This window comes from Lithobates pipiens, unplaced genomic scaffold (genome assembly GCF_037356315.1).
Source record: "Lithobates pipiens isolate NorthernLeopardFrog02 unplaced genomic scaffold, aLitPip1_a1.2 Scaffold_18, whole genome shotgun sequence".
NCBI lineage: Eukaryota > Metazoa > Chordata > Amphibia > Anura > Ranidae > Lithobates > Lithobates pipiens.
In genome coordinates this window covers 162629898-162701986 of record NW_027507758.1, presented here as the reverse complement: position 1 = coordinate 162701986, position 72089 = coordinate 162629898, and the positions used below count along the sequence as shown (strand labels likewise).

The 72089-nt window shown below is 44.9% G+C and overlaps 1 pseudogene; it reads left to right on the top strand.

The window, feature by feature from the left end:
* Nucleotides 1–40819: 40819 nt before the first annotated feature.
* Nucleotides 40820–41871, top strand: LOC143987538 (cardiolipin synthase (CMP-forming) pseudogene; annotated as a pseudogene).
* The last annotated feature ends 30218 nt before the right edge of the window (nucleotides 41872–72089 follow it).

The window sequence follows — 72089 nt, the reverse complement described above, 5'->3', positions numbered from 1 at the left end:
AAAAATTTAATTCAAAATAGCTTGCAGCTATAATGTATTGCCGGATCCCAGCAATATACATGTAGCACCAACCCCGAAGGAGCTGCTGAATTTGATTTGGGCCTGCACTCTGCTAATGAACCCCCTTGAATTGGCTCAGTCCCCTTGACACAGATGTGGTGCAATATAGTAATAATAATATAATATAATAGAATATTCCTGTATTGTAACCTCAGAATCCACTGGCTCCACCTGCTAGGAGAAAACAACACTCCACACAACTTTTACTGTGAATAGGTTTCAAAAAAGGTGGTTACAGTAATTGCACTGTCACCCCAAAATAGGATGACAGTACAATGAATTTCAACATAAACAATTGCAAACAATAGATATATATTTATACCTAGGAGCTCCCCCTACTTTTAAAGCTATGCGTGAGATCTCACTTAAAGTACTTAGTATTTGATCTTCTTGTCTTCGCTAGCTAAAGTAACTCTTTGTGATCCACAGATTAAAGTAAGCTCAGTTGAGGTAAAAGGTGCTCCTGGTGTAGCTTCAGTAACTATGTTACAAAACTTAGAAACATCAGAGTAGATAGGCCTCAAACCTGCTCAGTGTCAGTTACTCGGCTCCTCCTTTGTGGAACTATAAATCCCAGTGAGACCTGTGTATGAGCCTATCTGCATGTGAAAATTAACAAACTGTGGGTTGGGACCCGTTCACCAACTGAATCGGAACTCCGTATAGTAGCTTCAGTCCAGTGAGTAAATAAACAATCGAAAGACAGCGCATCAAAGAAACTAGTGATATGATACGAAAAAACACATAAAAATAATTTATTAAATATAAAGAACAAAGACGTCTGATCCTTCTGGGATCTTAAAAGCATAAAATCCATCAATCATAATAAATGTAAACTGACAGATGCTTGGTAATGAGTTACCCCTGGAGTCTTCTACTTGTGACTTTGAGATGAAAACAACAGGGCTACACTGCCAACAATCAACTACACAAGTGGACTTGGTGATTGTAAAACAATCCTCTCCCAAAAGAAGGGGAAAACACCGGAGTTCATAAACAAGTGCAAATAAATGGAACTTTGTTCCAGAAGTCACTCACTTTGTTGATGGATAGACTGTGAGACTGGGGCGCCGCCGTGCGGAGCTTATGGAGTGGAAGGGAAGTGTTCAATCCTGCTCCGTGTGATGTGTTAGGCTCTAGAGCGGAGGTGCAGTGCACCCTGAATGGTGTGTGTCCAAGTTGGATACAAGGTGGCGTCCGCCGGGTGTGATAGGAGGCTTGGAGCGCAGCGCACTGCGTGTGATGCCGCTTGTCCGGGTGGCTGTTTGTCACGTGGAGGGCTCCGTGGTGAGGAGGGTTGCCATGCCGACTGGCCTGCTTGCATGTTTCGTGCGCATGCGCTTTGTCAAAGCTGGAGCGGCATACGGCAACAGGGAGAATAAGAGGCATCGGGTTGTGTAGAGGGGCGGGAAATAATAGAGTGGACCGGGTTAACCCCTTGTATGTCACTAAGCATATTTAGGCTCAAGCTCATTGAACAAGGATGTGTATCCGTGTAGAAGCTTGTGGAAAACAATTTACTGGGCAGGTGACAATAAGATGGGACTGATATGAGTACGTATATAAGTGAAGAGGGATATGCATGTAAGGAAATGTTTAAAGGGGTAGGAAAAAGTAGAGAAAAATTATGTAAAAAATATGTATAAAATGTAAAAACATATAGAAACATATATTTGAAATGAATAAAAATGTTAAAAATAAAATGTGAAGAGAAGAATAAAAAATTGGAAAAAAAAAATTATAAAAAAAAAAAAATATATATATATATATATATATATATATATATATATAAAATATGTGAAAAAAAGGGGAATTATTTTGTAAAAATTGCTTGTTTAAATGTTTTGTGAGAGAAAAATGATAATAATGTCTATATATATGTAAATAAATGGATCAATGGGGGAGGCATCCCCTGCTTATATGGTACTTGGGGCTGATGTTTTAAATACTCCCCCATGGTGATAGCATTTTGTTTGATGGATTTGTTTACTATTGGAAATAATGCGTGAAGAGTGGTAATGAGATATGGATTGCAAACAGTAGGTTGAGTCTGGTGAGTGTAGCTTGCTCCTCCGTCAACTGTCTCCGTCACTCCGTTCCACTATCCTGGGTAAACCCGGTCTTCCGATGCTCGAACAAGTGTCTCTGGATTTCTCCAATCAGGTCACTGTGTCTCCTGCACTGTCAGGTCACTCATATAAGCTGTAGAAGTTGAGCTCTGTGATAGCTGTAGGCCCCTTCTAAAGGGAGGCCTCCACACAGGTCCTCACAGGCCAGCCACGTGATCCCAAGAGACCTAAAATGGCTGCTTGGGTTCCTTTTATGTCCTACCCAGTATGCACTGCTAGGGAAAGTGTTCATGGGTAGGTCATCAAGCCTCCTGGGTAAAAGGGTCAACCTTCTAAATAAAACAGTCACTTCCTGTATTGTGTTCAACACTTAAGAAAAAACAGTTATCACAGTCCACTTCCTGTATTTGACTGCTAGATGGCACCAAATACTAAGCCATAGAATTGTCCATAGGCTTACATTGTAGAACATTAACATCACATTAATAGGCAAAAATATGTCAGCACTACATACATAAAAAATCACTGAAAAAAAACGCAGTGGGTTCCCCGCCCCCCAGTCCATTACCAGGCCTTTAAGGGTCTTGTATGGATATTAAGGGGAACTCCACCCAAAAATGTAAAAAAAAATGTACTGGGGGCCCCCCAAAATCCATACCAGGCCCTTCAGGTCAGGTATGGAGTTTAAGGGGAACCCACCGCCAAAAAAAACAATAAAATGGTGTGGGGTCCCCCCCAAGATCCATACCAGACCCTTATCCGAGCAGGCCCCAGGAAAAGAGGGAGGGATAAGAGAGCGCCCCCCTCCTGAACCATACCAGGCCACTTGCCCTCAAATTGGGGAGGGTGCTTTGGGGTCCCCCTCAAAGCACCTTGTCACCATGTTGATGGGGATAAGGGCCTCATCCCCATAACACTTGCCCGGTGGTTGTGGGGGTCTGCGGGCTGGGAGCTTATCAGAATCTGGAAGCCCCCTTTAACAAGGGGGCCCCCAGATCCCAGCCCCCCCATGTGAATGGGTATTGGGTACATTGTACCCCTACCCATTCACCAAAAAAGTGTCAAAGTAAAAACAACAGGAGACAGTTTTTAACAATTCCTTTATTTAAAAAACAAAAAAAAACAAAAACAAAGTGTCCTGCAATGTAAATCCATTATGAACCACTGTGTCGATGGTCCCAAGAATTTCTTTATAAAAAACAGAAAACTTTGCCTCCATGTGAGGCGTTCTGCCAACCGCTGTCTTTTCACTTTGACAGCTGTTATATAGCCAAGGGCCAGGCCACCCGTTCGGTTCGTTTTAGGACAAACAAACACCCAATGTTCGAGTCGAATTTGCATTTTTGCGGGCTCATCCCTATATCCATTTTGTGATTAGTTGACAGGTACATATTAACAAATGAACATACTCGTGATTTGTTTTTATACTACTAAAACGGTGTACAGTTTGCATACTAGAAAGTAGTAACATTAAAACAAATGTTCTGTTAATGGGAAATAAAAAAATAAAAAGTAATAAATTAGAGAGTTAAAAATTGATCTCTCCTCAGGAAATAGCATTTTTCTAATCAATCTTGGATAAATTATAAAGCTAATGCAGCACATTACAAACCTACTAATGAAAAGTATGCTTGTGCTTTGACATCATTTGTTTTTTTTAGGACAAATTTATCTCTCTTTTGATGGTAAATGGTAATGGTTATCTCCTGATTTTTTTAGTACCGTATTTATCGGCGTATAACACGCACAGGCGTATAACACGCACATTAATTTTAACAGGGAAGTTTCAGTAAAAAACTTAAATTTTTGTATTGGCATATAACATGCACTTGCTATTTATACCTGATTTTCATGGTGAAAAAGTGAGTGTTATACGCCAATAAATACAGTATTTATTGTCAAAGTAAAACTGTCTCAAAATAGTAAAAATATTGTTTTTTTAATGTATATTTAGCTGTATATTTTTTTACCATTACCATGCTTTACCACCAAAGAACAACCCAAAATAAGTTCTCCTGCTCCTGACCATTGCACCAATGTGTTCTTTGTTAGTTGTTTGTATGCATATTAAGTATATTTGTATGTGTAGTAAGGCCCAAAAACAATGGTGCACATTTTGCTTTTGTTTTTTTTATCCTACCTAAAACACACTGACACTAAATAAAAAAGGCATATTTTTAAAAAATCCTACCCAAAATATATCTACCCTGACCTTTGACCCTTATCTCTGACACAAACACTAACCACGGCACTGACCTACATGAAACCTAGATCTCATTTTTTTTTTCTTTATTTTTTAATTATTTTACTATTTTTTTTCCACTTTTTTAAAATGTACATCTTCATCTTCTGCAAGCAGAGGAAGAGACAATGTATCTTTCTCTCCATTTAGAAGAGAAAGTAAAGATAGGGGCGGGCTGCACAGTGACTGATTACTGTGATAGCAATCAGGGGTTATCAGGAACTGACCTGGAACTGGGAGTCCTGGTTCCTGATCGTTAGTTTACATATCGATTGTCTACATTTTTAACAGGATTTCTGTGATTTTCAGGTTTTTAGTAAAAAATGTGCTCCATCAGTAAATATTCCATGTTTTGTCAGTAAAAAATGCTGCTGGAGGTTGGCAACCCTAGAGGGTGGTGGGAGGATGGTTGGGTAGGGGTGGCAAAATGTACCTTCGAATAGACAAAACTAAACAGAAGGTATCAAGGAGTGAGACGGTCTTTTATTTTTATTTTTGCGTCTCTTCAGTTTGACTGGTACCAGCCTCATTGAAGCCTATGGGACCAAACTGCACAGATACAGATTTTGGATTAATTAGTCAATGAAGCAAGATGTAGGTAAGAATAGTGATTTGGGGGAGATTTGGGGGACTGAGGGCAAAAGAGTAGGGAAACGAATATTTAAATACCCAAATATGAAAAACAGAATTTGTATACATATGATTGGATGATTGAAGTGAACATAGTTTTATCTCATTTATCAAGGTTAGTGAATGTTCAGTTTGCAAAGTGAACATTCTTTATTACTCTAGTAAAGGGGTAGCAGGTGTTTAGTGGTTGGCACTTCTGCCTGGCAGGGGTAGGGTCATTGGTTCACATCCCAACCAGGTCACTAGTTTGAATGTTCTCCCTGGGATTTTTGGGGTTTTCTTCAGAGTACTCCAGTTCACTCACAAATTCTAAAGGCATGCTGGTAGGTTATTTGGCTCCTGTCTAAATGGGCCATGAGTATGCATGTGAGAGAGGGACTTTAGATTGTAAGCTCATTAAGGGCAGGGACTGAAGTGAAGTTGTATACAATATATCTAAATCACTGCATAAATTGTTGGCTCTATATAACTATAAATACCTATAATAGATAAATTGACCCCAGTGTATATTTTGACTTTTTTCACTTTTCACTAAGTTTTGTGTTTTTTTTTCTTGGTTCTATCCCTTCAGGAAAATGAACCATATGGAACTTTGTGCCACAAACATGAATTATTAAACCTGGCAGGTTATCTACCAAACTGTGAATACAGGCATTTGGTATTAATGCAGATGGTGATAACCTACATTCTATTGCCTTCCAGTTAGTGCCAACACGTAATATTACATAGGTATACATCTTCATAGTGTTCAGTGAACGTGTTGGCTTCTGTACACAGGCTAGAGTCCATCGCATTCATAAAATAGTTATATAACATTAAGGACTGTATTCCTGTCACCCACATTGGCCACTGGGGGACCACAGAAGCAGAAACATGCTGTTCACTAATTTAATTATTCTCTTCCCTCTACCACTGGTAGTTACAATAAGGGCCTGATGCAGCAAATCTCCAAAAAAGGAAGCAATTCCATATTATAACAGAAATACATCTGAACTTCATGGCAAATTGCATTTAGGATATTTTGCCACTCATAATGTGTTGTCAGTGCCAGAATGAACAGTGTGAGATTAGATACCAGGCTTTAAGTCAATGGTAACTCTCATTTTACAGGAATATACTCTAGTACCTCAAGAAAATAGTAAAAAGACATGCTCAGCCATGATGGAATTAAAGTAGAACTATGAGCAAAAGCAAAAATGACAAAGTGTGTCTGAAAAGTTTGGTGAATGGTCTGATTACTCAATGGCAACATGGGCCAGGGGCAAGCACATGCACATGGTTATCTAGAGAAACATCGAGAAGCGTGGAGTACATGTGACCCTCAGGGTAAACCTGCTATGATTGATGGCAGAGGAATTGGGCATTAGCAAGGACACAGCGCGCACCATCGTCCACAAGATTTTGGGTAAGCGGAGGATCTGTTCCTGGTTTGTGCCACACAAGCTAACAGATAAAACAGAAAGCAAAATGAATGAAACCTCTGGACATTTCATTACCATGTGTGACCAAGATCCATCCTCTCTGTGAACCATCGTCACAAGGGAATCCAATCTGCAATCGGTGGAATGGCGTTCAGTCCAAAAAGAGTCGCCTGAGGACTTCTTTCTGTTTCCCCGCCTGAAGAGTGTCATGAAAGGCACACATTTTGCAGACGTGGCAGCAAATCAATAATGTGTGACAGCACAGCCTAAAGAGGCCTTTGCAGACAGTTTCCAGGAGCTTTATTAACGTTGCCAAAAGTGTGTTGTGAAGGATGGCGATTATTTTGAAGGCCAATAAAGATATTTTGTTTTTGTCTTCTGTTTTGTTTGTTTTCTGCTACCATTCACCCAACTTAGGTAGACACACCTCGTATGTGACATGGTCTGTCAATAGCATTAAAGTGGTTGTACACTCTGTACAACCACTTTTACCTACAGGTAAGCCTATATTAAAGCTTACCTGTAGGTTCTGGAAATATCTCCTAAACCTCCATGGTTTAGGAGATATTTATGAAAGAGCAGAGCCGTCGCATGCACACTTTATAAAGGGCACGTTGTGACGTTTCTAATAGGGGTCATGCCATGACTGGCGGCTTCCGTGGGCATGCATGGGAGTCACGTCATGCGACTCCGGCCAGTCACAGAGCTGGAGTTTGTGGCCCCAGAAGGAAGAGGGGTGAAGATGGACGCTCCCTGCTAGTGGGGACACCGGTGACATTGCGGGCTTCGGTTTCAGGTAAGTGACACATATTGGGCTACTATGCGATGCATAGTAGCCCATTATGCTTTACCTGTGCAGGGGAATAAAGAGGAAGTAAACCCTGATGGGTTTTTGTTGTTAGCAGTTTTTGTTTATTTTGTTTAATATTGTTTGATTACCTGTTGATCTTTTCAGTTGATAAGTTATGTTTCCACTTCCTTTAACACCGTGACAATTCTTTTAATTTTGTAGTGAAATCACTGCAGTGTTGTCACACTGTAGAAATGATAGGAAAAAATGGAAGCATAACTCCAGCTAACACTTTTTAAACAGATTCAGCTCTTTATTTTCTTTTGATAAAAGGTTTAAACCATATGAATACAAATGATAATTGTAAGCACTAGGATGAGGTTCAGGCTTGCCGTGGGTTCTAGATTTGAGGTTCTGTATGTTATAAAAAGGGAGATACAGAGCAGGCATTGTGCCAGTGAATTAAAAGCTGTTGTAGAGAAAGCACAGGGAAAGCTGACAAACTACAGGTGGAGAGATTAGGGTTAGTTAGGCAGGCCATAGATTAAATCATTTTCTTTCCTGCAACCATGGGTTGCAAGAAAGAACATAGCTTGATTCTTCCATCACATGATTAGCCCCCCTCCCCCACAACACCCACTGTCCCTCTCAAAATCTCATAAATAATTGCAAATACCAAAGGTATTCAGATAAGGGATGAATAAATCATTAAAATTTCTTTTTTTTTTTCGGGGGCGTGGCTTGGCGCGCAGCGGACATGGCAGCTTGAGTGCAGAGCTCCGGAGAGACCTCGGCTGTTTAGCTGCCCCCCGCACACTTCCACCCGGATCATGAGCAAACTTGGTGGCCGAACACCGCGCACTAGATCCCGCCGGACATCTGAAGCATTTCGGGGCCGGAATATCTCGGAAATCTTCCGCAGTCAACCCAGGACACAGCCGGAGGCTACAGGCCCCAAGATGGCGCCGCCGCGTGCGTCGGAGGATTTCAGTGAAGACTCACAGTCGGCGCCTGAGGATAACGGTAGGGGACCTGCACACCCCAACCTCCCACTAACCTATGCTGACATGGCCATTATAGCGGCGGACATAAAATCTTCTTTCTCCGCGGCCATCACGGACCTAAAATCTAGCCTGGTGGTTTTGAATGATCGCATGGTGGCGGCTGAGGCGGCAGGGAAAATGAGGGAGAAGGCCATCCACCGTCTGGATAAGGTTACTCTCACACACTCCAATCACTTTGATATGAATAGACACCTCGAGGATCTCGACAATAGGGGCAGAAGGTGCAACATCAGAGTGAGGGGGGTCCCTGAAACAGTGGAGACTGACCAGATTGTACCTGCACTGAGGAGGGTGTTTAACAGCCAGTTAGAAAGACCGGAGGACACTGACATAGAATTTGTCAAAGCACACCGCGCTCTGCGGGCCAGGGGACCAGATAACATGCCTCCTCGTGATGTTATTTGCTGCCTGCAAAGCTTTACCCTGAAGGAGGAGATTATGCAGAAGGCACGCAGGAACGATCAGATTGTATTCAATGGGGAAACCATAATGTTATTCCAGGATCTCTCGCAAATCACCCTAAAAAACCGGAGGGCGTTGCGCCCCTTGCTGGACAAGCTCCGCGCTAAGGAGATGAGGTATACCTGGCGCTTCCCATTCGCCCTGCTGGTGACCCATAATGGCAGACAGTACACCTTGCGCTCTCCAGAGGACTTGCCTGAGTTTTGCCATGCCTTACACCTAGGTCAGGTTGACCTCCCAGAATGGTACCAGGAGTTCTGCATACCCCCCCCCTGAGAGGAGCCCCCCGGACTCGCCTTTGTCCTCCCCGGAGAAAAGACTACCTAAAAAGGCTAGGCCCAATCATCATGGGGGTGCTGCAGCGGGCACTCCGAATAACGGCAGAGCTCACACCTCCAGAGTGCGTGATGATGCATACTGAATCCACCTGAGTTTACCTTGGCCTCGTACGCAATGTTTACCAAGCTTCATACCCATCCATCCCAAACCCGCTCTTTCCTCCTTCCCACAGCTACTACCCTTTGAACCTGCCTGGCATGCACACGGCTCCTTGTCCAGTTTTCCTTACAACAGCAACATGGTGGGAGACCTGGACTGGGCGAACTTTGGGGTAAGGTCTTTTCAGCATGTACTCGCTGGACAAGAGTAAGACCACGTATGAGGGGTGGGATCCACGAGTGTTAACTGGGTTTTTATTTTTTATTTTTTTTGATAGTGGATGATGGGCGCCACGGTGTGGTGTGAAGATTGGTCTTCAAACAGCAGCCCTCTTTACGGGGGGCCCATGTTCGGTGCTTTTAGTTCCATGTTTGTCATCCTGCTACATCAGAGACTGTTTGATAATGTTCGGCCACCCAGCTGTTAATGGGCAATGGTGCGGGAGAGCTACTTTAAGCACATTTCCAAATGAGTAATTTAAGGCCGAGGTTCTCCACCCTCTCATGCCTGGTGTTTTCCTTTGTTTTTATTTTTTCATACTCTTTTAGTATTTGGTGACGCCAGCCTGACAGGTGTGCAGTTCGATGGTTGGTTCTGCCGCCTGTATAGGTTGTACACTGATATCTTGTCTTATCTTGTCTTGTCTTTTCTTACTTCACCCTACTTCACCCTACAGCTTCCCTTTTTTTTTCTTTTTCTTCCTTCTCCTCCTACTCTATCTCCATCTGCATAGGGCTAGTTTTTAAATTCCAGTGGCTGAAGGTAGTGTCTTATGGTTCCGGTAATGAACATTAACGTCTTCCTACTGTTAATTACATTTTGCATTGCCTTTATATACAGGTTTTACTTATATGAGGGTACAGATTCCAATGCCATGGCGTACTCAACACTGGGTTGTAACCCTATGGTGATCTCTCATAACGTACAGGGCCTGAATATTCCAGAGAAGAGATCATCTCTTCATTGGGAACTCAAGAAAGGTAGGCCACACTTCGCCTTTTTACAGGAGACTCACTTCTGGTCGAATAGCATACCCAGACTTACCAACGCCTTTTTTGTTGAAGCTCACCACGCCACGAATGCGCAAGCAAAAACAAAGGGGGTGTCGATTCTTATTAGTAAAGATGCTCCCTTCGCAATGCTAGAAAAAATGTCAGATACGGAAGGCAGATTTCTATTTCTCAAGGGCCACTACAAGGGGAACCCTGTCACTTTGGCTAATGTTTACTTCCCTAACAAACTTCATTTATCCTTTTGTAGGAAAATAGTGAGGGACTTGGAGGGGTTTGCTACCGGTTGTATAATCTTAGGGGGAGACTTCAACCTTCCCCTTAACCCCCTGACGGACACCTCCACCGGCAAATCACACGTATCATATAAAATCTTGAAACAGATAAAGGGACTCCTACACTCCCTGCACCTACTGGATTCTTGGCGAGTCCTTCATCCGGAGGGGAGGGACTATACTTTCTTTTCTGCCCCGCACATTAAATATTCTAGGATAGATTATTTATTTGTCTCTCGCAGAGACGTACACTTACTGACCGGAGCAGCAATAGGAATTCAAGGCTTATCTGACCATGCTCCGATCTCCCTTACACTCAGGCAACAATACAAGTCGAAACCCTTAACTTGGAGGTTGAACTCATCACTCCTGACAGACCCTACACTCCTACCAGAAATATCCTCCCAACTACAGGAGTTTTTTACACTTAACTCTACGCAGGATATGGATCCTTTGGTGGTGTGGGAGGCCCACAAATGCACACTTAGGGGGGTCCTAATGAGGATGGGCTCTCAACGCAAGAAGGACAGGGAAAGGGAAATTACCGCAATAGCGAACAAAATCTCGAAGCTCGAGACTTTGCACAAACAATCTTTATCAACACAGACGGCGACGGACCTTCTAGCTGCCAGAAAACAATTGCACCAGATTTTAGACGCTACGTCGAAGAGATTTTTATTTTTTCGGCGGAAAATTTACTAAGAACACGGAGATAAATCGGGCAAGTTTTTGGCGAGAGCACTGAAAGGACCGCGTTACAGGAATAGCATATCAGGAATAGCTAATCAGGAGGGCAAACTTGACGTGACGGATGAACAGATAGCTAGGCATTTTCAGACTTATTACACCAAACTATACAACCTACCGCCCCAACATAGACCCAAAGACTTGACAGGATCCAGGACCCAAGCCATACAGGACTATTTATTTAAATCCAAACTACCTCGGATATCCACGGAGGACTCCGCACTATTGGAGGCCCCGGTGGATGAGACTGAGGTTCATAAGGCCATAAAGGATTTGAAATCAGGGAAGAGCCCCGGCCCAGATGGCTATACCGCAATTTACTACAAAACTTTCATTAATACCCTGTCGAAGCCACTAACAAAAGCACTGAACTCCCTCTCATCTCCCAGAGAAATATCGCCAGGGTTCCTGGAGGCGCATATTACTGTTCTACCTAAACCGAATAAAGACCCGACACTATGCGCCAATTATAGACCAATTTCCCTTTTGAACCTAGACGTCAAACTTTTGGCTAAAATTATGGCAACTAGACTACTACCCCTGCTCCACACCATAATTGGCCCAGAACAGGCCGGATTTATGCCAGGGAGGGAGGCCAAAGACAATGTGACAAAGGCACTTAACCTCATACAGATGGCCCATGAGCGAAATATCGAGGGCCTTCTCCTCTCTACCGATGCGGAGAAGGCCTTCGATAGAGTAGCCTGGGATTTCATGCTGACTACCTGCAAATTTATTGGTCTGGGTCCACAGATGATGTCATGGATATCTGCTTTATACAGAAATCCTTCTGCCAAACTCTGCATCAATGGCTCCCTCTCTGGCACGGTCCACATATCCAACGGCACGAGGCAGGGATGCCCCCTGTCACCCATCTTATTTATTATTTCCCTAGAACCATTCATTAGACTACTGAAGATGAACCCTGACGTCACTGGCTTTCGGACAGCCAGGAAGGAATACAAGATTGCCGCATATGCGAACGATCTTCTGTTTTTCTTAACGAATCCCCGTATCTCCATTTCCAATTTATTGCGAGAATTTTCAATTTATGGTTATCTCTCTAACTTAAAAATCAATCTCACCAAGTCGGAAGCCTTAAACATTAGTTTACCGAGCCGCTCAGTGGAGATGCTTCGGACCGACAGCCCCTTTCGATGGGTGACTGAGGCACTCCAATATTTAGGTGTTTGGCTGACCCCTTCACTTGCCCGGGTTTTCGAAAAAAACTTTATACCATTGCTCAAGGTCATTGAGAAGGACCTGAAGGAATGGCAACCAAGGAACTTTTCCTGGTTTGGCAGGGCTGCCATATGTAAAATGAACATCTTACCCAAAATACTCTACTTGTTTAGAACACTTCCGAATAAAAGACCCCGACAAACTTCTTCAAAAAATTGCAGGCGATTCAGACACAATTTGTATGGGCGCATAAAAGACCCCGTTTAAAACACTCTCTCCTGACCTTGCCCAAGGATTGTGGAGGGATGGGTTTGCCTGACTACAAACAATATTATCAAGCTGCGCACGTAGCAAGAATTATTGATTGGCATTGTCACGGTGGAGCTAAAGATTGGGTAGCACTAGAAGATGAGCTGAGCCCTGTTCCATTGAGATTTCTTCCTTGGGTGCCAGAATCCGGATATCCGAGAGCGTTGAAACAACATCCTTTAATTCACACCACTCTTTCAATCTTCAATCGGCTGGCCCTTCATAACACAAAATTTTCTTCCACATTGAGCCCACTCACGCCTTTATGCGATAATCCCGACTTTCCACCAACTCCGAACACTACATCTCTTTCATACGCCTGGCTGCGGAATACAGGGGAAGGGCGAGTGGAGAGACTCAGAGAACAATGGTCTGAGGCTCTCGGGATTGAACTCTCTGACGGTCAATGGGGGAAGGCCTGTGTCCTGGCACATAAATGCTCATTGAGCACCACAACACAGGAAACATCCTATAAATTACTTACTCAGTGGTACGCCACACCAGCAAAACTACACAAATGGTTCCCTCAAACTTCGGATGTTTGCTGGCGCTGTCAGAAGGAAACTGGCACACTCCTACACATATGGTGGCAATGCCCCCCCATTCAGCAATTTTGGAATTCGATACGGGGGCTGATCAGAGCTATAACTGACACATCCATGAGACTTGACGCGGCGTGCTGTCTCCTGCATGTCACCACCTTCTCCTTAAGACGTTATAAGAAATCATTGACTAGACATTTATTGAATGCAGCCAAAGCTTTGATACCACGCTATTGGAAATCGACGAGCGTCCCTGCAATCAGGGATTGGCTCTTTCAGATTAGGGAGGTGTGTGACATGGAGGAGACATTGGCCCAGTCTACTGACATGGTGGAGAAATACCACACTACGTGGACACCATGGTTCGCCTTTCGGAGCACGCAAACCTATAGAGATCTGCTTGTTGGGAACTACAATGGAACGTCTGAGGGCTGATTTATTTATTTCCCTTGTCTGCTAAGATACAGCCACTGGAAGATAACGATAATGATAATAATACTACTACGACATAACTTTTCTACTTTTCTATCCTTGGTTCACACTTCTCTAGATCTTTCTCTTTTCTCTCCTCTTCTTTCTAAAACCATCCCACATCTATTTTTTCTCACGGTGGGAGGGGAAAAAAATATTTGGAAACTGTTACCAAAATGTATAGATAACAATATTTGAAGAAATCAATAGACCTAAGTTGAGGTATTGCAGTTGTTTGTCAGATAACCTTACTCTCAGGAAGTTTATGCCCCTGTTGCCTGTAATCCATTTTTTCTTGTGTGTTCCTGACAGCCTTTCGAATGTACCTTATGTATTAAGATTATTTCTGGCTATAATTGTTCAACTTTGCTTGTATTTCATTTGATCGAATAAACTTGAAATGATAAAAAAAAAAAAATGTAATTTTTTCAACTTATTTTACATTTACTCATTTGAGTCTCAGTCCTTCTACCATTACTGACAATTATGTGATTATGGATTTTATAATTATAGTACCACAAAAAAAAATACAAAGAGAAGGTTCAATGCTTCTGCAGAGCAGACACTCATTGTCACCTCTGACACCAAATAACAAAACTATAGAAAATATGCAGCAACATCTTTCTCATTAACTTTGAAAAGTTGAAAAGTCAATTTTTTTCTGTAAAAACGTACATTTTAATTCATCTGTATTTTTGAAGTTAGCAGATGAATATAAATCAGGGAGTAAAACATTAAAATAGATTAAGTTTAGCAATTTGAGTTCTGGGATGACCCTTGATAGGGTACATTGGCCAAAAAGGTTGAAAACCACAATCACTTCTCTTTTGGTTTAATCATAATCATATGCTGCCATCTACTGGATACATTAATTACTGTTTTTACAGTGTGTGCATTTTTTGGAAAATAGCACTATTTTATATTTGATGTTTGGAATTGGCATAGCTTTCATTATCTAATTTTAAAAGTATATGTAAAAGAAATCACAAAAATATCACATAAGCATTAGCATGGTAATGTCATTGCAAATGTACAGTAATTGAAATCTGTAGCCTTTGATAAAATAATACCTAGTGACCTTGCCATTATTATTATTGTTACTATTATACAGGATTTACATAGGACCAACAGTTGGCACAGTGCTTTACAATATAAAAAGGGTTAAGAGGGCCTTGCTCATAAGAGCTTACAATCTAATAGGGTGGAGCAAGTGGTACGAAAAGGTTATAACTGGGGGGGGGGGGGGGATGAGCTGTTGGAAGTGATAAAAGTTCAGTTAGTTGGAGGTGTGATAGTCTTTCCTGAAGAGATGAGTTTTCAGCAATTGCTTAAAGGCAGTCAGAGTAGGAGATAGTCAGACAGACCGAGTTATACAGTTCCAGAGGATGGGAGAGGCTCTGAAAAAGTCCTGGAGGTGAGCATGGGAAGAGGAGATGAGAGAGATTGAGAGCAGGAGGCCTTGGGAGGAGCGGAGAGCACAGATTGGGTGATTATTGGAGACAAGATTTGTGACGTAGCTCTGGGCAGAGTTGTGGATAGCTTTATATGTTGTTGTTAGTATTTTGAATTGAATTAATCTGAAGCCAGTGGAGGGATTGGCAGAGACTGAGCAGTTGGTCAGGTAGATGAGTCTGGCAACAGCATTCATCATTGACTGAAGAGGGGATAGCCTATGTAAAGGTAGGCCTATGAGAAGGGAGCTGCAATAGTCAAGGCAAGAGATAACGAGGGAATGAATTAATACCTTGATGGTTTCATTAGTTAAAAAGGGTCACATTTTTGAGATGTTAGGTGGAGGCAAAGTCTACAAGCTTTTGACAGTGATTGAATGTGAAGCCGAAAGGATGGGTCAGAGTCTATTACACCTAGTATCCTGGCAAGAGGGGACAGACTGATAGATGTATTATTGATCTTAATTGAAAATTCTTGGAGGAGGACATGAACGGGGGTGGTGGCAATATTATCAGCTTGAAGAGATTTCATTTAAGAAAGTGGTGCAACAGTAATGCGAGAGGAGAATGAAGGCATGAGGTGAGGAGTGGAGAGATAGATTTGGGCGTCATCAACATAGAGATGGTATTGGAAGCCGTGGGAGGTTATTAAGTGACCAAGAGAGGGGGTGTAGATAGAGAAGAGAAGGAGTCCAAGAACAGAGCTTTAAAGGACTCTACAGAAAGAGAGAGTGGAGAGGAGGAGACAGAGTTACAGGTGACACGAAATGGGTGCTCTGATAGATAGGAGAACCAGGAAAGAGCAGAATCTTGGAGGACAATGGAGTTTATTGAGAAGGTGGTCAATAGTATCAAAGGCCGCAGAGAAGTCTAGTAGTAAGAGAATAGAGTAGTGACCATTGGTTTTAGCAGTAAATTGTTAGTGAGTTTTAGTAGCGCAGTTTCTGTGGAGTGCTGCAAGTGAAAGCCAAACTCTAAAGCAGGGTTAGTCAACCTTTCAGAGGTTGAGATCTACCTGGACAACATGAAGAAAGCAAAGATCCCCAGGGGGGAGACGGGTGGGGGGACCATGTCTACAATTCAGGAGCTGCAGGAATATCTGCCAAGTACTGGCTGTGTGGTCCATGTGACAACAATCTCCCGTATTCTTCATATGTCTGGGCTATGGGGTAGAGTGGCAAGATGGAAGCCTTTTCTTAGGAAGAAAACCATCCACGCCCAGATAAATTTTTCAAAAACACATCTGAAGTCCCCCAAAAGCATGTGGGAAAATATGTTATGGTCTGATGAAACCAAGACTGAACTTTTTGGCCATCACAAAAAGAACACCATACCCACAGTGAAGCATGGAGGTGGCAGCATCATGCTTTTGGGCTGTTTTTCTTCAGCTGGAACAGGGGCCTTATTCAAGGTAGAGGGAATTATGAACAGTTCCAAATACTAGTCAATATTGACATACAAACTTCAGGCCTCTGCTAGAAAGCTGAACATGAAGAGGAACTTCATCTTTCAGCATGACAACGACAACACATGACAACGACCCAAATCATAAATCCAAGTTAACAAAGGCATGGCTTCACCAGAAGAAGATCAAAGTTTTGGAATGGCCCAGCCGGAGCCCAGACCTAAATCCAATTGAAAATCTGTGGGGTGATCTGAAGAGGGCTGTGCACAGGAGATGCCCTCACAATCTGACAGATTTGGAGTGTTTTTACAAAGAAGAATGGGCAAATATTGACAAGTAAAGATGTGCCATGCTGATGAAATCAAGAGGTGCTTCAACAAAGTATTAGTTTAAGGGTTTGCACATTTATGCAACCATATTATTATTATTTTTTTATTTTTACTTCCCTCCACCTTAAAGATTTTAGTTTGTTGTTCAACTGAGTTGTACAGTTTAAAGGCCACGTTAAAATTGAGAAAAAAGTTATTTTTTTACGTCACAGAAACCTGACATTTTAACAGGGGTGTGTAGACTTTTATATCCACTGTGTGTGTGTGTGTGTGTGTGTGTATATATATATTGTACAGGACGCCTAGGTTGGGTCCTGGACGGGTGCTATGTAGCGCCTATATTCGGGATGTGGTCCCTTTAAGGGAATCGTGGTAGGCCTCAGGGGGTCACCCGAAAATGGGTGACAAATTCCGGGGATAGATTCGGGAGAAGACTGACTCGCGGTCCTCTCTATATTTTAACCACTTGCTTACTGGGCACTTAAACACCCTTCCTGCCCAGACCAATTTTCAGCTTTCGGTGCTCTCACACTTTGAATGACAATTACTCAGTCATGCAACACTGTACCCAAATGAATTTTTTGTCCTTTTTGTCCCACAAATAGAGCTTTCTTTTGGTGGTATTTGATCACCTCTGGGGTTTTTATTTTTTGCGCTATAAATGAAAAAAGACCGAAAATTTCGAAAAAAAAAAACGCATATTTCTTTGTTTCTGTGACAGAATTATGCAAATTATTAATTTTTCTTCATAAATTTTGGCCACAATTTATACTGCTACATATCTTTGGTAAAAATAACCCAAATTAGTGGATATTATTTGGTCTTTGTCAAAGTTAGAGAGTCTACAAGCTGTGGTGCGAATCGCACAAAATTGATCACATCTGATGTACTGGTGGTCTATCTCGCTTCTTGTGACCCGAACAAGTCAGGAAAGTACAAATACCCCCCAAATTACCCCTTTTTGGAAAGTAGACATTCCAGGGTATTTAGTAAGAGGCATAGTGAGCTTTTTAATGATGTCATTTTTTCCCCACAATTCTTTGCAAAATTAAGATTTTTCATTTGTTTTATTTTTTTCCACAAAATTGTCATTGTAATAGGTTATTTCTCTCACATGGCATGTGTATACCACAAATGACACCCCCAAAAAAATTCTGCTACTCCTCCTGAGTATTACAATACCACATGTGTGGGACTTTTTCACAGCCTGGCCACATAGAGAGACCCAACATGCAGGGAGTGCCATCACGTGTTCTAGGAGCATAAATTACACATCTAACTTGTTGACTACTTATTACACTTTTGAAGGCCCTGGAGCACCAGGACAATGACACGTGACACTGATGACAGATGGCACTGATACGTGGCAATGATGACACTTATACGTGGCACTGGTGACACGTGGCACTGATAACAGATGACACTAATATGTGGCACTGATGACAGATGGCACTAATATGTGGCACTGATGACAGATGGCACTTATACGTGGCACTGATGACACGTGGCACTAATACATGGCACTGAAGACACGTGGCACTAATACGTGGCACTGGTGACAGGTGGCACTAATACGTGCCACCGATGACAGATGGCACTAATACGTGGCACCGATGACGCGGGACACTGATGACAGATGGCCCCGATAAGTGGCATTGATGACACGTGACACTGACAACAGATGGCAGGTGACACTGACAGGTGGCACTGATGACAAATGGCACTGATACGTGGCACTGATGACAGATGGCACTAATATGTGGCACTGATGACAGATGGCACTAATATGTGGCACTGATGACAGATGGAACTATGTGGCACTGATGACACGTGGCACTGATGACAGATGGCACTTATACGTGGCACTGATGACAGATGACACTTGGGACAAATGGCACTGACAACAGGTGGCACTGGGGACAGATAGCACTAACAGGTGGCACTGGGGGCAGGTAGCACTGGGGTGGATGGCACTGGGGCAGGATGGCGCTGGGGTGGATGGCACTGGGGTGGATGGCACTGGGGGAGGATGGAACTTTTTTAACTTTTTTTTTTTTTTTACACTCACGGCCGCTGCAGCCGTTCATCTCTCCCTCCTCACACGCTGTCTGTGTGAGGAGGGAGAGCGGCGCTGAGAGATAATCTCATATGTTTACATATGAGATCATCTCCCATTGGACACGCTGATCGCGCTGTAAACGGCCGCTGTGATTGGCCGTTTACAGCGATCTGTATTTGCCTGTCTCCGGGGGACACGGCAAACACAGAACTTACCTGATGCGCGCCTGCGGCGGCGCGCATTGTGGAGGTAAATAACAGGATGTCCAGGGACGGCCTCCCGGTCGAAAGCGCCTGCTCTACGGCCGTCATTCGGCTATAGGGCGGGTGCGAGGAGGTTAAGAGAGATAGTTGGGACTCGGAAATTGGGAGGCTCTGAAGTGACATTTGGGTGGGAAAGAGCCTCCCTCCCTGACCACAGGGATTCGGCCCACAGGGGGTTAACGGCCTCCAGGAAGACAGACAGCCTATAAGGCAGGAAGTAGTAGAGAGGTGGTGGTGAGGAGGAGAAGGAGATGAACACCTGTCTGGGGAGCTGTCTGGCTGTGTTGTTGTATTGCTGTTTTGGAGGCTGCAAAAAGATCTCTGCAAGGACTCTAAAGAAACTTTTTGGTGAAGACCTGTCTACAGAACTGTAGGTGCTTTTCTTTTCGTATTATTTGTGCTGAAGGTAAGCGGACTTTAATTTACGTTTTTTATATGCTGAAGAAAAGCTTTATTTTTGATTTAATTATAAATAAATACATTTTTGGTTTCACCTTATACTGGTTTATGCACTTAATCCCGCAGAGCTAGTATCCCCAAACTTCACTATATATATATATGTATGTATGTATGTATGTATATTTAAAAAAGATTCAACACAAAAAATGAATAGTGGAGGTCCACTGAAAATACAGGTTCATAACCCTATTAGCTGTAAAGTCACAGCTCCAATGAAAAGAAACTCTTTAAATAATACCTTCCCCAAATTCATCCAGGGCATAATTTGATTCATAAACAGAAATAGTGACAAACACTCTATCAAAATTTATACTACTCCAAGAAAACCACCAGATGTCCTCAGAGTACCCTGAACCAATATAACAAATACTGAATTTGTTATATCAACGTGGTACAAAACGAAGTGTTTCTCATTAAGGCTGGATTAAGACCTGTGCGTTTTAGGTGATGTGAGTTACCGTAACATGCGTCAATGCGTGTTATGCCCAATGGTATGCTGCAGTTCTATTCATTCTGAATGGCACACTAATGTGCCCTGTCAACACACCTGCACTACAGTGTAGCACAATGCACAGTAATGCCGTGTACACAGGAGCAGAATGTCCAACAGAAAAGTCTGACGGAATCTTTTCATCGTATATTACGATCGTGTGTATGCTTCATCAGACTTTTTTTACGAAAATTCTGACGGACCTAAAAATAGAACATGTTTTAAAATTTTCAGACGGAACCAATTGCTATCAGAATCTGAAGATTTGAAAGAGGCTGGGAGCAATAGAATGTACGCTTTAGGCTAATGCCGCGTACACACAATCAAATTGTCTGGCGTACTTAGTCCACCGGACCGCATTTCACCGGACAATCCGATCGTGTGTGGGCTTCAGCGGACTTTTTCAGCGTAAAGTCCGGCGGACTTAGAAAGTAGTTTTGCAGCCCAATCTTTCCGCCGACTAAGAATGACGCATGCTCAGAAGCAAGTACAAAAAGGAAGCTATTGGCTACTGGCTATTGAACTACCTTTTTCTACTCCCGTCGTACGTGCTGTACGTCATCGCGCTAGCAATCACCAGATTTTCCATGTGTCCGTGTGTGGCCAAGTCCGTTCGGTAGAAAGTCCGCCGGACTATCCGCCGGGTTGTTTGCCGGACTAAGTACACCAGACAATTCGATTGTGTGTACGCGGCATAAGAAATACATACTTGAATAGAATTTATTCTTTTAAACCAGAGTTTAGTGACACTTTAACTCTTTACCACTTTGAGGCCTTGGCTTGAAGGGATTGTACCGAGGCAATGCATGCAGCTGCACGCATCAACCCAGTACAGTTTTTAAAGCCGGCGGTTAGCTTTCTTTTGACAACAACTGATGCAGCTAAAAAAACACTCGGCTGGTATCCCAAGCAGCGGGAGGGGTCCCCCACCTTGCCTTCCGCGGCTCGCCTGTGCTCTCCCAGAAATGTGTTTTTCAGGGGACAGTGTAAAAAAACAAAAAAATGTATAAAATAAATAAGAAAAACAATTAAAAATTAAAGCGTCCCATCCCTCTGTGCTCGCATGCAGAAGTGAACGCATACATAAGTCGCGACTGCAAATGTAAACCGTGTTCAAACAACACACGTGAGATATTGCCGCGATCATTAGAGTGGGAGAAATAATTTTAGCACCAGACCACCTCTGTAACTCTAAACTGGCAACCTGTAGAAATGTTTAAAATGTCACCTATGGAGATTTTTAATTACTGTAGTTTGTCGCCAATCCACAAGTGTGCGCAATTTATAACATGACAATTTAAGTATCTCTTTACTCACCATAACATCATCTTTCCCATTATACAAAAACATTGGACTTTACTGGTTTTTTTCTTTTAAGTCATGAAAGTGTATTTTGGCCCAAAAAAATATTGCAACGACCGCCATTTTATTCTCTAGTATTTCTGCTAGAAAAAAAAAAAAATATATATATATATATGTATATATATATATATATATATATATATATATATATATGTATGTGTTTGGGGGGTCTCAGCCCTTGTACACACGGTTGGAGAATCCGTCGGAATGTGTCCTATCAGACCGTGTTGTTGGATAATCCGACTGTGTGTGGTATGCATCGGACTGATTCCGTCGGAATATCCGTCGGACCCAATTTTCCAACTTGTTGGAAATATTTTCCGACAAACTGGTCCGATCGGACCTAATCCGATCATGTGTAGAGAATTTTGATCGGACCAAGTGCCACGCATGCTCAGATCACATTCCTACATCAAAGCTATTGGCTACTAGCCTGAATGTAGTCCCATCGTAACGAAATTACGTCATCACGTTCTGAAAGATCAGATTTTTCGACAACTTTGTCCGACAGTGTGTATGCAACAGTTTCGGACAAGATCCAACGGACAAAATCCGACGGATTTGGTTGTCGAAATCTCTGAACGTGTGTACAGGGGCTCAGTGATTTTCTAGCAAAAATTACAAATTTTAACTTGTAAGCAGCAAATGTCAGAAAAAGGCTTAGGCATGAAGGGGTTAAAGTGTGTTTGCACTTTTGAAGTCAAATGTGAGAGAAACCTACTTTATGTGTGTTGTGTGTTCCCATTCACATAGCAAAAAAATTTTTTAAAGATATTTATTACCTTTTTTGATTTCTCTTAGGAGAAGGTGCCATGGCTGACGGCAAGCATTTCCCCAGAATCTGTCATCTGTCACAACAGATAGTCTTGGGACTGGTTGAATTCAGTTCAGTTGATGACATGATATCTGACAGCACAGTACACACAGCTTTAATTATGGCAAACACAGCTCCATAGCCTTCATAAACAAAGAGTAATAAGTAGGATTTTACAGTGCTGGAATATACAGCCTATAAAAAGATAATCTGCAATTAAAATATTTTTAAAATTATACTATGTGAATTGGGGCATGTAACAAATGTAAAATAGTTGTTATCCAAATTTGGAATACACTTTAATGCAATCCAGAGGACATGGCAATCCGGGGGGACGTGGCCAGCGCACGACCTGAATGGCAGTGTGAGTGAGGAGCTCCGGAACTCACACTGTCTAATTCCCACAGCCGAATTTACGATTTTGCCTCTGCAATTTTTTTCTTTGTTCTTCCACTCTTTATTTTTGGCTCTAGCCATGTTATTTTTCAGAAGTCTCTTCCATCTTTAAACCCATCCATCTGGCTGGCACCAACCAACGTTTTTCTTCTGGAATACAACTGACATCCTACCGTGGACAATCACTACCACCTTCATATCCTGGATCCACCAAATAAACGAGTGACTACAGAACCAGCTAATTTACACTATTCAACACATGGGTCTCATGATTCTGACTATTATTGCCAAGGGTCTAAATTACCTGGCCAAAAGAGCCTCACTATGGAGAACAGCCAAAACATATGCTTGCCAAATTCTATGTGTACAAGAGACACACTTCCAACAGGATCCTTCACCCACATGTTCCCACATAGACTTTTCCATTATCTATACAGCATCAGGCCCTAAGAAAAACCTGGGAGTTCTTATAACTATACACCGATCAATGAACTTTCAACTTCATAATAGCATCGCAATGTTGACCCTAATGGATACTACCTTATTTTGATATGTACCATTGATCACACTCCTATTACCGTAACAACAGTTTATGCCCCAAACTTTGTTTCCTCAACAAAATATTGAAGAAGATTTTACGTGTACAGAAATGATCCCTCATCTTATGTGACAAATTTCAATACGGTTCCTGATCACCTTGTGGAAACCTCAAATCCCAACTCCAGGTACACACCTGCTATGGAGAAATGAATTAATAACAATGATCTTTACAATATCTGGCAATGTCATCACCGAACTGAGTGAGAGTACACTTATCATTCACCAGTTCATATTAGGTATACTCGCATAGACTATTTTTTAATTGATAATTGGTTATTACAAAAAGTTTGCGACTCTGACATTGCACCCATAACCTGAGCTGATCATACCCCTACAAGCATTACCATTTCTAATTGTGCATCTTCCCCAGCACGCAATATATGGAGAGCATAACACTCTGATTTTGAAAACATCTCCTTACGCAGTCTATCAGCAAAAGATTTCAGAATTTTTCCTAAACAATATGGGTTCAGTGTCAGACTCTGCCATCCTATGGAATGCACATTAAGCATTCAGCATGGGTATTCTTATCCAAATGGGAACTCAGGCAAAAAGGAAAAGGATGCAGTGCATTGATCAACTCACTAAAGATATTAAACTTGTGAAATCTAACATTCTGTCTCTATAGACAGGAGCTTAGCGCCTTATTACTAGACTCCTTTGAAAAACAACACCGTAGACTCAAGGCACAGCAGTACGCCACTAACAACAAGGTGAGAAAAGCTATGGCACTACGTATTCGTGGCCATCGCACTAAATCCATAAGTACATGATACATCCCCTTACTAAAGAAAAGTTGCGTGACCCCCAAGCGATACCCAACGCCTTTAGTTGCTACTATAGTTAATTATACAGTATTAAAGAAGACCCCTTAAATACTCAGCCAACACCTGAACCTATCGACAAGTTTTTAGACCATATTCATTTTCCCTCCCTTACGGCAAACCAACTATTGGTCCTTAATACTCCATTTACCCCACCTGAAGTTTTGAAAGCGATTGACTCCCTGCCCAATTGTAAACCCCTGGCCCAGATGGGTTAAAAGAAGAATACTACAAATTGTTTAAAGATATACTGTCTCCACACCTCTGCCAGGTCTAAAAGCATTGATTATAACAGTACCTAAACCTGGGAAGGAACCTAACATGCCCCAAAACTTTCACCCAATCTCACTTCCCAATATTGACATTAAGCTATACGGCAAAATAATAGTGACATGACTTATGAACTAAAGGCTTTCTCTTATCCACAAAGACCAACCAGGCTTTATGAAAAGCAGACAATCAGAGGATATAACTGGATGTCTTATCAATATTATGCACTTTGCGGCAGAGGCGTAACTAGACATTCTCAGGGCCCCATAGCAAAATGTTGTATGGGCTCCCCCCCTGCAAACAGCCCCCCACCCCACAAAAAAAATGAACTGTGCAAAACAGATGACAGTCTGTCTCCCACTCCCTTCCTACCTCCTGTCCAGACTTCAGAGCCTCCTCATGTGCCAAAAACAATGTCCCTTCACAGGCACGCTCGAGTGTTCTGCCCTGCCCACTCTGCTCTCTGCTCCTGCCTCCTGCTGTATGCAGCTGCGTGTGTCGGGACATGGCCGAACTCATGTGGCTTGGGAGACTTAACAGTAAACTTACATTCCTCATCCTGACTGGGACACTTTTTTTGTTGGTGGGGAGAGTCTTAATAGATTAAACAAATTAAAATTAAAATTAGAGGTTGAACATTTGTTTGCAGGTGTGGCCTAGTGGGGAAAGAAAAATGCGGTGTGCAAAGTATGGGGGTGGTTTAATCATAATATTGGGCATGGCTTATAGGGGCGTGACTCAAAGGGGTGTGGTTAGAGTCTGAGATGAATGAGGGATGGAGGGAGAAGCAAAGAGAGAGAGAGGAAGGAAAAAGAAGGAATGGAGGAACAGCAGGCCCAGATCCTACACCACAATAGAAATATGTGTATTCCAGAAAGTTTAACAATCAGCAGATAAAGATATTCCAAACACCTGGGGTTAGCGCTTCAGTCATCCCAGCACCATGGTTGTTATGGTGTCAGGGTGATTGAAGCGCATTATAATGTATGAGAATGCCTCTCCTTGGATGCAGAGAAGGCGTTCAATAGAGTGCATTGGGGTTATTTTAGAGCTGTTCTCCACAAGTTTGGGTTTGCAGCAGAATCTTGACAGCTATTTATGCTCTGTACTCTCTGCCCTCTGCCCAAATTTATGTTGATGAAACACTTTCCCAACCCTTCCACATAACAAATGAGGCAAAACAGGGTTGCCCTTTAGCCTCTCTAATCTCTAAACTGGTTACTGAGCCCCTAGCAGAGCAGATTAGCTCAGACCCATTTATTTCAGGTATTAAAGTGGGGAATACTGATCAAAGAATAAGCTTATTTGTGGACGTTGTTATCCTTATGATTACTGACCTGATCACCTCCCTGCCAAGAATACAAAAATTCTTGAAAATTTTTGGAGAACTCTTCTACTATAAGGTTAATGAAGCCAAATCCCACATTCTTGACTTGAGGATAGATGGGATGACTAGAAACCTGCCGCCATTTTGTGGTGGACCAAATTGTATTGATTTTAATGGGAGAATTCTCAAACGCTAGAGAACAAACATTCTTCTAGTGTTGAGTCTCCAGCCGGGCACCACCATTTTCCTAAGAAAAACACCTCCTTACAGTATAGGACAACATTTATATATATATATATATATAATATACACACTGTTTGTTTATTTGTTATGTTTTTTTACTTTATTTCAAAACAGATATAAATATATATAATATAAGTATATATATGTATATATATATATTGTAAAGTTTGGGGATACTAGCTCTGCGGGACCAAGTGCATAAACTGGTAAAAGGTGAAATCAAAATACTTTTATTTATAATTAAATCAAAAAAAAAAAAAAAAAAAAACGCAGAAGGGCAGAAGCTTATTGGTTTCAGTCGGCTGGCACGGCGGATGTGTGACGAGAGGGCGTAGCGTCCGCCTGGGGGGAGGGGCCGCTAGCGCTAAGCACACCGCTCCGACAAACAGGAAGCAGGACATGGCGTGGAGCAGGGAGGTGAGAGATCCCAGCCCAGCCATGCGAGAACCCACGGGGTGGTAGTTCGGAGCGGTGTTGCAGTATTCCATGGTCCCCGGAACAGAGCTCTTTCTGGCCCTTACAGCTCTTCGATCGACCCCCCCCCCCGTTCCCCCGTACAGCTGATCTCTCCGCTGAAGCATCAGAACCTCGGAGACATACGGAGGTGTTTCTATGCCCAGAATCAGTAGGAACCAGCAGGAGACACAGCAATGAAAAGGACGGTAACTGTATTCATACCATAATGACTTGGCTGTGCAATATATATGTATAAAGGGGAAAGAATCAACGTGAATATGGAGATAGTATATGCTGGTGGAAGCAGTCTGGCATATATATATGGTTGAAGTTTCTGATGCTAGGTGTGTACTCATGTGGCTGGGTGTCCCCGCTGAGTAGATTTGAACTTGAAGTGTCCTAGAGGGAAGTTTTTGTATGCCCGATAAACCATAAACAGGACTGTAGTCTTATCACATAGGCCGATGTCGAACGCTGTTTGGTATATTTGAATCGGGAACTCAGATAGCACCTTCCTAAAACAGTGGTAGATCCGGTGGGTAGCTACATTATTATCCACGTAAAATAAACTGAACAATATATTACAAGCTATCTCAACTGCTTACGACAACTGTATATGTGAAACAATATGCTGGAAAAGTCGCATAGCACTAAAAATCATGGGGATAAACACATATTGATAAGCCTCTGAGGGCTCATTTTTATTCGGTTGATATTGTACCTGCTAAGAGAAGTGTCTCCACCTGTAAGCAACATTGATTTATACAGATTAGAACACGGATATAATGGAGTGAGATAGAAAATGCATGTCTCCCTGCTTTCTTTCTTTCCCTGGCATGCATGGAATTGATCAGACAAGTCAATCTGATTTAAAGAAGCCTAGAAGAAGAAGACATGATAAGGATGAATAAATTATAACGGGATGGTATTCGTTACCATACATCCTTAGGCCTAAACGCATGGCTGGATATATCTGGAGTAGGACATTTAAAGGGACAGCCATAGGATACTGATAGATCGGTGGGATAGATTGTATTGTATCCGCAGCGGACAAACTGAACAATACAAGACAGACTATCTCAATATTTATGACACTGTGCATAATCAACAGTACGGGGAAAAGTCGCATGAGCTGATTTCGTGAGTGGTCCTCAGATCAATGCATATTGTCCCCCGGACTTTGTGTACATTATCTTTTTATTCCTTTTTTTGCTCGTTTTCTCGTTTTTTTTTTTTTTTTTGTTTTTTCTTTGGCTTTTTATTTTTTTTTCCTTCCTCTCCGTTGTGTGGTGAATGTTTGAATTGGCCTGGAGGCCAATTTCTACAGTCGATCCATTAGTTTTCCTCGTTCTAGGCCTGGTACATTAAGATGGTATGGTGTTAACGACACACGATAACATATTAGCGCGAGACTGCGCTCCCCAGAGGTACACAGGTCTCCGCCTAGGGGAGGGGTGGCATACCCAGAGGCTGCCCACTGTTTGAGCAAAACATCCCCCCAGGATATGTATTTTCATCAATAAGAGGGGGCAACAACTTGGGGAAGTTGGCAGTGTAAAATAACGGGGTGCAGTATCAACCTACTGAGAGAGAAAGCCAGCTGCGAGGGATCCCCGAGCAGCTAGCAAGTGGAACATAGGTATATAGTGGGAGGAAGGCGGATAACCCCTAAGCAAAATTGGGAAGCAAAGAGAGAAGCAGGATTAATTAGCCACACAAGGCGAATCGCAGTAGGAAACGACCTTAATGAGGATACAGGATCAAAGGGAAAGAGTTATTGGGGTGCTCGGTTCCATATAAGTTTGAAATAGATCGAAAATGAGTAAATCAGCGAATAAAATGGCGAAAAGTGGAGCTTCACGAAATTTAAAAGATAAGAGTCACGATACGACCATTCAACAATATATGACACAAGGAGCAAGTCCCAAAGAATCGGGATCGGATAAAAGGCAATCTGCCATTTTAGACCACAAGAAGGGATCTGGCAAACACAAGGGTGGAGGCGTACAGCTAGACAGCGAGGACACAACAACACATAGTGAGTGGGAGAGTAGCAAAATGGAAGAATTAAGGACAGAAGATCTTCCCCCCTCGAAAGGAGAAATGGCAGAGATGCTTCTAAAATTAGAGAATGCAATTAAAACAGATATTAGGGGACTTCGAGAAGATTTAGGTGGACTATTGGAGAGAGTAGAAGCTACAGAAAATCGTATTGACCTCCAAGCCTTAGAGTTAAACAAAGTCTCAGATCAACTAAAAATATTACAACAAACACAAAGGAATATGCTCTATAAACTGGAAGACCAGGAGAACAGAAGCAGAAGGCAAAACTTGAAGTTTAGCTTGATACCGGAAACAAAAGGTGAAGATCTAAGATCAACACTAAATAGCATTTTATCCCCCTGCTGGGGAAATGAGACCGGAGCCCCCCTAAGGATCGATAAAATCCACAGAATCGGTAAAGCAAGACCGGGAGATATGGACAGACCGAGAGATATAATAGTGCGGTTCACATTTTTTGAGGATAGGGAGGCAATATGGAAAAAGTTAAGGGGAAAAACACCACTTGTATATGAAGGTAGAGAAATACAGATATTTCCGGACATTGCACCCGAGACGCTTCTAAGGAAAAAACTTCTGAAACCTCTGTTAGTTGAACTGCATGCCCAGAATATTAAATACAGATGGGGTTTTCCTGCTTGCTTAATAGGAAATAAGGATGGTAAATCGGCAAAGTTAAGTTTCCCGGAAGATCTGGAAGATTTCTGCGAGAAAATGGGAGTACGTCCGCCAGCACTTCCGGGCTGGCAAGACAAAATAATTAGAGTAAAAAATAGTGTAGCGCTTCAATGATAATAGATATAATCAACATAAATTATAAGGATGATCGTATAACAGAAATCATATGAGTAATAAAGATGCCTAGAGAAAAAAAGTCCAAAGTTAGGCCCACATTCCACAATGTAACTGGCACGGGGGTGACCGAACCGTCACAGAAGAGGGAGGGATCACACTAGGCGAATGTATTCATGCAGATCTGCTTGACTGTAAACATCAGGGAAAGTAGATAAATACTTCTTACCAACTCTGTTGGACTCACACAGTCATATGACAGTTGAGTCGGAAAAGGCTTGAGGTCACAATCTGGGACCAAGGAGTATAAGGAGGAAGGTCTGTTGAGCTGATAAAGGAACTCCAAACGGCTGTATACCCGGTGATATATTTCTCAGATGGAACATCAAGGTTGTTTGTAGTCCAGCTCAGACGCGGCCCGTTGCACTGATACTCCAATCTCCCCCGAATGGGGAGGAAGATAATTGGGGTTTTAGACCAAAGAAACGGAAAAAGAGAAAAAAGGGCTCCACATGGTGCGGGTCAAACGGTATAAAAAATGGTAATTTATTGAAGTCAAAAGGTTAATAATGACTTTGTGATCACAAAAATAGAGTAAAATGAAATTAAAAGCAATGTGGGGTGCCAACAGCTAGCCCAACGCGTTTCGACACATATGTCTTCGACAGGGGCATGACAGCTCAACAGACCTTCCTCCTTATACTCCTTGGTCCCAGATTGTGACCTCAAGCCTTTTCCGACTCAACTGTCATATGACTGTGTGAGTCCAACAGAGTTGGTAAGAAGTATTTATCTACTTTCCCTGATGTTTACAGTCAAGCAGATCTGCATGAATACATTCGCCTAGTGTGATCCCTCCCTCTTCTGTGACGGTTCGGTCACCCCCGTGCCAGTTACATTGTGGAATGTGGGCCTAACTTTGGACTTTTTTTCTCTAGGCATCTTTATTACTCATATGATTTCTGTTATACGATCATCCTTATAATTTATGTTGATTATATCTATTATCATTGAAGCGGGATAGAAGTTATGACCCTCTCGGACCACGCTCCGGTAAAACTATGCCTGAATATTTCAAGGATAGGGAGGAAAACCTCTACATGGCGGTTGAACGAAGAGTTGCTGCTTGGGGAGGAGGATAGAATAAAAATAGCGAGCGAGATCGAACAATATTTTTTACACAGCGATACAGAGGGAATTAAAAGCTGTACACTGTGGGATGCACATAAGGCCTACATAAGGGGAATACTGATATACATGGGATCTAAAAAGAAAAAAATCAGAGCTGAAAAAATGAATAACTTAATGAGAGAGATACACCAATTGGAACAAGACCATAAAAAAAGTAGATCACAAAAAGATCTGGTATTTAAAAAGTTATTAACGGCAAGGATGGAGCTGAAGGATCTTTTAGACCAAGAAGCTAGGATGGTGTTTAAAGGGTTGGCCAAGGAACAGTATTTATGGGGGGACAAATCAAGTAAGTTCCTAGCGAGAATGTTAAAAAAGAGAAAAGGGAGAAATTTCATTGGGGCAATTAAGAATAAAAATGGAAAAATGTTTTATACCACCAAAGATATAGCAGAAATCTTCAGATCATACTTTGAGGGGATATTCTCAGATAGTAATATAGGTGCAAAAAATGGAGAGAAAGAGAAGAAGATTAGGGAATTTCTGGGGAAAACTATATTAACTAAAATCAACCCTATTGAAAGGGAGATGCTCGAAAGGCCAGTCTCGGAAGAAGAAATAGTTAAAGCACTATTAAAATCAGCTGCAGGAAAATCCCCGGGACCAGATGGTTTTACAACATTTTATTACAAAACATTTAGAGAGGCCCTTGCCCCCCAAATGTGCCGGTATATGAATGGTCTGGGAGAAGAGTATGAAATGAGCAGGGAAGATCTAACGGCAACAATTACACTAATTCAGAAAGAAGGCAAAGATCCCCTACAGTGTACTAGCTATAGGCCGATCTCGTTGTTAAACGCAGATACAAAACTTTATGCTAAAGTACTTGCTGAGCGAATGAAGGACTTAATGACAACACTGGTTCACCCAGATCAGACAGGATTTATAGGTGGTCGGGAGGGAAAGGATAACGGAATAAAGACACTCCTCCTTCTCCAGAAGATGAGACGGGGTGGAAGCCCCAGTCTGCTTCTGTCGCTGGACGCACAGAAAGCCTTCGACAGAGTAGACTGGGGGTTTATGTTTAAGACAATGGAGAAGATGGGAGTAGGACCAAAGATGATACAGAGGGTGAAGGTATTGTACGACCATCCAAAGACACGTATAAAAGTTAACGGGTGTGAATCGGAGCCTTTTGAGATGGAGAGGGGTACAAGGCAGGGCTGCCCGCTTTCACCCCTCCTATTTGTGCTCTCATTAGAACCACTTTTAGCAGCAATAAGGGGAGACCCTGGAATAGAGGGGGTGAAAGTGGGAAAAGTTCAATACAAATATTCCGCTTTTGCGGACGATATATTATTGTACTTACACAATCCTAAGACATCTATGCCAGCATTATTAAATTTACTAGACCAATATGGGGAGGTGTCAAATTTTAAAATAAATAGGTTAAAAACGGAGATAATGAACATCAATATCAACAAGCGAGAGGCACAAAGTTTGCAACAGAAGTGGAAATTCCCGTGGAAGAGTGAACTTAAATACTTAGGGATAAAACTAGCAAAAACAGAGAGAAAAATGTACCGCTGTAACTACATCCCGTTATTAGATGAGATACAGGCAGAATGTAAAAGGTGTAGTTATAGACCACTATCGTGGATGGGGAGAATAAACTCATTAAAGATGATAATATTCCCTAAGATCTTATATAGGTTTCAGATGCTCCCAATACCCTTGCCCAATGTTTACTTGTCAAAATTAAAAACCATCCTAATGAAATTTGTGTGGAAAAACAAAAAAGCCAGGGTGGCCTGGACGACGCTTCGACGACCAAAGAATAGGGGTGGAGTGGCAATGCCAGACGTACAGATTTACTATGAAGCAGTTGTAGTGTCTAGAGTGAGTGAATGGAATATAAGGGATAACACGGAGAAAAGGTGGGTGAGACTGGAACACGAATTATGTAGAGCACAATTGGAGAAGCAAATTTGGAATCCCCCTCAGGAGAGAAGTATATTTTTGGAAGGGAATAACATTACACGAAACACGTTGAGGATCTGGGATAAGATATATAGGAAATTTAATGGGAAATACAATTCACCACTGATAGCATTAAAGCACAATAATTTCTTTTTACCAGGGTGTCAGGAGATAGGAGGAAATTGGGTTAAGGAAGAGGTAAAATTAAAGGATGTAATGAAAGGGGAGGGGATAGCACCATATCACGAGTTGGCACAAAAAAAAGAGATGATGATAATTGATGAGTGGAGGTACGCACAGCTTTCGAGCTTTATTAAAAAGCTCCCCTCACAGATTAGAACAGCGGAAGATTTAACTCCTTTGGAACAACTATGTACTTTAAAGATGTCAAAGAAAATAGTTTTGAGATGGTATAGAACGCTGTTGGAGGGAGTAGAGCTGGGGGTACCTGCGTACATCAAAAAATGGGAGAGGGAATTAGGAACACTACCAGATAACACAATATTAAGGAAAATATATAAACTAGCGCATAGCTCAGCGGTAGATGCTAGAACGGCGGAAATGTGTTTCAATTGTATGACGAGATGGTACTACACCCCAGAGAGGAAAAGCAAATTTCAGCGGGATGGTGCCAGGGAATGTTGGCGGGGTTGTAGAGAGCTGGGCACGATGACACATTTGTGGTGGAGTTGCCCAAAAATTAAATCGTATTGGAACCAAATCCTAGCTTTCATTAAAGAGATTACAAACAAAGAGGTGGAAGTGGATCCCTGGGTAGTGTTATTCCATGGGACAAGAACTGGACTTAGACAATATAAGGAATCGGTGATTCCCCATCTGTTGAATGCAGGTAAAAAATTAATACCGAAAAAATGGCAAGAGAAGGAGGCCCCGTCAATGTGGGAATGGGTGGATTCGGTAGAAAAGACCTATAAGATGGAGTGTTTGAGAGGCAGCCTGGAAGAGCGGAGCAGTACACCAATTATAAAGAAATGGAAGTGTTGGGTAGATTTTAGGAAGAAATGGCTTATATCAAAGGGGTTGAAGAAGCCCTAAAATAGGTGCAGACAAGATACAACAAGGTACAAACTAGATAAAAATTAAAAGCCCCCACAGGAAAAATAGGATAAGGTGGTCCACAGATAGGAAGGAAGGGGGGGGGGGGGTTCGAGGCAAGAAGGGGGATAATATGGGAGTGTGATACCGAGAGGGATGATATGGTTATTACGTAGAGTTGTAGCCTGGTATGAATACTCTCAAAAAAAAAAAAAAAAAAAATTTTTTTCGCCACTATGATGTGACTGCATGGGAGGGTCGCTGAGCTGCAAGCTGAGGTGGTCCCATGGTTATTAAATTGATTTCACTGAGTGGAAAAAAATAAATAAAAAAAAATAATAATAATTAAATCAAAAATAAGGCTTTCTTCAGCACACAAATAAAATGTAAATTAAAGGCCGCTTATCTTCAGCACTAGAGATGGACAAACTTCAGACGGGACATTTCGCGAACCGCAAAGTTCGCGGCGGGCCCCATTGACTACAATGGCAGGCGAACTTTAAAAACCTACAGGTCATATCTCCAGCCACAAAATACTTACTAGCTGTGCACACATAGTCCCACCACATGGCCACTGACATAACACATGTATGAAGTGAAATTTTGACAATTCAGGACTCAGGAGCACATGAAGGCAATGGAGGAGAGGAAAGGTCAGGGTAAGCTATTAAGAGGGTGCAGGAGATGATCACCAGCACCGTGATATAGAGCACTGACACCAGCACCGTGATATAGAGCACTGACACCAGCACCGTGATAGAGTGCACTGACACCAGCACCGTGATATAGAGCACTTACACCAGCACCGTGATATAGAGCACTTACACCAGCACCGTGATATAGAGCACTTACACCAGCACCGTGATAGAGTGCACTGACACCAGCACCGTGATAGAGTGCACTGACACCAGCACCGTGATAGAGTGCACTGACACCAGCACCGTGATAGAGTGCACTGACACCAGCACCGTGATAGAGTGCACTGACACCAGTACCGTGATAGAGTGCACTGACACCAGTACCGTGATAGAGTGCACTGACACCAGTACCGTGATAGAGTGCACTGACACCAGCACCGTGATATAGAGCACTGACACCAGCGCCGTCATAGAGTGCACTGATACCAGCACCTTGATAGAGTGCACTGGCACCAGCACCTTGATAGAGTGCACTGGCACCAGCACCATGATAGAGTGCACTGACACCAGCACCGAGATAGAGAGCACTGACAGCAGCACTAATACCAGCAACTTGCTGCTGGGCCCCAAAAATATGACATCGCTCATCCTCTTCAAACAGGAGGGTACGGGCATATAGTACGGTGTGCTTTTTTTGTACAAGGAAGTGAGCCAAATGTAGAAAAAAGGTCTGTGTGCTCGATTAAATAAATTGTTTATAGAGATATACATGGTCTACTGGTCAGATGTGTTGAATTCCGCCGAGATCCATGCCTCATTCATTTTTAGAAATGTGAGGTAGTCAACACTGTCGTGAGCTAGGCGAGTGCGCTTATCGGTCACGATCCCCACTGCTGCGCTGAACGTCCTTTCGGACAGGACACTGGATGAGGGGCAAGCCAACAGTTCCTCTACAAATTGGGCAGGCTCTGGCCAGAGGTCATGCCTGCCCACCCAGTAGTCCAGGGGTTCATCACTCCTCAGAGCGTCCACATCGGCCGTTAACCCGATGTAGTCGGACACCTGTCGGTCTAGGCGTTCCCTGACGCTAGATCCGGATGAGACCTGTCAATGGATCGGCTGAAAGAATGACCTCATATCAGAAGTCACCAACACATCTTCAAACCGCCCTCTTCTTGCAGGCACTGCTGGATTGGTACCCGCAACTCTTTCTCTGGGAGTGGGAATTCCTCCTCTAACAGCGCAGGCAAAAGCAGAATGCAGCATTTCTGCACTAAGCAGATTGGCACCGTTGTCACACGCCACTTTACCAACTGTCAAATTGAGTGGTGTTAGCCACTGATCTGCCTGTGAACGCAAAGCTGAAAGGAGTGCAGGGCCAGTGTGGCTCTTGGCTTCCAGGCACAACAGACACAGCACAGCATGGCAACGTCCTCACCTGGCATGTCGAATAGGTTCTGGGGAGCTTGGGCGGTGCAGTAGAAGAGATGCTAACAGCGGAAAAGGAGGAGTTAGCCGAGGAGGAGACGGAGGAGGATGGAGTAGGAGGAGGAGAAGAAGAGCCAGGCCTGCATGCAATCCGTGGCGGTAAAACCAAATCTACACGGATGCCACGGGTTACATGCTTGACGGCCGTCAGAAGGTTCACCCGGTGGGCAGTAAAAGTGATATACCTTCCCTGCCCGTGTTTGCTAGACCACGTGTCTGTGGTCAGATGTATCTTGGCACCGACACTGTGTGCCAGAGATACATTCACTTGCCGCTGAACATGGCCATATAGCTCTGGGATGCCCTTCTGTGAGAAATACTTCCTTCCTGGGACCTTCTATTGTGGTGTTCCAATGGCCACAAATTTTCGAAAGGCCTCCGAATCCACCAGTTTATATGGCAGTAGTTAGCGGGCTATCAGTTCTGACAAGCCAGCCATCAAACGTTGGGCAAGAGGGTTATCCGGCATCATAATTTTTTTAAACTCGAACATTTGGCCTACGGAAGCCTGCCTTTTTGCAGAAAAATGTGAGCTTGGCGTGATGGAAGGTGGAGTGGAGGACAATTGTGAGGAGAGAGGAGAAGGAGAAGTAGAAGACGAGGCTGGACGGTGAGAGCCTGGAGTGTGGCTTTGTGTGTTCCATTGCTCCCACTGGGCTCGGTGATGGCTGCTCATGTGCCTTCTTAAGGCGGTCGTCCCTAGGTGAGTGTTGGGCTTACCGTGACTTATGAGTTGACTGCAAAGATTGCAGATGGAAACACTATTGTCAGCAGCGGACACGTTAAAAAAAGCCCGCACTGCGGAGCCATGTGCAGGCGTCCTGGGAGCGCTAGATGTGAACGTGCATGGTTGATGCCTCGCTCCTGATACATTAGCAGTCTGCTTTGTCCCTCCTGTGCAATCTAAGTTCTTCCTGCTTCTCCTCCCTATCTGCTGGTCCATATCTCCCTCTGAACTCCCCTCCTCTTCCTCTCTTGTGGGCACCCACATGACATCACTAGACACGTCATCATCGATGTCACCTTCCCCACTGCTATAATTAGAGATCTCGGAGTAGGCAGCAACAGCGGGGACCAACCTCCTCCTTGGGCTGATCTGGGTACTGTCGTCAGACTGCTGAGTGGCGGTTGTTGCCACCTCCTCTTCCTGAACCAATGCCAAGAGTGGCTGCGCATCGGAAATGTCTTGATATGGATCGGAAAATAATTCCTGTGGCTCAAGCGGAAGGTATATGGTGGTGGTGATGGTGGTAGTGTCTTTGGGGGTGCCCACAGCAGAGAGTGAAGAAGAGGGTGCAGATCGAGAGGATGAGGAGTGTGCAGAAGAGTAAGGCTGAGTGAGCCACTCAACCAAGTCTGGTGCGTCCTTTGACGTAATCACACGCACATTCTGCAATTTGCCACTTTGGCTCAAGCCTGTTTCTCCTGCCCTACCCCTACCACCCCTGTGGAAGGGCCTGCCTCTTCCTCTGCCTGTCATTTTTTAAATGACCCTGTGACAAAAGTCTCTGGAGAAGTGCAGTATGTATGTGGAAGAAGGTATATAACACCCCGCTTCAATCTGTCATTTTTGTGGGCCACTGGTCTATCACACCAGTTATAATACTTTTTTTTTTATTGCTTTTGTCACTCTTTGTAGTATCGCTGCAGAACCGCTCAGCAGCCACAATGCTGCACAGTGGAAACGCACTATACTATGCTGTCTATATGTGCAAGTATTTTATATGTGTATTACACACCTATGTACTGCACACCAAATAGTACACCTATACCAGTCCTAAAAAGGACCTTTGTGGACCTAGTAGCTATTGATTTGCACACTGTCCCTCAGTCCCTACACTGATAAAAGACTGATAAAAGTCCCAAAAATCAGATATACCAGATGACCCCTGGTGTTTAATGCTTACTTTTTGCCTACTAAATGTGAGTGCAAAATTTTATGTTTTTTACACTGAAAATAAAACCTTTTAAAAAATCTGCACCCAGAGGTGCCCCTTTCTCTCCTTTTTCTCCTTTATCTACAGCAATCCAGGAGCTCAAGTTTCAGCTCTTTTAAGGTGGCAGCCCTGCATGCGGATCCATCCCCCCCTCCCCATCCCTTTTCCCCTCCCCCTCTCCATGAACTAAAGAACATTTATTCCCTCCTTTTTTTTGGTCTGGACAAAGTAGTGCATTCCCTGCACTCACCATATGTAACCTTATAGACTCCTTTTTTTCAAGTGGGAACCTAATATCTTTGATTTGCGCCAAATACTTGTCTTATACTAGTCCTTACAAGGACCTTTGTGGACCTAGTAGCTAGTGATTTGCAGACTGTCCCTCAGTCCCTACACTGATAAAAGACTGCTGCAGAATAGGGCAGCAGTCAGCAGCAGTGCACCACAACCCAATATATTGTACACCTATACCAGTCCTTACAAGGACCTTGTGGACCTAGTAGCTAGGGATTTGCAGACTGTCCCTCAGTCCCTACACTGATAAAAGACAGCTGCAGAATTGGGCAACAGTCAAGTATAATATTCTTTCTATATTTGGAAGAAAGTATATTATACGTGTACAACCCTATATACTGTACACCTATACCAGTCCTTAAAAGGACCTTTGTGGACCGAATAGTAATAGCTAGTGATTAAACTGACTGTCCCTGCTCCACACAGCGTCCTGTCCCTACACTGACAAAAGACAGCTGCAGAATCAGCAGTGCACTCAGCAATCACTAGCACAGCAGTGCACTGAACCCTATATACTGTACTACACCTATACCAGTCCTTAAAAGGACTTTTGTGGACCTAATAGCTAGCGATTTGTGTCACTACAGTCTCTCCCTGCTCCACACAGCGTCCTGACCCTAAACTGACATAAGACAGAATGTAAAATGGCCGCCAGATCAGGTCTGTTTATAAGGTAGGAGGAATGTCCAATTGTCCATGTGCTGAAATGTTTCAATTGGCTGTCCTGTACCCCATGATGGATGTGTCATCATGGGTCAAAGTTCTTTCACACTGTAAACACATATGTCCACCGGGCGAACAGCGGGAATAGTCCGCCGATCGGGCAAATCGCGAACATGCCAAATTCGGCGTGAACCGACCGCCGGGCGAACAGTTTGGCCATCCCTATTCAGCACATAGACATAAGAAAAGAAAGCACCTACAGTTCTGTAGTCGGGTCTTCACCCCAAAGTTTTCACAGTCCTTACAGAGATCTTTTTCAGCCTCCAAAACAGCAAAACAGCAAGATAGCAAGACAGCTCCTCAGCCAGGTGTTAATCTCCTACTCCTCCTTACCACCACCTCTCTACTACTTCCTGTCTTATGAGCTGTCTTCTTGGAGGCCTTTAACCCCCTGTGTGCTGAATCCCTGTGGTCAGGGAGGGAGGCTCTTTCCCACCCAAATTTCACTTCAGAGCCCCCCAAATTCCGGGTCCCAACTATCTCTCTTAATATAGAGAGGACCGCGAGTCAGTTCTCTCCTAAAGACTATCCCCGAAATTTCTCACCCATTTTTGGGTGACCCCCTGAAGCCTACCGGGATTCCCCCTTAAAGGGACCACAACCCGAATATAGGTGCTACATAGCACCCGTCCCGGACCCAACCTTGGTGTCCTGTACAAAATATATATATATATATATATATATATATATATATATATTGTGAGGGGTTAGCTCGGCAGCGGGTGTGTGTGACCCCCTGGATGGGTTCACAACACAAAATCAGGCACAGCAGACAGCGTTGTAGGTGCAAAAAAACAAAAGATGCGGTTTATTTATGCTACATGCAGTGATACATATAACAGCCAAACAAAAATAAAACATGAAAATAAATCCTGGTCAGCTTGACCTCTAACTACACACTTAGATTCCCTGTCTAACAACTGAGAGCAGCCTTGTGCTGCCCCAGTCCCTGTCCCTGTTGTAGAGGTTTGCCACACAGACGTTAACTCACCGCACAGAACAGATATCACACTCCCCAGTCTATACAACACAAAAACTGGTTCCAGGATGGAGCCTCTCCCTAAGCATGCTGGGGTTTTTTGTAGAGGTCTTAATGAGCCCACTTACTTCAACTGGGCTCATTAACTCTTTCCCTCTAATTGTAAAGGTCTGCATAAAGCCTGAATCTAGGGCACACATATTTCCCATCCTGGATACAACCAGGTGACTTTACCTGCTTGCTGCCACAATATATATATATATATATATATATATATAATAGTGTGTGTGTGTGTGTGTGTGTGTGTGTGTGTATATGTATGTATATATATATATATATATATATGCTTTGAAGTTAAAACATTAACCACTTCAGCCCCGGACCAATTTTCAGCCTAAGGACCAGAGGTCTTTTTACAATTTCGCACTGCACTGATTTAACTGGTAATTGCGCGGTCATACAATGTTGTACCCAAAAGAAATTTGCCTCCTTTTCTTCCCACAAATAGAGCTTTCTTTTGATGGTATTTGATTGCCTCTGCGATTTTTATTTTTTGCAATATAAATGGAAAAAGACCGAAAATTTTGAAAAAAAAAGACATTTTCTTCTTTTTGTTATAAGAAAAATCGAATAAACGAAATTTTAGTCATACATTTAGGGCAAAATGTATTCAGCCACATGTCTTTAGTAAAAAAAATGTCAATAAGCTTATATTTATTGGTTTGCGCAAAAGTTATAGCATCTACAAACTAGAGTACATTTTCTGGAATTTACACAGCTTTTAATTTATGACTGCCTATCTCATTTCTTGAGGTGCTAAAATGGCAGGGCAGTACAACCCCCCCCCCCCCAAATGACCCCATTTTGGAAAGTAGACACCCCAAGGAAATTGCTGAGGGGTATGTTGAGCCCATTGAATATTTTTTTTTTTTGTCCTAAGGGATTGAATAATGAGAAAATTTTTTTTTTTTTACAAAAAGTTGTCACTTTTGCCATGGTTATATGTGGAATTGCACCCCAAAATATATTCTGCTACTTCTCGCGAGTATGGGGATACCACATGTGTGGGACTTTTTGGTAGCCTAGTCGCGCACGGCACCCCGAAAACCAATCACCACCTTCAGGATTTCTAAGGGTGAAAATTTTTGATTTCACTCCTCGCTACCTGTCACAGTTTCGAAGGCCATAAAATGCCAAAATGGGTCCTCGGGGTTGATGTCGTATTCCGCGATGAGTGTCGCGCACTCCGGCATGGGGAGCGGAGAGGCGGGCGGGCCGTAGAGGAGAAGGTCGTCATGTCGGCTCTGGCCGCCCTCCTCCTGGGTCGCTCCCCGGTCTGCGCCCGTACGATCCTCCGGGGGGTCCGAGCCACACACGTCCTCCTCCGCCCCGGGAATGTCCACCGACCGAGCCCGGCCTCTACACCCATCACTGCCCGGATATCATACCGGAGACACCGATCCGACACTCCCCCGGGGGAGAGACCACCGGAGACACGGGGAGACCCCCTCCTTCACCGTAACCTGTATGAGAACCCGTGGACCATCCCCAATCTGCTGTCTATGACCCGGATTGGTCTGTCCCCCGTCTTGGGCTATCTGATCGTCGCACAGGATTTTAACACTGCGCTCAGAGTATTCGGTCTCGCAGGACTGACTGATCTGCTGGATGGATACATTGCGCGGAATTGGGCCAATCAGAAGTCTGCGCTGGGGAGCGCTCTCGATCCACTTGCTGACAAAATCCTCATCAGTGTCCTCTATGTATGTTTAACATATGCAAATCTGATTCCAGTTCCCCTAACGGTAATGATCATTTTAAGAGACATTGCCTTGATTGCCTCTGTGTTTTATGTTAGATATAAGACACTGCCAGAACCTAGAACAGTTGGAAAATATTTTAACCCTTGCTATGCAACTGCTCAGTTAGAGCCAACGTTTATCAGTAAAATGAACACTGCAGTTCAGTTAATACTGGTAGCAGCTTCATTAGCGGCTCCCGTGTTTAATTATGTGGATAGTGTCTATCTTCAGGTACTATGGTGTATCACTGCTTTCACAACGGCTGCCTCAGGATACAGCTATTATCATTATGGACAGAAAACGGTGAAGGTTTTGAACAACGATAAAATGAAACAGTCATGAAGAACCCTCAGTACCATCACTTGAAGGACATCATTTTTTGTTGGTGCTCTTTACCAGATAACTGATGAACTCCAATCGTAAGCCCAATGAACTGGATGAAACCGAATCAGTCTGATTATATTATTTATACACAAATATTCAATATTTCAATTTTGATATAATAAAACATTGGTGGATTTAAAAAAAAAAAAAAATGGCACAAAACCTCCCAAAATGACCCCATTTTGGAAAGTAGACACCCCAAGCTATTTGCTGAGAGGCATGTTGAGTCCATGGAATATTTTATAGTTTGCCACAAGTTGTGGGAATATTACAAACTTTTTTTTTTTTGCACAAAGTTGTCACTGAATGATATATTGCTCACACATGCTATAGGCATATGTGAAATTACACCCCAAAATACATTCTGCTGCTTCTCCTGAGTACAGGGATACCACATGAGTGGGACTTTTTGAGAGCCTAGCCGCATACGGGACCCCGAAATGCAAGCACCGCCTTCAGGATTTCTAAGGGCATTAATTTTTTATTTTACTCCTCACTACCTATCACAGTTTTGAAGGCCATAAAATGCCAAGATGGCAAAAACCCCTCCAAATGACCCCATTTTGGAAAGTAGATACCCCAAGCTATTTACTGAGGGGCATGTTGAGACCATGGAATATTTTATATTTTGCCACAAGTTGCGGGAATAGTACAAACTTTTTTTTTTTTTTGCTCAAAGTTGTTACTAAATGATGTATTGCTCACCTGAAGCTTTGTATAGCACAAAAGCATTCAGCATAGCCAATTGAAATAAGTAAACAGACACTTTTTTGTACCAGCGTCTGGCCTTACGGGAAACTAGATACGGCGCCAACAACTGGTCATTGAGGTCCACCCCTCCCATATTTTTGTTATATTCGTGGACACAGAGGGGTTTCTCCACAATACCAGTCACCGTAGGAATTTGGACCGTCGTGTCTGCATGAAGGGAGGTAAGAACGAAAACATTCTTATTATCCCTCCACTTCATAGCGAGCAAATTATTACACCGATAGCAGGCTCTCTCCCCCAGCCTAAGACAGGAATCTACAAGCCGCTGGGGAAAGCCCCGGCGATTAGGTCGCACGGTGCCACATGCTCCAATCTGATGATCAAACAAGTGACTAAACAGTGGCACGCTCGTGTAATAATTGTCCACGTACAAGTGGTACCCCTTTCTGAATAAGGGTGACACCAAGTTCCACACTATTTTGCCAGCGCTTCCTATGTAGTCAGGGCAGTTCTCCGGCTCTACGTAACTATCTTTACCCTCATAAACCATAAAGCTCCATGTATAGCCTGTGGCCCTGTCACAGCACTTATAGAGCTTGACCCCGTATCTGGTACGCTTGTTGGGAATGTATTGTTTGAATGACAAGCGACCGGTAAACTTAATCAGGGACTCATCAACGCAGACAACTTTATGGGGAGTAAACAAGTCTGCAAAACGTTGGTTGAAGTGGTTTATGAGGGACCGAATTTTGTAGAGCCGATCGTATTCAAGGTCTCCACGATGACGACAAAGTTCATTGTCATTGAAGTGCATGAACCGCAAGATCTGCTTGTATCGTTTCCTGGACATGGAGTTAGAGAACACGGGCATGTGGTCAGTCGGATGCGTGGACCAATAAGCCCGCAACCTCATGAATTTATGTGTGCCCATGTTGAGGGAAAGGCCCAGAAAGGTCTTAAATTCGGAAACCGTAACTGGTTTCCAATCTCTGGCAAGGGAAGGCAACTGGGGATTAGCAGCGATGTGTTGACCAGCATATAAATTAGTTTGGTCCACAATAGATCTATAGAGATCTTCCGTGAAATACAGAGAATAAAAATCAAGTGGCGTAAAATCATCTGTATCCACCTGAATACCGGGTTGGGCAGTGAATGGGGGAAGTACTGGTGCTACAGAAGTGGTGGGCACCCAATCAGGATTGGCGAATTCTGCAGGAAGGGCACTATGGGAACGACGGGCCTGCCTTTGTCTTCTTCTTGGTGGCAGCGGGAAACTACTTGTGCTTGCCACCTCGCCAGCTTGAACTGCACTTATGGGACTCGCCACATCACCACGTGATACTGCAGTGCTGGATGTATGTCCAGGGTGTACTAGGCCGCTGGTGCTTGCCAGTACACCAGAAGGATGAGCTGGCTCTCTGCTCCATACAAGGGACCTGCGGTTCCTGCACCTCAACAACATCAGAAGATCGGGGTCGGGTACGCCTGACGTTAGCAGGGACCTCATCTTCGTCGTCAGAGCTATCTGTCATGGAGCCGCTGTCCTCTACAGGTTGGTATTCTGAGCCTGAATCTGACAGATCAGTGTCTTCCTCTTCACTAACTGTCATGCTCAGAAACGTGTAGGCCTCTTCACTAGTGTACCTTCGCTTTGCCATTTTAGGCTCTAAATTTAGGAGTACACTAGTGAGACTCACAGGTAAAAAAGCACCTAGGCTGTCAGCGACTGTATCAAAACGCTACAAAAAAAACTGTTAGCGATCGCAGGGATCAAGCCTGACTCTGCTAACGCTGCATTTATGTGTGTTGTGTTTTGTAAGTGACAGTGATTGATCGATACTGCACTTGGGTGGGCTGGGTTGGGCGGAGGGGCAAAACGCAGGTGCTAGCAGATATCTGGATTGATCCCGCTAACAATGCGTTTTTTTAGAACCCTAAACTGCTGGGCACGCTAGTATAGATCTGATCAGATATTGATCTGTTCATATTCTATACCACTAAGGGAGGTGTATGCTTTGCGCGTGGGTGTTAGTGGTACTGGCACTAACCTAGCACTGCCTGGGGCGACGCAGACCCTATCTGACCCTAAAACCGAATTGATATCACCCGCCGGGTGATCAGGGGGTTAAACCTTTATCGGGTAATAAATGGCGGGTGCCCTGATGCTATAAAAAGCGAACTACCTAACCAGCGTCACCCGTAACACTTATACGGTGATCACTGGTGAAAGGGTTAACTAAGGGCAATCAGGGGGTTAAAACCTTTTTTGGGTATTTATATGGGGGTACCTGACGCTATATAAAAACCTGACGGGGAACCTAAATAACTAACTGGCTAACCAGCGTCACCAGTGACACTTATACAGTGATCGCTGGTGAAAGGGTTAACTCTAGGGGCAATCAAGGGGTTAAAACCTTTATTAGGTTATATATCAGGTTATCTAACGCTATAAAAACCTGGCGGTGAACCTAAAAAAAAACTAGCTTCCTAGCGGGACCAGTGACACTAATGCAGCGATCAGAAAAACGATCGCTTAGTGACACTGGTAAAAGGGGGTGAAAGGGTTAACTGGGGGGGCAATCAAGGGGTTAAACCTTTATTAGGGGGAGTAGGGGGCTACCCTGACACTTTTTACAGTCACAACACTAAATGCAGTGATCAGTAAATAAATGATCACTGCAATCAGTGACACTGTGACTGGGGGGGCGGGGGCCGATCGAGGGGGGGGGGTGATCGGGGGGTGACTGGGGTGAAAAGTGTGCCTATGTGTGCCAACGTGTCAGTGTAGTGTTGATGCACTTACTTGGATGTCTTCTCTCCTCGCCGTCCGGTCAAAAAGACCGCCACGAGGGGAGTGACATCACTTCCTCCTTCCTGTGTTTACAATACACAGGGGAGGAAGCTTCTCATTCGCCAGGAGTGATCGAGAGGGGATGGCCAGAAACCAACGACCATCCCCTCATCCCGGATAGCTCCTGAAGCAAACTGGACCGCCGCATCCAGCGGGGGGGGGGTCCGATCGGACCCCCAACCCGCTGGAAGGCAATCACGTACATGTACGTGCTTGTGCCTGTACATGCCATTAGTGATGGCCGAACGGTTCGCCCGGCGGTCGTTTCGCGGCGAATTTCCGACTTTCGCCGTCCGCGGGTTCGAACGCCTTTTTCCGTCGTTCGCCCCGGCGGACTTACGTGTTTAATGTATACAAGAACTTTAACCTTTCGTGACACGTTTATCATGTGTTACAGGACAACCAATTGAGACATGACAGCTCATGGACACTTGGACATTCCCCCTAACCTATAAATACACCCGATCCGGTGGCCATTTTACATTCTTTCTTCTGTCACTGTAGGGAAAGGATCCTGTGTGGAGTAGGGACAGAGAAAACGCTAGCTATTTGGTACACAAAAGTTCTTTTCAGGACTGGTATAGGTGTTAGGTCAGCAGCCTGAGTTTCTTTTGTCAGTTTAGATAAAGGGACAGAGCGCTGTATGCTGCTATTTTAGGGACAGCTCAGCCAGATTAGTCTTTCTTCATCATCATCATCATCATCATCATTAGCTGTTACTATCAGGTCCACAAAAGAGCTGTTCCAGCTAATCGTTCCAGCCTACTCTTTTTTGCCAATTTGTATAGGGACAGGCAGGAAGCAGTGTGTCAGGCAGTGAGGATAATTTTAAAGACTTGCTGTTACTATTAGTTCCACAAAGGTTCTTTTCAGGACTGGTATCAGTGGTACGGTAATAGGCTTGTACACGTATAATATTCTTTCTTCCAAATATAGAAAGAATATTATACTTGACTGCTGCCCTTCTGCTGCAGTCTGCTAATCATTCACAACTCACTTGTTCCACAAAGCTCTTTATCAGGACTGGTAACTTGGTCTGTCTAGGGTGCTACGGTACATAGGCTTGGGTGCGGTACAGTCTGCTGTTCTGTAAGGACCGCTATCGGTCCACAATACATAGGGTTGCCGTGCACTACTGCTGACCGCTGCCCTATACTGCAGCAGTCCTTCAGCGGTATAGGGACTGACGCACAGTCTGCTAAACACTAATACACAACCTGCTTGGTCCACAAAAGTTCTTATAAGGACTGGTAACTTGGTATAGGGTGCTACGGTACATAGGCCTGAGTGCAGTACAGTCTGCTGTTCTGTAAGGACCGCTATCGGTCCACAATACATAGGGTTGCCGTGCACTACTGCTGACCGCTGCCCTATACTGCAGCAGTCCTTCATTGGTATAGGGACTGACGTACAGTCTGCTAATCACTAACACACAACCTGCTTGGTCCACAAAAGTTCTTATAAGGACTGGTAACTTGGTATAGGGTGCTACGGTACATAGGCCTGAGTGCAGTACAGTCTGCTGTTCTGTAAGGACCGCTATCGGTCCACAATACATAGGGTTGCCGTGCACTACTGCTGACCGCTGCCCTATACTGCAGCAGTCCTTCATTGGTATAGGGACTGACGTACAGTCTGCTAATCACTAACACACAACCTGCTTGGTCCACAAAAGTTCTTATAAGGACTGGTAACTTGGTATAGGGTGCTACGGTACATAGGCCTGAGTGCGTTACAGTCTGCTGTTCTGTAAGGACCGCTATCGGTCCACAATACATAGGGTTGCCGTGCACTACTGCTGACCGCTGCCCTATACTGCAGCAGTCCTTCAGCGGTATAGGGACTGACGCACAGTCTGCTAAACACTAACACACAACCTGCTTGGTCCACAAAAGTTTTTATAAGGACTGGTAACTTGGTATAGGGTGCTACGGTACATAGGCCTGAGTGCAGTACAGTCTGCTGTTCTGTAAGGACCGCTATCGGTCCACAATACATAGGGTTGCCGTGCACTACTGCTGACCGCTGCCCTATACTGCAGCAGTCCTTCATTGGTATAGGGACTGACGTACAGTCTGCTAATCACTAACACACAACCTGCTTGGTCCACAAAAGTTCTTATAAGGACTGGTAACTTGGTATAGGGTGCTACGGTACATAGGCCTGAGTGCGTTACAGTCTGCTGTTCTGTAAGGACCGCTATCGGTCCACAATACATAGGGTTGCCGTGCACTACTGCTGACCGCTGCCCTATACTGCAGCAGTCCTTCATTGGTATAGGGACTGACGTACAGTCTGCTAATCACTAACACACAACCTGCTTGTTCCACAAAAGTTCTTATAAGGACTGGTAACTTGGTATAGGGTGCTACGGTACATAGGCTTGAGTGCGGTACAGTCTGCTGTTCTGTAAGGACCGCTATCGGTCCACAATAGATAGGGTTGACGTGCACCACTGCTGACCGCTGCCCTATACTGCAGCAGTCCTTCAGCGGTATAGGGACTGACGTACAGTCTGCTAAACACTAATACACAACCTGCTTGGTCCACAAAAGTTCTTATAAGGACTGGTAACTTGGTATAGGGTGCTACGGTACATAGGCTTGAGTGCGGTACAGTCTGCTGTTCTGTAAGGACCGCTATCGGTCCACAATAGATAGGGTTGACGTGCACCACTGCTGACCGCTGCCCTATACTGCAGCAGTCCTTCAGCGGTATAGGGACTGACGTACAGTCTGCTAAACACTAATACACAACCTGCTTGGTCCACAAAAGTTCTTATAAGGACTGGTAACTTGGTATAGGGTGCTACGGTACATAGGCTTGAGTGCGGTACAGTCTGCTGTTCTGTAAGGACCGCTATCGGTCCACAATAGATAGGGTTGACGTGCACCACTGCTGACCGCTGCCCTATACTGCAGCAGTCCTTCAGCGGTATAGGGACTGACGTACAGTCTGCTAAACACTAATACACAACCTGCTTGGTCCACAAAAGTTCTTATAAGGACTGGTAACTTGGTATAGGGTGCTACGGTACATAGGCTTGAGTGCGGTACAGTCTGCTGTTCTGTAAGGACCGCTATCGGTCCACAATAGATAGGGTTGACGTGCACCACTGCTGACCGCTCACCTATACTGCAGCAGTCCTTCAGCGGTATAGGGACTGACGTACAGTCTGCTAATCACTAACACACAACCTGCTTGTTCCACAAAAGTTCTTATAAGGACTGGTAACTTGGTATAGGGTGCTACGGTACATAGGCTTGAGTGCGGTACAGTCTGCTGTTCTGTAAGGACCGCTATCGGTCCACAATAGATAGGGTTGACGTGCACCACTGCTGACCGCTGCCCTATACTGCAGCAGTCCTTCAGCGGTATAGGGACTGACGTACAGTCTGCTAAACACTAATACACAACCTGCTTGGTCCACAAAAGTTCTTATAAGGACTGGTAACTTGGTATAGGGTGCTACGGTACATAGGCTTGAGTGCGGTACAGTCTGCTGTTCTGTAAGGACCGCTATCGGTCCACAATAGATAGGGTTGACGTGCACCACTGCTGACCGCTGCCCTATACTGCAGCAGTCCTTCAGCGGTATAGGGACTGACGTACAGTCTGCTAAACACTAATACACAACCTGCTTGGTCCACAAAAGTTCTTATAAGGACTGGTAACTTGGTATAGGGTGCTACGGTACATAGGCTTGAGTGCGGTACAGTCTGCTGTTCTGTAAGGACCGCTATCGGTCCACAATAGATAGGGTTGACGTGCACCACTGCTGACCGCTCACCTATACTGCAGCAGTCCTTCAGCGGTATAGGGACTAAGAGTTTTGTCACAGGGTCATTTAAAAAATGACATGCAGAGGAAGAGGCAGGCCCTTCCGCAGGGGTGGTAGGGGTAGGGCAGGAGCAACAGGCTTGAGCCAAAGTGGGAAGTTGCAGAAGGTGCGTTCAATTACTTTAAAGGATGCACCAGACTTGGTTGAGTGGCTCGCTCAGCCTTACTCTTCTGCACCCTCCTCATCCTCTCGATCTGCACCCTCTTCTTCACTCTCTGCTATGTGCACCCCCAAAGACACTACCACCAACAACACGACCACCACCACCACCACCACATACCTTCCGCTTGAGTCACTGGAATTATTTTCCGATCCATATCAAGAGGACATTTCTGATGCGCAGCCACTCTTGGTATTGGATCAGGAAGAGGAGGTAGCAACAAGCGCTACTCAGCAGTCTGACGCCAGTACCCAGATCAGCCCAAGGAGGAGGTTGGTCCCCGGTGTTGCTGCCTACTCTACTTATAGCGGTGGGGAAGGTGACGTTGATGATGACGTGTCTAGTGATGTCACGTGGGTGCCCACAAGAGAGGAAGAGGAGGGGAGTTCAGAGGGAGATATGGACCAGCAGATAGGGAGGAGAAGCAGCAATGACTTACATTGCACAGCAGGGACAAAGCAGACTGCAAATGTATCAGGAGCGAGTCATCGACCATGTACGGTCACATCTGGCGCTCCCAGGACACCGGCACATGGCTCCGCAGTGTGGGCTTTTTTTAACGTGTCCGCTGCTGACAATAGCGTTGCCATCTGCAATCTTTGCAGTCAACGCGTTAGTCGCGGTAAGCCCAATACTCACCTAGGGACGACCGCCTTAAGAAGGCACATGAGCAGCCATCACCGAGCCCAGTGGGAGCAACGGAACACACAAAGCCACACTGCAGGCTCTCACCGTCCAGCCTCGTCTTCTACTTCTCCTTCTCCTCTCTCCTCACAATTGTCCTCCACTCCACCTTCCATCACGCCAAGCTCACATTTTTCTGCAAAAAGGCAGGCTTCCGTGGGCCTAATGTTTGAGCGTAAAAAAATGATGACGCCGGATAACCCTCTTGCCCAACGGTTGGCGGCTGGCTTGTCAGAACTCATAGCCCGCCAACTACTGCCATATAAACTGGTGGACTCGGAGGCCTTTCGCAAATTTGTGGCCATTGGAACACCACAATGGAAGGTCCCAGGAAGGAAGTATTTCTCAGAGAAGGGCATCCCAGAGCTATATGGCCATGTTCAGCGGCAAGTGAATGTATCTCTGGCACACAGTGTCGGTGCCAAGATACATCTGACCACAGACACGTGGTCTAGCAAACACGGGCAGGGAAGGTATATCAGTTTTACTGCCCACTGGGTGAACCTTCTGACGGCCGTCAAGCATGTAACCCGTGGCACCCGTGTAGATTTGGTTTTACCGCCACGGATTGCATGCAGGCCTGACTCTTCTTCTCCTCCTCCTACTCCATCCTCCTCCCTCTCCTCCTCAGCTGCCTCCTCCTTTTCCGCTGCTAGCGTCTCTTCCACTGCACCGCCCAAGCTCCCCAGAACCTATTCCACATGCCAGGTGAGACGTTGCCATGCCGTGCTGCGTCTGTTGTGCCTGGAAGCAAAGAGCCACACTGGCCCGGCACTCCTTTCAGCTTTGCGTTCACAGGCAGATGAGTGGCTAACACCGCTCAATTTGACAGTTGGTAAAGTGGTGTGTGACAACGGTGCCAATCTGCTTAGCGCATTGAAACAGGGCAAAATCACGCACGTGCCGTGCATGGCACACGTCTTAAACTTGGTCGTGCAGCGATTCCTTGTCAAATACCCTGGGGTCCAGGACATCTTGCGGCAGGCAAGGAAAATCTCGGCCCATTTCAGAAGATCTTACACGGCCATGGCTCGCCTTGCTGACATTCAGCGGCGACACCATCTGCCGGTCAGACGTCTTATTTGCGATTGCCCGACGCGATGGAACTCAACCTTCTATATGCTTGATAGGCTGCTCCAGCAGAAACGTGCAGTTAACGTCTACCTGTATGAACTCTGCGAAAGAAACGGTTCTGGGGAGCTGGGTTTTTTTTCACCGCGCCAGTGGCTGCTCATGCGCGACACATGCAGACTTCTGCGGCCATTTGAGGAGATCACCAAACTGGTCAGTCGCAGCCATGGCGCCATCAGTGACATGGTACCTTATGCCTTCTTTCTGGAGCGTGCATTGCGTCGTGTCATTGATCAGGCTGTGGAGGAGCAGGAGCGGGAAGATGAGGAAGTCGCAATGCTGGATGAATTCCCAGGGGGGGCTACTCTATCTGAGACAAGTCAACAACAGGAGTCTGATGAGGAGTCAGAGGAGGATGGTGCCGGGGCGGATGAGCAGGAGCAAGAAGAGCATGCTTTAAACCTTTCTGGGATCCCTGTTGTGCGAGGATGGGGAGAGGAGAATGAAGAGGACGACATTATCCTGGATGATGAGCAGGAGCCAGGCCACCACACCGCTTCCACTTTAGTGCAAATGGGGGCCTTCATGCTCCAGTGTTTTAATAGGGACCCCCGTATAAAAAGCATGAGGGTCAAGGACCAGTACTGGGTGGCAACGTACTTAGACCCCCGGTACAAACACAAAATGGCGGAAATGTTACCGCCGTCGCAGAGGGCTGTCAGAATGCAGCACTTCCAGGCCTTGCTTCGAGAAATGCTGCATTCTGCTTTTGCGTGCGCTGGCAGAGGAGCAATTCCCACTCCCAGAGAAGGATTTGCGGGTACCAATCCAACAGCGCCTGCAAGAAGAGGCCGGTTTGAAGATGTGTTGGTGACTTCGGATATGAGGTCATTCTTTCAGCCGACCCATCGACAGGTGTCATCCGGATCCAGCATCAGGGAACGCCTAGACCGTCAGGTGTCCGACTACATTGGGTTAACGGCCGATGTGGACGCTCTGAGGAGTGATGAACCCCTAGACTACTGGGTGGGCAGGCTTGACCTCTGGCCAGAGCTTGCCCAATTTGCAATCGAACTGTTGGCTTGCCCCTCATCCAGTGTCCTGTCCGAAAGGACGTTCAGCGCAGCAGGGGGGATTGTGACCGATAAGCGTACTCGCCTAGCTCACCACAGTGTTAACTACCTCACATTTCTAAAAATGAATGAGGCATGGATCTCGGAGGAATTCAACACATGTGATCAGTAGACCATGTATATGTCTATAAACAATTTTTGGAATCAAGCACACAGACCTTCTTAATTCATTTGGCTCACTTCCCTGACCCAAAAAAGCACACCGTACTATATGCCCCTACCCTCCTCTTTGAAGAGGTTGAGCGGTGTCATATTTCTACTGGGGCTGCTTATTATGAGGGGTTCCCACCATCCCTGTGCTGTGCTGACTTCCTCCTGGGTGTTCTTATTATGAGGGGCTCCCACCATCCCTGTGCTGTGCTGACTTCCTCCTGGGGGTTCTTATTATGAGGGGATCACACCATCCCTGTGCTGTGCTGACTTCCTCCTGGGGCTGCTTACGGTGCTGCTGTCAGCGCTGTATGTCACGGAGCTGCTGTCAGCGCTGTATGTCACGGAGCTGCTGTCAGCGCTGTATGTCACGGAGCTGCTGTCAGCGCTGTATGTCACGGAGCTGCTGTCAGCGCTGTATGTCACGGAGCTGCTGTCAGCGCTGTATGTCACGGAGCTGCTGTCAGCGCTGTATGTCACGGAGCTGCTGTCAGCGCTGTATGTCACGGAGCTGCTGTCAGCGCTGTATGTCACGGAGCTGCTGTCAGCGCTGTATGTCACGGTGCTGCTGTCAGCGCTGTATGTCACGGAGCTGCTGTCAGCGCTGTATGTCACGGAGCTGCTGTCAGCGCTGTATGTCACGGAGCTGCTGTCAGCGCTGTATGTCACGGAGCTGCTGTCAGCGCTGTATGTCACGGAGCTGCTGTCAGCGCTGTATGTCACGGTGCTGCTGTCAGCGCTGTATGTCACGGAGCTGCTGTCAGCGCTGTATGTCACGGAGCTGCTGTCAGCGCTGTATGTCACGGAGCTGCTGTCAGCGCTGTATGTCACGGAGCTGCTGTCAGCGCTGTATGTCACGGAGCTGCTGTCAGCGCTGTATGTCACGGTGCTGATGTCAGTGCTCTGTATTACGGTGCTGCTGTCAGTGCTCTGTATCTCCTGCACCCTCTTGTTTGCCTACCCTGGTCCCTGACCTTCCCTCTCCTCCATTGCCTTCATTAGCTCCATAGTCCTGAATTGTCAGAACAATTTCCCAAATAAAAAAAAAATGCTTGTAGTTATCGATCCCAAATTCACCTCATACATGTATTATGCTATTGTCCAGGTGGTGGGACTACGTGCTACCCCCTAATAATTACCCCGTGGCCGCAAATTCGACCTAAAGGTTTGCGAAATTCGCCTCCCATTGAAGTCAATGGAGCCCGCGGCGAACGGTCGTTTTCGCGAACGTTTGTGTCCGTTCGCGTTTCGCGTTCGCGAAACGTCCCGTCGGAAGTTCGTCCATCACTACATGCCATTCTGTTGACGTACATTGCCATGCGGCGGTCCTTAAGTGGTTAACAAGCGTATATGCTGACATCTCACCAAAGCTCCTCAAAAAAATATATAAAAAATATATAATAAATTGTAAAAAAAAAAAAAATACTGACACCACTCTCCCCTGTCCTACCAACACTGCCCACTGCCCCAACCTGCTCCCCCCAAAAATCATTGTGAAAAAAAATGAAGAAACAAATTAAATTGTAAAAAAATCAATTATTAAAAATAAAAAAACTCTGACACCGTCCACTACCACATACCACCCACCCCCTTCCCCAGAAACACTGTGGAAAAAATATTTAAAAAGGTGATTTAAAAAATATTTTGCTGTGGGGGGGAGGGGTTGTGGGCACGAAGCACCACCTCCCTGGAAAGGGTTTTTGCAGGTTGGGATATCTGTTAGTTGGATGTTTATTTATCAAGTAGTCCCAAAGTATTAGAGTGTTTTATTTGGAATATTTTATATCTGTCCATTGCGTCTGGTCCAGTTAGGTCAGACGTGGAAAAGTGTGCTCCTTTTTTCCTCCAAGATTGGGTTGATAGTCCTGGGTTTAAATATTCATAGGTCGCTAGTGGGATTTTTAGTCTGCAAATTGGTGTATCCACAAAGTGTTGTCTTGTCAATGAAGACCATGCTGCAGTAGTAACTTGAATGGTTAGATAAGGTGGAGTTGTTGGACTATGATGTAGGCATGTAGCTAATGCCAGTGCCAGGAGGTTGTGTCCTTGGGTAACTTCCTGTTCTATGTCTGATCACCGGTTATCTGCTTGGCATGAAAACCAGTACTGCATTTGGTTAAGTACTGCAGCTTTATAGTATACTTGTGCATTGGGAAGACCTACCACCACCAAGGTGGTTGGATCTGTACAAATTTTCTAAAGTTATTCTAGGTTTTTTCCTGCTCAGATGTATTTTTTTAAACTAGCTGTTAGCTGCAAGAAAAAATTCTGAGGGATAGGGCTGGGTAGCGTCCTAAAGTAGTATATCAATTTAGGTAATACTTGCATTTGGTATGCAGGTATTCTCCCAATCAATGTTAAATGTAATTTACTGATCTGGTTTAATTCCTCTTCTACTTTAGCTAGCAGTGGAGGATAATTGCTTGGATATATTCTGGAGGAAGAGGAGGAAAGCTTTACATCAATTGAGGGGGAATCCCAATTACAGGGGAATATCTTTTTGATCCAGGATTTTTCTTTCTTAGGTACATTAAGTGCAAAGGCAAAACATTTAGTTGTGTTGACTTTGTAAAAGGAGACTTTTAAAAATTTGTTTAGTAGGGATTTCTGGTATAGAAGATTCTGGTTTGGATATAGTTAGTATGATATCATCAGTGAAGAGTCCTAGCTTATGACTTTCAGAGCCTATTTTGATACCTTGTACTACTTCAGTGGATCTGATGTACAGTGGTGTGAAAAAGTGTTTGCCCCCTTCCTCATTTCCTGTTCCTTTGCATGTTTGTCACACTTAAGTGTTTCGGAACATCAAACCAATTTAAACAATAGTCAAGGACAACACAAGTAAACACAAAATGCAATTTGTAAATGAAGGTGTTTATTATTAAAGGTGAAAAAAAATCCAAACCATCATGGCCCTGTGTGAAAAAGTGATTGCCCCCTAAACCTAATAACTGGTTGGGCCACCCTTAGCAGCAACAACTGCAACCAAGCGTCTGCGATAACGTGCAATGAGGCTTTTACAGCGTCCTGGAGGAATTTTGGCCCACTCATCTTTGCAGAATTGTCCTAATTCAGTTACATTAGAGGGTTTTCGAGCATGAACGGCCTTTTTAAGGTCATACCACAACATCTCAATAGGATGCAGGTCAGGACTTTGGCTAGGCCACTCCAAAGTCTTCATTTTGTTTTTCTTCAGCCATTCGGTGGTGGACTTGCTGGTGTGTTTAGGATCATTGTCCTGCTGCAGAACCCAAGTTCGTTTCAGCTTGAGTACACGAACAGATGGTCGGACATTCTCCTTCAGGATCTCTTGGTAGACAGCAGAATTCATAGTTCCTTTTATCACGGCAAGTCTTCCAGGTCCTGAAGCAGCAAAACAGCCCCAGACCATCACACAACCACCACCATATTTTACTGTTGGTATAATGTTCTTTTTATGAAATGCAGTGTTCCTTCTACGCCAGATATACTTGGACACACACCTTCCAAAGAGTTCCACTTTTGTCTCATCGGTCCACAGAATGTTGTCCCAAAAGTCTTGGGGATCATCAAGATGTGTTGTGGAGAAATTGAGACAAGCTTTGATGTTCTTTTTGCTCATCAGTGGTTTTCTCCTTGGAACTCTGCCATGCAGGCCATTTTTGCCCAGTCTTTTCCTGACGGTGGAGGCATGAACGCTGACCTTAACTGAGGCAAGTGAGGCCTGCAGTTCCTTGGACGTTGTTGTGGGGTCTTTTGTGACCTCTTGGATGAGTCGTCGCTGCGCTCTTGGGGTAATTTTGGGCGGCCGGCCACTCCTGGGAAGGTTCACCACTGTTCCATGTCTTCGCCATTTGTGGATAATGGCTCTCACTGTGGTTCGCTGGATTCCCAAAGCTTTGGAAATGGCTTTATAACCCTTTCCAGACTGATAGATCTCAATTACTTTCTTTCTCAATTATTCCTGAATTTCTTTGGGTCTCGGCATGATGTGTAGCTTTTAAGGATCTTCTGGTGGACCTTACTGTGTCAAGCAGCTCCTATTTAAGTGATGCCTTGATTGTGAACAGGTGTGGCAATAATCAGGCCTGGGTGTGGCTAGAGAAATTGAACTCAGGTGTGGACAACCACAGTTATAGTATGTTTTAACAAGGGGGGCAATCACTTTTTCACACAGGGCCATGATGGTTTGGATATTTTTTCACCTTTAATAATAAACACCTTCATTTACAAATTGCATTTTGTGTTTACTTGTGTTGTCCTTGACTATTGTTTAAATTGGTTTGATGTTCCGAAACACTTAAGTGTGACAAACATGCAAAGGAACAGGAAATGAGGAAGGGGGCAAACACTTTTTCACACCACTGTATTCCGCTAATGGTTCAATGACAAGTGAGAATATAACTGGGGAGAGGGGGCAGCCTTGACTAGTCCCATTTGACAGTGTAGACTTGAGCTTTGGGATTGGAGTATAGGGACATGATTGCTGAGTGAATCAGGCCAGATATTCCAAATTTGTGCAGGGTCCTATACAGATATCCGCAATGGACCCTGTCAAAGGCCTTTTCAGCATCTAGGGCCAGGAATATGCTAGATTCTTGGGTGACCTCTGCATACCACAGTAGGTTTAACATTCTTCTGGTCCCGTTTGGGTGCCTGCCTGCCCTTTACAAAGCCAACTTGATCAAGGTCTATGAGGGATGGAATCATTTCCATTAATCTATTGGCTAAAATGTTGGCGTAGATCTTTAGATCTGAATTCAGTAGGGAAATGGATCTAAAGTTTTGGGGGAGTGTTGGGTCTTTACCTGGTTTTGTTAGTGTAACTTTCACAGCTTGGAGCTTTTAACTTGGTGAAGGAGCCTGAAGTGGCTGCAGTATTGACAATTTCGGAGTGAGGGGGAGGTGAATGCCTTGTAACATTCAGTGGAAAATCCGTCCGCTCCTGGTGATTTGTGCATGGGAAGGGATTTTGTGACGGTTTCTTTATTGGTGATGGGAGTATTCAGTTTTTGAAGTGTGGTGACATCTACTGTAGGCAGATGGGCTCCTTAAAGGAAATTATTGATCTCTAAATCTGTAGGTTGGTGGGTGAGGGGGTCTTTGTTAAGCTTGTAGAGGGATTCATAATAATCTCTAAATGCGTTGGCTATGTCTTTTGGGTTACAAAGTGTGATAGTAGATTGATGATGTGTAATATGTGAGGTTGGAATGTGCTTGCCTTTTTTTGAGTTGGGAGGCCAAGAGTTTTCCCGCCCTGATATTTTGAGAGTAGAAGGACAGTTTCATTCTTTTAAAATATGTGTCATAATCCGCCCTGAGTTTTTACTGCAATTCCTTGCAGCAAGAGGTAAGGCGTTTTAGTATGAGGGTTGAAGCAGTATTGAGGTTTTTATGTTGAACCTCTAATTCTGCAATGGATTTGTGCAGCTGTGATATGCACTGTAGTTTTTATTTCCTTTCTCTAGAGGCAATTTGGATAAGGGTTCCCCTAGCGAAGGCCTTATGTGCACAATATTCTCCATTATCATTGATTTGAAAATATTAGTTGAGTTTCCCTTCGATCTCATCCCTAATCTTGGGGTGCGATAGGAGGATATTGTTTTGCGCTATCCACAACCTTAAAAGTTACAGGTGTATGGTCCAACGACGTGATGTTGTGAATATCAACATACATTCTGCAAAGTATGCATATCAGTAAGAAAAAAGTCTATTCTTGAATAGCTATTGTGCACCATGGAGTAATACGTGTTATCCCTTTCGGTGGCTCTAAGGCAGCGCCATGGGTCAAAGAGTCTTTCTTCCTGACATAATAATCCTAAAGATGGCCTCCACCTGTGGGCCACCGATGAGGAGTCAAGCTCTTCATTCAAAAACATATTCAAATCCCCACACATTATCAAATTACCCTTTTGCATTTTTTAGCAAGCTTTATGACCTTGCGGATAAATTTCACCGATTTAATGTTAGGCTCATATAAGTTAAAAAGGTTACACCCGCGTGTAGAGGACGTGATCCATTTCTGTAACCAATATGGGGGTCAATATGGTCTTGCAATAAAGAAAATGTTAGTGTCCCTCCCTGATAGCAATCAATACACCATTTCTTGGAAGTGTCATTGGCTGTAAATACGTGTGGAAATTTAACATGAGAGCATTTTGGAGGTTTGATGCTAGAAAAATGCGTCTCTTGTGCACACAGAATATCACATTTTAAGTCCATTGCTGTTTACCATACTGCTCTGCGCCTGTAGGGACTGTTCAGGCCTCTCACATTGTATGACATCAGCTTAAGGTTCATTTAAATGGTAGAAAGCGCTGTGCTGCCATCTAGTGGTACAAACTTCTGGTGCGCTATGACTTATAGAGGCATGGGGCAGGGTCACCGAGTGATGTCACCTGGTGACCCCACCCCTTATGACGGCACAGTCCCAGCATGTCTGGTGACCCCTCCCCTTAGTCCCGAAGTCCGTTCATTCGGAAGTCTGTTGTAACTCCGACGAAAGTCTGTGGAGAAGACCGTCGGACCTAGTCTGCCAGAATGTCCGGTCATGTGTGGGCAAGTCTGTTCATTTGGAAAGTCCATCAGAACTCCGACTTCTGAAGGTAGTTGGCCCCACCAGAGCTTTTTATGGGCCTTATAATAAAGGTGGTAAATACATACGCACATGCCAATTATCAGTTTTTTATTTCTTAAAAATATTTTTATGTATATATTTTTCTAATTTGACTTCACCAACTTAGACTATTGTGTTCTGATCCATCACATATAATTCAGATTAAAAAAAAAACATTGAAACAAAGGATGCAATATAACAAAATAGGTAAAAATCTAGGGGGTGAATACTTTTGCATGGCACTGTAAAGTGAAATAAGAAAAAAAGGTGGGGGTGGTGGTAAGGGTAGGAGGGACGGGGAGGTGGGGACAGCAGGATGTAGCTCCCTTCCTGCTTCAACTTCCCCCAGCCCCCCCTTTGCAGGTGACCCCACAGTTAGTTGAGCCATGAGTTAGAGCCCTAGCGGTGGGCCATTCGGTCCCCTGACCAACTGAGGTCTGAGAAATTAGCTCAGTATATTGGGAGGAGCAGGTGTAAGCTATCCATGGCACCCAAGTGTCCTGAAACTTGTGTTCAGTATGGAGCATAGCTGTTAAACTTTATAAAGCTCCAATGTCATTCAGTCTGTGAAACCAGTGACCTAGGGTTGGATGGGGAGGTTTGGTTTCATAAGTCTGGAATGCATGCACGAGCTGCAGTCAACATGTGAGCAGTCAATGTATGTAACGTCTTAGGGGAACCTTGTTGAGGTGTAGTAAGTTCCCTAGCGGGTCTGTGCCGAGATCCACAGACGTCAGTTGGAGAACAAGATTCTTAAGTCCAGTCCAGAACTGTTGCAAGGAAGGACTTATAGAAGTTGTATAGTAATGTACCGGGTTCTCTCTGACACCGCCAACACAACTTCAAGACTTGGTGGGTTTATTCAGTAACACTGGGACTCTGTACCACCTAGATAATAATTTGAAGTACTTTTCCTGAAAGTGATTAGCTATAGAGGAACTGTGTGCTAGTTGAATGTCCCTGTTGATTTGTAGAGGGAAATCTGCATATCAGATTCCCATTTACCGATATACGGGGGGGGTGTAGTCCTCCAATTAAGCAGTCAAAAGCTTATAAATAGAGGAAAGCAAGTGCAAAATTACTTTCATTGCATAGACATTCAAAGGAGGTCTGACTGTCTGTACTCTTTTTCTTTAGTATATTGCAGTACATAATGAAGTTGTGACAAAACTGGTAAGACGGAACTACACAGTGACACAGGAGACTTCTCTTTTCATACTGGCCAACACTTGGCTACAGTGGTGGCTGGTGCTCAAAAAAATTTTTTTTGGGGGGGCCCAAAAAAACAGAAAAATTCTGAAAAATAATTTTAAAAACGACATCAATTGCAGCCTCACTGTGCCTTTCAAATTCAGTCGCATGCCCATCAAATGCAGCTACTGTATCATCAATTGCAGCCGCTGTGCCATCAATTGCATCCACTGTGCCCAGCAAATGCAGCCACTGTGCCCATTAAATACAGCCACTGTGCCGATCAAATACAGCCACTGTGCCCAGCATATGTAGCCCCTGTGCCCAGCATATACAGCCACTGTGCCCAGAATATGCAGCCACTGTGCCCCCAAATACAGTCACTGTGCCCATCATGTGCAGCCACTGTGCCCACCAAATACAGTCACTGTGCCCATCATCTGCAATGTGCCCATCATGTGCAGCTGCTGTGCCCATCATGTGCAGCTGCTGTGCCCATCAAATGCAGCCACTTGTGCCCAGCATATGCAGCCACTGTGCCCATCTAATACAGTCACTGTACCCATCATGTGTAGCCACTATGCCTATCATATGCAGCCATTGTGCCCATCATATGCAGCCAATGTGCCCACCAAATGCAGCCATTTGTTCCCATCAAATGCAGCCACTTGTGCCCAGTATATGCAACCATTTGTGCCTAGTATATGCAGCCACTTGTGCCTGTCAAATGCAGTCATTTGTGCCTATCAAATGCAGCAACTTGAGCCCAGTATACGTAGCCACTTGTGCCCAGTTTATGCAGCCACTGTGCCCATCAACCCCCCCACTCAAGGCTCCGGCAGCAACCTCCCCTCCCCCGCACTTACCACAGGCAGGCAGCAGCTCCTCTCCCAGACAGTACACCAGAGCGGAGGCAACCTCCGCTCCAGCATGTGTGTCCTCCGCTCCTCATTCCTAAGCACCAGGCATCCAATAGGGTGGCCTGGCACTTTGGCCAATCAGGAAACAGGTCTGACACCCTGCCTCCTGATTGGCAAGGAGGAAGGTTAGTGTGAAAATAGCAAAAATGTATTCGCTATCATCACACAATTGGGCGGGATCAGGGCGCACTCTCTGCACCCCAAGCCCTATTTTGAAGTCTATTAGAGCTTCTTGCTCTAATCAGGTGCTTCAAAATGTACTACCTCCTCCCGCCCCACCATAGGAATCCATGCGTCCGGCGTCCTGAAAGGGACCGGGCGCATGGAAGGGGAGGACGGCGACTGCAGGCCCACAATGCATGAGCTGCCACTGCTTGGCTAAGAGATCTGGTCAGCTAGGAAGGAGGCTGGACGTGTGTGCATCACTAACAGCAAATCTGAGAGCTGTTGCTGGGGACATAGCAACATATGCCTTTTACAGTGCCTTGCAAAAGTATTCACCCCCTTGTCATTTTTCATGTTTTGTTGCCTCACAACCTGGAATTAACATGGATTGTTTGAGGATTTGCATCATTTAATTTACGGAACATGCCCACAACTTTGAAGATGTTTCTTTGGATAAGTCTCTATGAGCTTGCCACATCTTACCACTTGGATGGTTTGCTCTCGTGAACAGCAATCTTTAAGTCTGACCACAGATTTTCTATTGAATTGAGGTCTGGGCTTTGACTAGGCCATTCCAACACATTAACATGTTTACCTTTAAACCACTCAAGTGTTGCTTTAGAAGTGTGTTTGGGGTCATTGTCCTGCTGGAAGGTGAACCTCCATCCTAGCCTCAAATCACACACCGAGTGCTACAGGTTTTGCTCAATTAATATCCCTCTATTTAGCACCATCCATCTTTCCCTCAACTCTGACCAATTTTACAGTCCCGACTGCTGAAAAACATCCCCACAGCATGATGCTGCCACCACCACGTTTTACTATGGGGTTGGTGTTCTTTGGGTGATGTGATGTGTTGAGTTTGCTCTAGACATAGCATTTTGTTTGATGCCCAAAAAATTGGATTTTTATATACAGCTTACCTGTAAAATCCTTTTCTTGAGAGTACATCACGGGACACAGGAGCTTTATTACATAGTGGGTTATATAGGCACCTCTGGTGATTGGACACTGGTTGACCCCAATTAAGGAGAATTCCTCCCCTATATAACCCCTCCCATATGGGAGGCACCTCAGTTTTGTAACAAAGCAATAAGAAACCACGTAAAACCCAAGAGGGGCGGGAGCCCTGTGTCCCGTGATGTACTCTCAAGTATAGGATTTTACAGGCAAGCTGTATATAAAAATCCCATTTTCTTGATCATACATCACGGGACACAGGAGCTTCATTACATAGTGGGATGTCCCAAAGCAATGCTCAGATTGAGGGGAGGGAGACACAGATCATAATTATAGACCGCCAGGGCCCGGAGAACCTAAACTGCAGTCTGCAGTACACTGCGCCCGAAAGCGATATCCTCTTGCCCTCTGACATCCACCTGATAGAATTTGGTGAATGTGTATACTGATGACCAAGTTGCAGCCTTACAGATCTGAGCCAGGGAGGCCTGGTGATGCACTGCCCAAGAAGCACTTACAGCCCTAGTAGAGTGCGCTTTCACTGGAAAAGGAGGGATTTTCTCTTTAACACTATAGGCCTGAGAAATAATCTGTCTAATCCACCTTGAGAGAGTGGATTTTGACCCCGCCTGGCCCTTCCTAGGGCCTTCCGGCAAAATAAACAAGCAATCAGTTTTCCTTATCCGAGCAGTTGCTTGAAGATATATACCGATTGCCCTAACCACATCTAAAGTGTGCAAAGATTCTTCTTCTGCAGACTGTTTGTCCGGAAAAAAGGATGGTAGGATTACGTCTTGATTCAAATGGAATCCCGAAACCACCTTAGGTAGAAAGGACCTGTTGGGGCGCATGACCACCCGGTCCTTGTGAATAATTAGATACGGCTCCTTGCTGAAGAGAGCTGCTAGCTCTGATACTCTTCTGGCTGTGGATATGGCTACTAAGAAAACCAATTTTTTAGTCAGGAGAACTAATGAAGCCAGATGCAAAGGTTCAAATGGTTGCCCCTGCAAAGCCGAGAGAACCAAATTCAGATCCCATGGGCATACCGGAGGTTTGACTGGCGGTCTTATCCGCATGGCCCCCTGGATAAAAGCCCGCACCAGGGAATGCGATGCAAGTGGCTTCTGAAAAAACACTGACAGGGCCGAAATCTGCACCTTGATAGTGCTTATGGCCAAATTCATTTCTAGGCCTGACTGGAGAAAGGCCAAGATCCTGCTAATGACATACTTTCTAGGATGCCATTTCCTGAGTTCACACCAGGAAACATATGCCCTCCAGATTTTGTAATAAATAAGCCTGGAGGCCAGCTTTCTGGCATTGACCAGAGTAGAAAGGACTGGCCCCGAAAGGCCACGGTCTCTCAGAATGTGGGTCTCAGCAGCCAAACCGTCAAATTTAGACTGTGTAAAGCAGGATGGTAAATTGGACCCTGTGAGAGCAGATCTGGCCGGAGAGGGAGGATCCATGGCCTGCCCACTGCCAACTTCATGATCTCTGCATACCACGGTCGCCTGGGCCAAGCCGGGGCCACTAAAAGGACCGATTTTGTCTCCCTCTTGACTCTTCCCAGGAACCGAGACAGAAGCGGGTTCGGAGGGAAGGCATAGATCAGATTGTACTGATTCCAGGGAACTGTCATCTGACCCCTGAGCAAGTGCATCTCTTGTCCTTGACACAAAATTGTCCAGTTTCCTGTTGAACCTGGATGCAAACAGATCTACGTCTGGAATACCCCACCTGCGACATGTGTTCCAAAACACATCGGGATGCAGAGCCCATTCTCCTGGGCACAACTGCTGGTGGCTCAGAAAATCCGCCTGCCAATTTTCCACTCCTGGAATGAAGACTGCAGAAAGACACGGAACATGCTTTTCTGCCCAGACAAGTATGCGATTCACCACTTTTTGTGCAACCAGACTCCTGGTACCGCCCTGGTGATTGATATAAGCCACTGCTGTGGCATTGTCGGACTGAACCGAACAGGGAGACCTCGTAGTCTGTAAGACCACTTTATGAGAGCCATATAAACTGTCCGGATCTCTAAGATATTTATGGGCAATAGCCTCTCGATCGCAGACCATTTCCCCTGCGAGCACGTCTCCTCCAACACTGCTCCCTAGCCTGTCAGGCTGGCATCTGTCGTGATAATCTTCCTTGGAAGAGGAAGAAAAGTTTTGCCCTAAAGCAAATTCTTGGTTCGTAACCACCAGGACGAGACTCTTGCGTGTCCCTGGGGATAGACGCATAGGAAGATCCAAGGATTGGGGCTTCCTGTTCCAAGCCGCAAGGATGCATCTTTGCAGAGGCCTTGAGTGGAACTGGGCAAATGGGACGGCCACGAAGGAGGCGACCATTTTTCCTAACAGCCTCATGCACAATCGAATGGGGGATGATCTCATGCCCAGAATTAGGCGCACCAGATCCCCAATGGCCAAGGCTTTTGGCCTTGGAAGAAACACCTTGCCCTGAGCGGTGTCGATGATCATACCCAGGTATTCTAACCTGGTGGCAGGCTGTAGGGGCGACTTTTCTAGGTTTATAATCCAACCTAGGCGTTCCAGGTGTTCTAGCGTTCTGGTAACGCTGTTGTTCAGGAACGCTACTGTTTTCTCCATGAGAAGTAAATCGTCTAGATAAGCCATGACGGCATTACCCTGAGCTCTTAGGTTTGCCAAGAGAGGGTCCAGAATCTTTGTGAAGACTCGAGGGGCCGTAGCAAGCCCGAACGACAAGGCCACAAATTTAAAATGGCGCCGCTCTACCGCGAACCTTAGATACCTTTGGTGTGCAGGAAAAATTGGCACATGGAGATATGCATCTTTGATATCTATTGATGCCATAAATTCTCCCCCTTGCAGGGAGGAGACCACAGTGCGGATTGACTGCATTCGGAAAGACCGGATGCGTAAAAACCGGTTCAGATCCTTCAGATCTAGGATAGGTCTGACACTTCCATTTGGCTTCGGAACGGTGAAGAGATTCGAGTAAAACCCTGAACCCTGTTCCTTTAGGCCCACTTCTACTATCACCCCCTGGGATAGTAAGTGATCTAAGGCCAGAAATAGCGTTTTTTGCTTTACTGGATCCCTGGGGATCCTTGACCTTAGGAAACGAGAAGGTGGAATCTCCTGAAACTCTAGCCTGTAGCCCAGAGATACCGAAGAGATAACCCACTTGTCCCGGATCTCTTCCCGCCAGGCTCCTGTAAACTGCAGAAGCCTTCCCCCCACTCGGCCGAGCGGGGGCGCCCCTTCAAAAGGAAGCTTTTGGGCTCTGCTTGGCAGGCTTTCGCCCCCAAGTCTTTTTCTGCCCCTGGGCTCGGCCTTGAGCCTTTCCTGTAGAGGAGGGTTGAGAAGGCCGTCGCCACTGCTTAGAGCTTGATACTCCGGGAGAGAGAGCACGCCTAAATGAAGGACGCTTGCTCCTTTTGACTGGAAGGAGAGTAGATTTACCTCCTGAAATTGTTTGGACGAATTTGTCTAATTATTCTCCAAACAAACGTTCCCCTTTAAATGGGAACCCAATCAAATGCTTCTTGCATGACAGCTCAGCTGCCCAATTCTTTAGCCATAGGGCCCTTCGCATGTGTACCAATATGAGAGACAAACGTGATGCTTGTTGGACAGAATCCAAAATCGCATCAATCATGAAACACAGAATATGAGGCAATTCTGCATAATTTTCTACTTCCTCACTGGGAAGGAGCCCAAGCATCTTCTTAACCTGTTCCTTGAGGAACTGACACAACCCCACGGCTGCGACTGTAGGTTGCACAACAGCGCTAGTCATGGAAAAGGAGGCTTTTAATAAGGTTTCCAGCTTCTTATCAGTTGGATCCTTAAATACCTGCGCATTATCCAAGGGATAAGTCAGGTTTTTATTCACACAAGAAACAGTCGCATCAACAGATGGGACCCCCCACTTCTTGGTGAAACTTTCCTCCAGAGAATAATGCATAGAAAACCTTTTAGGAGGAGCAAACAGTTTATCGGGATGTTCCCAATCCTCATACAACAATTCATCCATTAAGGGATGAATTGGAAAGGAATAGGCAGTCTGTGGGGCTTTCCTGACTCCCAGGGAAGAAACAGAGGACGTAGCGACTTCAGCAGCAGGCATTCTGAATGTGGTACGCACCAATTCAGTATAATACTGCACCTGCTTTCTGAGCACCTGGGAGGAGGGGACTCTCTCCTCTTCCTCTGCCTCATCTGACTGCTCATGATCCCTGTCCCAAGATAGGGATTTCTCATTGTCAGAAGAATCATCTGAGAGAGGAATTTTAGCAGAGGGAGGGGATCTACCCCTTTTCCTGCTATCTTTCAGGGAAGCAGAAATAAAATTCATCATTCTCCCTTCAAAACCCTCCAATGTAGCCCTAAGGGAGTCCTCAGTGACATAAATCGGGGCTGGGACATTAGGAGAGGCTGCAAAACCTGACAGGGGCACTGACTCGTCCTGAGAGGCTGGCTCCAGTCTTGCAGGGGGGGATGGTAACTTACAGGCACTTTTAGAACCCCTGGACCTAGGCGGTGATTTACCAGTGCTCTTGTTACCTCCCCCTGAGACCCTCTTACGAGGAGACATAGTCCTAAGCTACAAAGCAGAGGTACTAGTACAAAGTGCAATCACTGTTGTGCTTAAAGTCTCACAATAAATATATATGCTTAAACTGCACAACCTGATGCTGAACAGGTGTCTAAGGTTTGCCTGGATCCAATCCCCTGGGATGCTTACTGCCCACAGCTCCTGTGTCTCACACTTACAGCCCCCTGACGCTCTGGGCTTTTTAAAACTGCCGCCTGGCGCCTGCGCAGTACAGCGCCGTGCACACTGACGTGCACGGCTCACAACCACACTCCCCCCTCCTCCATTAGGCCGGGAACTTCCCTTACCTGTCCCCGCCACAGGAATTGCTGAAACAGACAAATTCAAGCCTTCACCCATCACAGCGGGCAGTGTTAGCCAACCTTCAGGTTTATCTGGGGCTCTTTCTCGGAAGAGCCTCCTACCTGGACCATGTTAAAGACTCTGCCAGAAACTTTTGTGCGCTCTGTGTAAACAGTACACCAAGTCTGGTTTTCCCAGAGCCCAGTCTTCCAATGGAGAGAACTTACAGGCCAAACCTCGTTTCTTTGGCTGACGAGGCCCGGGTACCATACCATCTTGGGAGTCATATATCGGCCCGAGATATGGATCCGGTTTGTTGTAGCCCTTAGGCCCCCGCAGGGACCAGCACAGAGCTAAAGTTTTACGTGACCAACCACCATAGACACTGGCGAAAAAACTGAGGTGCCTCCCATATGAGATGGGTTATATAGGGGAGGAATTCTCCTTAATTGGGGTCAACCAGTGTCCAATCACCAGAGGTGCCTATATAACCCACTATGTAATGAAGCTCCTGTGTCCCGTGATGTTTGATCAAGAAAGTTCAATTTTAGTCTCATCAGACCAGAGCACCTTCCTCCATACATTTTGGGAGTCTTCCACATGCCTTTTCACAAACTTAAAACCTTCCATTTTGTTTTTTGATGAAAGTAATGGCTTTCTTCTGGCCACTCTGCCATAAAGACCTACTCTATGGAGCGTACGGCTTATTGTCGTCCTATGTACAGATACTCCAGTCTCTGCTGTGGAACTCTGCAGCTCCACCAGGGTTACCTTAGGTCTCTGTGCTGCCTCTCTGATTAATGCCCTCCTTGCCTGGTCCATGACTTTTGGTGTGCGGCCATCTCTTTGCAGGTCTGCTGTTGTGCCATGTTCTTTCCATTTGGTTATGATAGATTTGATGGTGCTCCTAGGGATCATCAAAGATTTAGTTATTTTTTTTATAACCTAACTCTGACTTGTACTTCTCAACAACATTGTCCCTTACTCATTTGAAGAAAAAGAAGAGGCTTCCACCATGTCAAGAAAAAAAGTGTGGTGGTCCCATCCTTGGTTGGATAGAACATAGAAAAATAACCCCCTGATTGGGACTTTGAAAGGCCACCAACACTGTATTTATGTATAAAGGATTTTATTCAATGGTTACAAATTTAGACAAGTAAGCAAGTATAAAAAGACGTGTACATCTAAAAGATGTACATACAACAAACATAACAAAACACAAAAAACAAACTGTAACATAGAATATAAAATGACACTGATACCAGCCCTGATACTGTAGCCCAGCAGCACATTCACATTATAGGGGCTGCACTCCCTCAACTTCTGGCTTATATCATTCTTTACTAAGTGATATTGCTGTATGAAGCAGAGGCTATAACACATTTACCAGCATATAAGCTATTAGACATTGTATTCTGTGGAGGGCATATATATTTTGACCATTGCATATTTAATTTCCATATTTTTACTTTTAGTTCCAAAGTTTAGAAGATGGCAACCTGCAGAGGGTGGAATGAACATATATCCGAAATAATACTTTGGAATGAACATATAAGTGGGACTATGGACTTTTTAGGCATTGTAACAAACAATACTTTCATATCAAAGTTAAATTTATTAGTAAAAAATAAATAAATAAAGATTAAAATAATGCTTTAAAATGTTTTTTCACAAACCGATAATCATATCCAACTATAATACAGTAAAAAAAAACCTGCATACGAATACAGGGGCGTTTGTTTGTACTGTATTATAGTTGGATATGATTATCGGTTTGTGAAAAAACATTTTAAAGCATTGTTTAAATCTTTTTTTTTTTTTTTTCACTAATAAATTTAACTTTTATATGAAAGTATTGTTTGTTGCAATGCCTAAAAAATCCATAGTCCCACTTATATGTTCATTCCAAAGTATTATTTCGGATGTGGCACACTCTACTGTATCCACAGTACCACACTGTGAGTAGGATACAAAAACCTTGTTTTTTCAACCTGCAGAGGATGCAACACAGAATTATTACAGTAGGTTCAAACTAAAGACTTAAGTACCTTATAATCAGAACAGTGCCACACCTGCAACCTCTTTTAATCAATCCAAATACATGTCTTTTTATACTTGCTTACTTGTTCAAATTTGTAACAATTGCATAAAATCCTTTTTACAGAAATAAAGTGTTGGTGGCCTTTTAAAGTCCCAATCGGGGGATTATTTTTCTATGTTCCACTTGTTTGGAGAGCTCCTTGGCCTTCATGGCAGTGTTTGGTTAGTGGTGCCTCTTGCTTAGGTATTCTAGCCTCTGGAGTCTTTCAAAAAGGTGTGTATATGTAATGACAGATCATGTGACACTAAGGCCGCGTACACACGCGCGGACTGTTGGCCCAACCTTGTCCGCTGAACAGTGTTTGGGCGGACAGTCCGCTCGTGTGTGGGGCTTCAGCGGACAGTTTCAGCGGACAGTTGGCCGAACAAGGTCTTACGGAAATTCCGAAAAACTGTCCGCTGAAACAAGGTTTCAGCGGACTGTTCGCTCGTGTGTAGGCTTGTTCGGCCAACTAAGTCTCGCGCATGCTCAGAAAGGATTTCCACGTCGGAAGGTTGCATTGCAGTGTATAGGACGTCGTATTTTTCGTCCCGTCGTACGTGCCGTTCACGTCATCGCGCACGGTTTCAGCAAACTGTTCGTCCGTCGTGTGTGGCCATGTCCGTCCATGCTAAGTTTGAGCGGACTGTTCGCTCAAACTGTTGGACGGACAAAGTTGGGCCAACAGTCCGCGCGTGTGTACGCGGCCTTAGATTGCACACAGGTGGACATCATTTCACTAATTATGTGACTTCTGAAGGTAATTGGCTGCACCAGAGCTTTTTATTGGCTTCATAACAAAGGGGTTAACTACATCCGCACATGCCAATTATCAGTTTTTTATTTCTAAAAATAGTTTTATGTATATATTTTTCTCATTTTACTTCACCAACTTAGACTATTGTGTTCTGATCCATCATATATAATTCAGATTAACCACTTGCCGACCGCCTCACGCCGATCTACGTCATCAGAATGGCACGGGCAGGCATAAGCACATATATGTACGTCCTTTGCCTCCCGCGGGTCGGGGGCCCGATCGGGCCCCCGCCCGGTGCCTGCGGCGGTCGGTTTTCGTTCGGGAGCGATCCCGGACGAGGGGACGGCCATTCATTCATGGCCACCCCCTCGCGATCGCTCCCGACGAATGGAAATCCCCGGTGACATCACTTCCTCTCCTGTAATGTAAACACAGGAGAGGAAGTGATGTATTCTCTCCTCCGTGTCGGTATTTTTCGTTCCGACACGGAGGAGAGCGGATCAGTGAGTTGCACCAACACATCCCACACACAGTAGAACATGCCAGGCACACTCACACCCCCCCTTTACCCCCCGATCACCCCCCCAATTACCCCTGCCCCCCAGTCACAGTGACACCAATGTCATTTTTTTTTTTTTTTTTTTTTTTTTTTGCATTGGTGTCATTTGTGACTGTAATAACTGTTAGGGCAGTTAGGGTTAGCCCCCTTTAGTTCTAATGTACCCCCCTAACCCCCCCAATAAAGGTTTAACCCCGTGATCACCCCCCGTCGCCAGTGTCACTAAGGCTGGGTTCACATTGCAGCGGTTTATGAGAACGAATGTGATTCGCACCGCACTGCAGTGCAAATCACATCCGATCTCTGTGCGATTCGAGTTCAGCCATTCGCCGCACCCGCCGCACCCGCCACACCCGCCGCACCCGCCGCAAATTCGCACGGGACCCTTTTTTTGGCCCGCAGCAGAATCGGATCGCATGGGTGTTCACACCATGCGATCCGAGTTTGCAGATCGCACTGCGATATGCGAACTGATCTGGGGGTGTCAGTAACATTTCACTGACACTCCCAGCAGTTCGCATAGGGCAGTGTGAACTGCCGCCGGGAGGCATGCGATGCGGGAACCCGCCGCGGATTCGCGGCGTTTCCGCATCGCTCCAGTGTGAACCCAGCCTAATAAGCGATCATTTTTCTGATCGCCGTATTAGTGTCACAGGTGACGCTAGTTAGGCAGGTAGGTATTTAGGTTCGCCGCAGCTTTTTATAGCGCTAGGGACCCCCATATACTACCGCATAAAGCCCCCTGATTGCCCCCTAGTTAACCCTTTCACCAGTGATCACCATATAACTGTTACAGGTGACGCTGGTTGGTTAGTTATTTTTTTATAGTTTCAGGGCACCCGCCATTTATTACCTAATAAAGGTTTAACCCCCTGATCACCCGGCAGGTGTCATTTGTGACTAATAACTGTTAGGGCAGTTAGGGTTAGCCCCCTTTAGTTCTAAGGTACCCCCCTAACCCCCCCAATAAAGGTTTAACCCCGTGATCACCCCCCGTCGCCAGTGTCACTAAGGCTGGGTTCACATTGCAGCGGTTTATGAGAACGGATGTGATTCGCACCGCACTGCAGTGCAAATCACATCCGATCTCTGTGCGATTCGAGTTCAGCTATACAGATAGTATGGCTGAATTCGTGTCGCACCCGCCGCAAACTCGCACGGGACCCTTTTTTTGGTCCGCAGCAGAATCGGATCGCATGGGTGTTCACACCATGCGATCCAAGTTTGCAGATCGCACTGCGATATGCGAACTGATCTGGGGGTGTCATTAACATTTCACTGACACTCCCAGCAGTTCGCATAGGGCAGTGTGAACTGCCGCCGGGAGGCATGCGATGCGGGAACCCGCCGCGCATTCGTGGCGTTCCCGCATCGCTCCAGTGTGAACCCAGCCTAATAAGCGATCGTTTTTCTGATCGCTGTATTAGTGTCACAGGTGACGCTAGTTAGGCAGGTAGGTATTTAGGTTCGCCGCAGCTTTTTATAGCGCCAGGGACCCCCATATACTACCGCATAAAGCCCCCTGATTGCCCCCTAGTTAACCCTTTCACCAGTGATCACCATATAACTGTTACAGGTGACGCTGGTTGGTTAGTTATTTTTTTATAGTTTCAGGGCACCCGCCATTTATTACCTAG